Here is a 71,322-nt window from a genome sequence, read left to right as displayed (position 1 = left end):
ACTGGAATCGAGGCCTAGTGGATAAGTTAACATTTTTGTTCCATTTTCTTTTTTTAAACGGGAGAAATTCATAAAAGTATTTAAAAACAGACTTGCTGAAAACACTTCATGGCAACAGAACAAGTCCTGGGATTTTTATTAAAACAGGTTAATCCTCTTAACACACAAGGTGAAATCCTATTTTATTAATGCCACTCTGGTGCCCGTGAAACTCTGGTTTCCTTCCTGTTCATACAATTTGCAGTATCTCTGCAAAGGGGCCCTGATGATGGCACACTGCAGTCTGGAGCTTCAGGGACTCCTGACAAAATAYGCTCCCTGTCACCCATCAGAAAATATTTTGGCCACCCTGCTTGAAATTGGAGGCAAAACCACACCCTTCCCAGCCTACACAGGAGTGCCACAAAGAGAACAAARTCCTGCTTCAGCTCTGATTTGAAGAACTGAGTGAAATTAAGGCTTCCAAGAGTCTTTCTGAAGCGTGCTGGGGTAGCGGGGATGGTAACACAAGGCATTATTCCACTGACAGGACAGTGATACCTGGCAGAAGGTAAACAAGGCATAATGAAAACCAAACTTGCACTGCACACTTTTTGACTAATATGGACCTCAAACTCATCCAGACATTTGGGATTGCCCTTTAAAAGTGAGGAGCAGTACAGGAGCAGCAGCTCCTCCACTGCTCTTCTGCTGTCCTCAACTGGGCAAGGTAGACCTGGGACCTGAGCATTTGCACACAAAAAGGGTTCATTTTATGGCTCATTTTATGCTCTGGCATGTTGCAAAAGCTCGTGATAAAGCTATTTTGGCTTAGCCAGTTCCCATGCAGCAGCTGAGCCCTGTTGTTCACGTACTTTTAACAAACTGGGTTATTTTACACATTACATTTTTTCATTTTACATTTCATTTTACATTTTTTTTGTACCCTTTGTAGGCTTTCTGCTATCCTCATGCTTAAGTGCAGAGGGGTGGTTTTACCCAATGTGATTAATCCTAAAGTCATTTAGTGTTGATTTGCCTTATCACACAGCAGCTCCCTACCTCTAGATCACATTCAAAGCCATGTCAGCCCTGACTGCGGAGCAGGGTTCTGGCAAGTCTGGGCAAAGGACAACCAGAAGTAACTAGGAAAGTGGTATTTCTGCCCATTTTGATTTTCCTTCCTTTTTCTTCCTACACAAAAAAAAGGCAAAAATAAAAAAAAAAACCAAACAAAATAGAAGAAACCCCACTGTTAACATAAATAGATCTTCCGGGTTTTCTTTCTTTCCAGTCCTCCTTCTTCCCCTCCAAATACCCGAGTGAAGCCCCACCTCTTAGGGGATGCCCTGAGTCAGCCTTCCCCAGTTCTCTCCAGGTTCTTGTGCAGGCTTTTGGGTGTTCTGGAAGGCTTGGTAGGTGATGGCTGAAAAATGAGGCAGCTTGTCCATTTCAGTGCTGACCACAAGTAAAGAGCYGATGGAAGTGGACAGGCACCAGCTCATTTTCCATCAGCAGCTCCTGGGGATAAGGAGGGGAAGGAAAAAGACGCATTTCGGTTTGGAAACACACCCGTGTTTCTAATATGAAATCAATTCAGGATTTGTTTCTTGGGATTTTTTTTAATATTTTCTTTCATCTGACTCAGAATAAAACCAAAATGCTCAAATGTCTTGCAAATTGAGAAGTTCTGGGTTTAACCAGTTTTGTTGTCCAAATTTGTGACGGGAGCTGTGTTGTTGCAATTACTTGTTAGCAAAAGAATACATGAAGATGGGTTTCAGCAGTCCCATGTTTCTTACTCAGAGAAGGTTTCTGTGGAGATCACTGGAAACATTGTCTGAGTAGGACCACAGCAATTGTGCTCCAGAGCTAATGGGAGTATTATTTTTCAGTATAAYAGAAAAAAACTAAAATATGAGGGAGGCGTGGGAGGAATATAATAAGGCAACATGGGAACCTAATTTTTTTAAAATCCCCTTATATTAAATGTCCTTGGTGTTTTTTTCATTGGTTACATTAGACAGAAGGTATTTAATCTAACTAAGTGTCTGTGCTTATAGGTACRTGGAATGGAAATACTAAAGTGGCTATCAAGACCCTGAAGCCTGGCACTATGTCTCCAGAATCCTTCTTAGAGGAAGCCCAAATCATGAAGAAGCTAAAACATGACAAATTGGTCCAACTTTATGCTGTGGTGTCTGAAGAGCCCATCTATATTGTCACAGAGTACATGAGTAAAGGTGAAGCCAGAGCTGCCGTGCTTGATAACATTTTTTCTTTATTGGTGCTCCTTGGGGATACAGAGGGAGGTGCAGTAGAGTGCATGCAAGGAAGGAGAGAGGGAACAAGAAACTAGATTCACCTCTGGCTTTAGAAGAATTATGAATTCCTCTATGAATTGCACCCAAAATCTGATGTACAAAGAAAATTTTTGCTAGCTGAGAGAGAGAGAAGTTGGTGCAGCCTAAGTGATTCCAACTGCATCAGCATCTGAACTTACCTGACTGGTGATTTGCATTTTCTAGGTTTGATGGCACTACCTGCTGCTKCCCAAGATCCTGGCTTTTCCTGGCATCAGAGAGTTCTTAAGGCATCTTCCTTCAGTGCTCATTAGTTGRCCTAGGATTTCTGTTTCTTCGTTTAGCAGTCCTGAGTTCTATCACATGCACCTCATTCTCAGATCACAGTTCACTTTCAGTCCACCCCATTTATCATCTTAATACATGATTTACACATATTATTCTTTCCCTCCTCTTTTTCCTTCACTTTCCCCTTCTCCCTTTTCCTTAATCTACGTAGCTCATAGCAATGTAGTAAAATGAGAAAAGGAAAACTTTTTGSTCCATCAGATCTCCAGCAGGGGTGCTGAGAGCAGAGCAAAAAATCTGCTTGTTTTGGAAAAGCAAATGAACCAAATAGGAAACATAAGTTCTCACAGAGAAGTTTCATTGTACATTTGAGGATACAGTCTGAAATTTTAAGTGCATTCTTTCAGTCTATTTGGAGTTGACTTTTATTTTCCTGGCAGGTGCTTGCCCACCTCCCTCCTCAGAGGCATCCAAGCCCTGACTAACTCACACTTTAATCATGTCTCAGTGACAAGCATATGCTTTTTCCCTTTAAAAAGAAAGACTTTTCGAAACCCTTCTGAAGTATGGGGTTTATTTTGGCTTACCTTACTAGTTTGTACTGTAACATTTTACATCTTTGGATCTGAGCTTGAGGCTGACAATTTATCAAGGGAGAAATGCCTAATCATCTTTTTCCCTTATTGTTATACCAATTCGCTGATCTTATTTAAAGGAGACTGTCACACTTCTCTTCGAGTACAAGATCAGAATGGAAWCTGTAACATCCTAGGCTCTTTTTGTAAAGTGACAGGGTACCTTCTTGTTTTCCCTTGTACAGGAAAGCAATGTTCTTATAGCTTTTGCTAAAGTTGCTTTCCTTTCATCTCTTCTTTGTCTTCTCCAGATTTGCACAGTGGTCAACTTAATGGTTCATACTGTATTTAGTTCTGGGTTACTTAGAGAAGGAGCAGTGCTAATTTTTAAGGAAAAATAGCCTTTGTTATGATCCTATCCCACTTGGGCTCGCCAGGCTCCAGGCTGACCTTTCTTTTGGAGCTGGGATCTGACTTGTTCCGTAATTTGTGTGGCTTGGAACTGAGCTGCTTCTTTGCAGCTAGCTGAGGCCTTTAGAGAGCAGCAGGTATGTAGTTTTAAAGAGCACTGGAAAAGTTARGAAAGATCAGCTTTCTCAGTAATGGTCAGGAAAATTTAAAACAATGTTGTTCCTTTTCCCTGCAATTCTCATACTAGCAGCACATTCTTCTGCAAAACAACCTTAAAGAGTGAAGCGAGTATAATAGAATTTGAAGATATGGGGGTTTTGAAACTATCCCTTGAACTTAAAACATTGCTGTCTTTAGTATTGCACATATTGCTGCACCTCCATTCTGATGAGTAGTGTTCCTAACATCTCTCCATTCTGCATTCGCAGGGAGTTTGCTAGATTTCTTAAAGGAYGGAGAAGGAAGAGCTCTGAAGTTACCCAATTTGGTGGACATGGCGGCCCAGGTGTGTCTTCAGAGTGTTGAGCACTGAGATGTACGTGTTTTATGTCCCTTGTGTGTATGAGTTTGTTTTAAATGCACCGTTTGTGTTCCCCGCTGCTCGCAGGTGGCCGCGGGAATGGCGTACATCGAGCGGATGAATTACATACACAGAGACCTGCGCTCTGCAAACATCCTGGTGGGCAACGGCCTAATATGCAAGATTGCYGACTTCGGATTGGCAAGACTGATTGAAGACAATGAATACACAGCCAGACAAGGTAAATGCAGCAGCAGGTGTAGCACTGTCATTCTTGTGACGAGAGTGGAAGATGGTTTTGAAAAGTTGTCTCTCCCGTGCTTCGGGGCTGCTTTCAGTAAATCCTGAATTCGTATTAATTTCTGGTCAGAATTTCACTGCTGAACAYATGTTCTAAAGAGAATGGCTTATTTTGTTGTATTTTCTTTGAAAACTGACCAAAATGAAGCACAGGTGATGAGTGAGAACACAGCTGGAAGTGACAGTAAAGACAAGATCCTCGTGGTGTTGTAACACAGAGGGTATTTTACTTACTGGCTATRAGAGTCTGAATGTGGTAATCCAGAAAAGTATATGTAAGCTATGTTTCTTTTGTACTGTGTCTTCTAGTACTTACTAACCACTATTATCACTGCTGTGCTATTCTTATTTTCTTTATTTCAGACAGGTCAGAGTTGTAGCTATATGCAATGGAGCTGTCTCTCTGAGCACTGTTTTCCTTGGGAACTTAAAAAGTTGTTTTAATAGAAATGCCATTTTCCAGTGCCACATAGGGTGCTGGGCACAGATGACCACTGATACACTATAGAAATGTMTCAAAGAGTTTTGTAGTCTTTCTAAAAAGCGTATGTATTCCGACTGAGCCATGACACTGACTCTTTGTGGTTACTTTTTACAAGTCAGATGTTGGTCCAAGCTGCAGAGCTGCAGTTTTGTTCTCTTTCTGCTGGCAGTACTTTCTGTAGTGCTTGCTCAATATGTGTCGGTAAACACCAGCCCATCCGTATCAGTGCCAAAGCCAAGGAGGGTCCCCTTAAACCCAGTTGTGCATCACCAAAAAGCACAGGCTGGCCAAGTACTTCATAATCTGCATTTACTCCCTCCTCTTGTGAGCTTCTTCTCTGGAGCAAAGTCCTTGTTTCAGYATGGACCCTGCCATTAATTCTTAGGAAAGAGCTAACCCCTTTCTGTAACTTTTTCTCTAAGTGTTGACAGAAGGAGCCAGAGAGTTTCCAGCATGCCTTGCCCTGGCCTGGGAGCAGCAGCAGCTCCCGAGTTGTTCTCACCCCTCTGAGCTGCTGTCAGCAGTACCCAGTCACAGAGACCTGGACCACAGGCTGCATCCACCCTGAGAGGTGCCTGCTGCACATTCAGACAGCAAAGCCTGATTATTTTGGTGGGGTCCTCCTGTGGCAGATACTAATGCAGAGCCTTAACCACTATTGATTTCAGCTTGAGGGTGGGAATTGCTTCTTGCTGAAAAAAAAACAGGCTTGTGTCATTCTCTCCAGAGCAATAAGGGTGTCTGGAGAGGCTCYGGCAGACAGAAAGCTGCCTGCTTGCTGTTCCCCTGTGTAAAACAAGAAGAGTTTTCCCTGCACAAGGCAGGCAGATCCAGTCTGCAAAATGGCTTTGAAACAGTGTCTATATTATCTCCATTTCTGYCTGGTTTGCTGCCATGTCTTTTGTTCGCTTTGGAAACCACCCAATGTAGAGTTTTACATGACTAATTATTTGTTTTCATAAACAAGTATGTGACCTACTTCTGGCCAAATCTCTTCAGGCTCCTGATCCCTAGGAAATCCTATGATGACCTGTTTGCGTCCCAGTTTAAATCTCACAGAATAGTTTTGYTCTCTTCACATGTTAGAAAAAGCTGTAAAAACCTGCCTGAGTGATGATGAGAAGTTAAGGTTTTTAAATAAAAATCACTGGATTTGGGGTGGGGGATCTTTGAAAAAATGTAACACCTGGCCTGGCAGGGAGACGGAGCACAGCCACTTCTGCCCTTGTTTCATGGCAGAAATCACTTGTATTGAGGAAAAAGTGTCTGGGAAGGGAGAATGAGTTTGGCTTTTAAAATGCATTCCCGATGATCTGGAAMTCTGAATCATGTTTGCCTGGCTTCATCTCCTGGTGCAAGTATGGAGACTTTATCCATCTTTCCCATACTTGAGGACAATGGACAATGCTTCCTTCCCCTGACCTCAGAGTGAGGCTGAAGTCTTTCAGAGCTGCAGAATTCCCTAAAAGAGAGACCCAAGGAGCTGTAACTACACACATCTTGTAGAAAGGTTTTCCTACTTTCAGTAATATTTTTGACCCTTTCTTAAGGGGTAGCTTGTTCTAGGGAGGCTTTTTTGACTAGGTAGCACACACTCAATTTACATTTCAGTGCAATTAACCTGGCCTCCAAGCCAGTTGGGCAGCCAGGGTGAACCTAAGATTTATTGAGGGAGAAACATGGTTGCTAATGAACACTGGATTTTATTTTTTTTCAGCTGGAATTCAGTTCTGGTTTGTTTAGCTAGGCTTCAGCTTGAGCATTGCTTGGTGGAGACCACAGTATCAGGAGGAAATKGTTGCCTCTGCTTGTTTCCCATGACCTATTACTTCAGCCTCCGAGGGGATGCATCTGGGGACTGCTCTGTTTATCTAGCTGACTACTGCTTCAGTGGGAATTTTGACACAAGAGAAAAGCTTGGCCAGCAGAGGGGAGGGGAACAGGGAGTGCTCCAGATTGGCAACTCCTGTGGGAGAAAGGAAATGTTTTTCCTTGCAAAATCTGAAGATTAAAGTCTCTGGTCACTCTCTCCTCAGCAGTCTTCCTTCTTTTGGCTTRAATGTGTTAGTACAGAGCTCATTGTTGGCGTGGGGAAGAGGTGGTTTTCTCCAGCTTTGCTTGATCTCCTGCTCCCTTCCCCCACTGTCACTTTTGTCTCTGATTAAATATTTTGAAAGGAAACAGATGGGGATGCTTTGAGCCCCAGCGGGCTAGAGTGCAGGATTCCTGAACCTGTGTGGGTATTACTTAGCCTGGTGGTAATGTTTTACTGACCGGTTTATTTTCTTTTGGGTTTGAACAAAGGAGGCCTGACTGCTCCTGATTTATGAGAGGTAAATAAAAAGCAGTTCGTTGTCTGCAATGTCATTTCTCAGCAATYGTCAGGAAGGAAAGAGATGGTCATGCCACTAATGATTTAAAGTGTGTGACTAGCAGCTATACACTGCCATTAAATAATACAAAAAAAAAATTCTTGGCTTGTAATGAGCATTTGGCTCCTCTTGCTTTAAAGGAAGTGAGTAATCAAAGAGGGAAAACATGCCTTTTTAGCGTGACGCCCATTTCAAAGGCTACACTGGTGGACTGTATTGCAGCCTGCCCCATCGGGGCGTGTTTCTTTGGGTTGTTGTTATTGCAACATCTTCCCCAYACACACAGTGTCAGGCATTGAGCCTTTCTTGCTTCCTTCCATTGGTCATGATGCTTGTGTCAGCCCTGTAAGGCAAGACTTAAAACTCCTGGTATCCTACAGGACAAAGAGATTCTTCCCATCACCTCCAGCACAGTATTTCCAATGCATTTCTGCTACCCTTACACTGATATGGTTCACAGTTATGTGGAGTTTTGGCTAAGCACTTGGCATTTTTGTGGGGAGTGCCAGTGCTCCACAGAGTCGCTGGGTTAGGGTTGTTACTATCCTAAGCAGTGGCAACTGATACAAATTTCAAATTGTCTTAATTAAAAAAAAAAAAAAAAATCATGCAGAGTTATTTTCCAGGCCGTGTTTCTACTACACACACTGGCAGTACTTGCAGTAATGCCGCTCCAAGCACACATGAAACAATAAGGATCTTTCTGATGCCTTCCAGACAAGGCAGAGCTATTTTGGGAGCTCTAGTACGTGTTTGTAAACTCTCCGATCATTTTTTGCCTCCTTAACACTTAGAAATAACTCTTTCCTGCCCTGCTTAAAATCAAGTRATGCTTCTTAGTTTGATTTCCTAGAAATAAGCAGGAATTTCCCTCCCSCCTTCCAGGTTCTCTCCAGTCTCTTTGCAGAGATTTGTTCACGGGCTAATCAGACCTGTTTTGTTTGACTGTACTGCAGCCTGTAGCATCCATGGCTTTGTTCTCGCTCTGTACCTGCGGTTCCCTGCGCCAGCCCAGGAGCGGACAGGAGCAGGAACTCTCGGTTCTCAGCCCCCGGGTCCCGGGGTGGGATCACCGATCCCCTCCCTCAGAGCGGCCATGTGCCCTGGAGAAGGAGCACGGCCGGGTCAAGAGGAAGGCGAGGGGAAGGGGGGTTGCGGAGGGGTGTTGGAGCCGCAGTSCCGCCCCTCGCCCCCCGCTGCCGGGGAGGGGTCCCTCAGCCCAGCCTGCTCCTCATCGCTGCTGTTCGCCAGCCTTGTCGTTTCACGTTCGTTCTCACGGMACCAAAAAATGTAATCGCACAGTCCCTCCCACACGGCGCTCATCACGGCCTGCCGGGGCTGACTCGTTTCCTGTTTCGTGCTTGCTTCAACACTTCGTTTTTACCTTTTGCGGCTTTCCCTTTCCAGCCCCAAAAGCAATTCAATGCCACACTGAATTCCCGGGTTGCTAAGCCAATAGCTCCCCGAGTTTTTGGGTCTTAGATCGTGGGGTCCTGCATTGGGTTTGGTTTTAAGGTACAAGAGGCAGCAGYTTTGCAGCATTTCCAGGAACAGGATCGTTACCAAGCTGGCAGTGGCTCTGGGGCATGAATTGCAGAGGTTTCTGCTTCATCAAGATTTAGATCTGAAAAAAAAACCCAAGCTCTGAGGGATTTTCACTTGCCTCAGAAGAAACCATGCTGAGAGTTGTTTCTCAAGGTCACTCAATCATCCCAGCCCCCTCTGCACCTTCCCATCACATGACCTGCTTAWAGCCAGCAAAGAATTAAAGCAGGGCCAGGGAATGATTTTTCCCAAGGAAATCCTCCTGGGAGATAACCTGTGTGAATGCCTGGGCAGAACCGTGCAGAGGTCCCAAGTACAGGGCTGAGCCTCACAAAAATCCTCCCAGGCTCAGGGCTAGCTGCTCTAGCCATAAATTGTATCAGCAGCTTTGGTTTCATGTGGTTACATGCAGTGCAGAAACCCAAAAAAGGCTTTCCCTGGGCTGAAACGTTTCAAAAAAAAAAAAAAAAAAGGGGACTGAGATAAAAGCTGCAGATTAGTACCTTGTTTGGGGCAAAGACAGGCCATTCTGACCTGATAAATGCAGTGTGCAGTTGGTTTTTATGTGTAGGGTTACTGATGTGCTAGTTTATAATAACACAGGTTCTGGCAAAAAGAAGAGAGAGATCCCTCCYCCACTGATGCAAAATCTACCTTCAAAGTAGGAGATGGGCTGCCTTGTCAGCTGGGGTAATTTGGCTTATCAGATTTATTAACATGCTTGTCAGTAATTCACGTTTTATCTGATGCTGTAATTTGTTTGCAGCACAAAGTCGGTTTGTTTAATAAGCTGCTGAGGCCTGGGCAGAGGAAGGGGGTAGGTTTTTTAATCAGCCTGTTGGGAAGGGAGTAAGCACTGGAACGGTGTGTCCATCAGGAGCCATGCACAGCCTCTGGCCTGTGCGAACACTTGGTGTAGCTGCAGCAAGCAGGAGGCTTTGGGGCAGTGCTCAACACATCTGGAATTTCTGTGCTTTCACAGCAGTGCCCTGTCTTTGTCTCCGGTGCCAGGCATTGAATGAGAGGCAGCAGCTTGGAGGGGGGTCCCTGTTAGACAAGCACACACACCCCATGCACACGGGCTGTGTGGGATCTCCTGGTGCTGTGATAGCACGTGTGTGGTACCTGCAGGTGACCAGCCCCGTGTGTTCTCGCTGGTTTATGATCTCCCTTTGCTGACAGCTCTGCCATACTGGATTGCAGGCTCTCTTGGACCATCTAGTCTCTGGTTTAGGGCCAGAAAACCACAAGGCAGGGCTCTGCTAGTAAGCTCTCTGCCAACCTTTCATTTTTCTCCTCCCCATCTACCACCCCTGTCATCTGTCAGGAAATACAGCACAAACTGCAGAACGTGATTTTTTTATATTAGTTGCTTTAGACAGAGAATCATCCACAGCAGGGGCAACATAGAGAAGTAATGAATAGCTGTCCTGTCACTGGAAAATCCACAGCACAGACCATTTGTCTTTCCAGCACTTCCCATCACACTCCAGTGCAGATTGTACTGCTCTAGCTCTCAGGAAAAGGGATGTCCTGGAATTGATCCCCCTTCTCAGGGATTTACATTGCTTCTCATCATCCTGTGGTTTGACAACATACCACATACTTCTCTCCCACTGCCACACTGCCACACTGCCACACTGGCAGCAGGTCGAGGAAGACAAAAACACCGGGGGAGTTGGCCACAAAAGAGTCTGAAGAGATTTCCTTCCTCCAAAGATGAGTTGTAGGTGGGTGCTATCTTTGGATCAGAGTATGAAGCACAAGGGAATTAGAGCAGATTTGGCTAAGTTTCTCAGAAAAAACACAGCTGATTAAAGAAGAAAAGAAATTGTTGAATAAAATGTGTGTAACACATGAACAAACCCTCCTGCATGGCCATCTCTCACAGCACCRGCCAATGTCCGAGTCTCCAGGCTCCTGGCCAGCCTGGAGCTCTTCCTTTGTTCAGCTGGCACGGGGTGTGTGTACTATCTTGGCTGCACGTAGGAGAGAGCAGAGGGACATCAGCCCTCACCATCAGGGCTGCCTGCACGGGCCCTTCTAAAGCCATGCTCGCAGTCCTAGGGAGCCTGACCACCAGATACACACAGCTTGCAGTTTCCCCAGCCATTGACATGGGCTGCACAGTCCCAGGATCTCCCGACAGCTGGAGCAGCCAGTTGCCAGCCCCACGTGGCTGCTGGTGCTGCTGAAGCAGGGCCAGCTCCAGGACAGAGGCYCAAGTGATGGCAGCTGCTGCTGCTGCAGAGAACTCACACAGCGCAGCCAAGGCGGTTTGTAACAGAAGATGAAGTTCTGCAAATTTTGCGTCTTGTAAACCAGGACTGGTCACACAAAGTGTGAAGAAGATTGAGACCAAAGCCAAGACCAAATTTTAGTTCCTGCCTATGTATGCATCAATGAAAATATGTTAGAGACAGGCACTAAAAAGTGAATAGGCATCCAAAAGTCCTCTGGCACCTCTGCAAACGTAACTAGTGATGTACGACACTTAACTAGACTTAAATTCCTGATTTCAGGCATTAGGGATTTGAAACTTTCTCTTCCATCTTTTTTGTCATTTAGCAGGACCTTTGCAGGTCATTTAGTAGGACTCACTCAAGCAGTTACAATTTTCCCTAGGAAAAAAAAAAGTATTTGTTTCAGAGTACTAGTCTCTCTTAGGATCATTTGCATGTAGAGCACAAAAATCATAGCACATCGAAGCTTTACTTAGTAAGGAGATTAGAATTACCGTGTTTACTTTGGACTCTAAATCATGTCAGATTGGGGTGTATGGCAGAAGGTATGGGACATGGAGCAGTGGCTGTGATGGCAGAGCAGTGCCAGCAGGGAACTCTAAACAATGCTGTAAGTTCACTCCCTGAGAGCAATTTGTCTGTGTTACACTTTCACACTCCTGAAAGCGAAGGGAACTTTTATGAGAGGATGATGTGAAGCCGAAGTCAGTCTGTTTCCAAATTCAAGAGGGTTTGTCACTAGGGATCWGCAACAAGCAGTGCAACTCTTTTGCCTGTATGTTAATACAAGGCACCAGGGAAATGTCTGCAGATTTTTTCGTGCATACTATGAGTTAATTATTACCGCAAGACTTTTCTTTAAAGTCATACTGAAAATATTTTCCCTAAGAAAACAGTAAATGATTGGAAAAGCAAATAAATCAGTGTTTAAAGGCTTGTTATCTTACTATCCTTGCTGCAACTGGCTCCTGCAAGCTCTGATGATGGATGAGCACATTAGAACTGCACGTATTTAAGGCACTACAGGCTTTTCAGTGCCAGGAGCTTAAAGTACACTGTCAGGTTATAAATCACAGGCCAGAGTTGTGCCTTGACATCAAGCACTCCAAGCAACTCAGATGGCAGTATTATTTTAAAATCCTTGCATGTTTCTAATGAAATACTAGACATGCTTTTAATTTATGTTTTCACCATGTTTGTTTGTTTGCATTTTGCTCAGCTTGAGCAGACAAACTGGGAGGTGCATTTCCAGTATATCTCATTTCTGCTTATATCTGCTGTGTTTTAATATTTTAATATTGCAGGGAAATATTAATTTAAAACATTTTGKGAGAAAGAATTTTTATTATACTTGGCTTATTTGTTTTTAAAATGGTTTTGTGCTTTTTTCATTTTATAAAACTTAAAACATGAATTAAAATGTCTKCTCCTTCTTTTGGGATGTGGGGTAAACCCACCGCTTTCCTGCTTCATCTTTTCTGATTCCCTACATGTTCCGCCCGCCTGTCCTCTCTGACTACTCCATGGAGCTGTTGGTTAATACTTGTCTGCAGTTCCTTCCACCTGCACGTGTTGCAGAACACAGCAGTCACATGTGAACTGGTGCTTTGATTYTGCCTATATTCTGGTTAAGACTCGTGTATTCTTTCTTTAGGTGCGAAATTTCCCATTAAATGGACTGCACCAGAAGCGGCCCTGTATGGAAGGTTCACAATAAAGTCCGATGTGTGGTCTTTTGGGATCCTACTGACAGAGCTGGTWACAAAAGGGAGAGTGCCATACCCAGGTAAGAAAAATGTCCTGATTCACCTGGAAAAAAGGAGTGGGAATGGGCCATATATTTAAGCTGCAATGTTTATTTATATTTACTGAGCTCAAAGGAGAATGGCTATAATGCGTAAGTTCTGTGTGYGCTTGAAAACAGTTCTGACTCAAACCTGTTTTGTGATGAGTCTGATAAAAATGACAAGGGGACAATTCAACATACTTATTTCTTATGTTTTAATTGAGCACAATTCAATTAATATAATTTTTATATTTTACACAGCTAATGAAAGCAGTGTAAAATTATTATATTCTGGACCAAATAGCTCTCCATAGTACTGCATTTCAACAGTTAAACTCCCAGAGAGGCCTTATGCTGGTTTATGCTGTCACTCCGGTTCACTGCAAAGTTTGATGACTGTCTGAATGTCTGGTATTAGCAAATCTCTTTTTCATAAACTCTTCAATTTCAATCCTTGCTTTTGAGATGGATGCAAAGGGAWGAAAATTATTCTGTAATGTGCAGACCAGAGCTCATGGCAGGGTCACAGCAGGGCCAGATTCTCTGCATGGGGGAACTGGAGGCCCCATGGCTCTTTGTTGAAACCCTGCCAAGTGTCCAATGGATTAAGATTTGTAGGAAGGGGTGATTGGATCTGCCTATGCAGAAAGAGCTTTTCATTCTGTTGCCCCCCTGAAGATTGTAGGCATTCAGGTGAAGAGGAAAGGGGTGAGGTGAAAGTCATGAATTACGTGGAAAAGAATTTAATCCCTTCTTTTTCTCATCAGCACAGCTATTAACAACAGGGCGTGCCCTGCATTTAAAGATGCATCTAGCTGCATTTTAATTCTTTTTATTAAAAAAAAATCTCTAAATAATCAACAGTCTGGCTGTGTGCACTGCAGCTGATTTAATGGAAAGTGCCCTACAGCAGTTTCAATTTTCCAATCTGTGCTGTGATCAAGCAGTCAGATCCCTATATCAAATTGAGCAGGAGAAGCATCAAAGTGGAGTTCAGTTTACCCTGTGGTGTCTCACACCACTTCAGAAGCCTGAACTCAACAAAACTAATCTTCCAGGACTTTTACCAGGAATTTAAGTCTGCTAGCACCTAGCAGCCGGTAGCTGATATTTGAGAAGAGAATATGGGGAYTGGAAGGCATCTCATGATCAGCAGTGAACTTTGGCACGATTAAYAGGGAGCAGCTTAGCAAAGCTGTGGCTGTGACAACAGAATGAGGTAGCAGAAAATATGATGGCATGTTTCTGTGGGATGGATCAGTCCCTCTGCCCAGCACTTCTTGTAGGATGTTGCCTCCAGTCAGAGCAGYTGTGTCACCAGTCAGCCCAAAAGTCTTCCTGTGATGAGGATTCTTGGTAGTGGTGTGGGAAAGCCATGATTTGTGCAGTTTTATTGAGGATTAAATGCAGACATGGCATGGTGTGCAAAGGTTGAAGATTTAAAAAAAAAAAAAGTATAGGATTTAGTTGATGCGATGGTGCTCTCAGAGGGTGGGCAATGTTTCTGACTGGGCTGCAGGAATTCCCCAGTCACTGCCAGGAGAGTGGGTGYACAGGGGCTGTCACTAGCCAGGGCAGAGTTAGGGTGAAAATAACATTCCATGCAAAGACAACCAGCTAAGGCCAATGTTTACTCACCTGTGACTGAACACAGTGTTGGCCATGGCTGCAGAGGATGTCTGCACTTCATAAATGTTCATTTTTCTCCCCAAAGGAGAAAGAGTCCACAGGATGTGCATTTCAGTGCTTGCAATATATAACTTCTTGTAGGAGCCATGACAKTAATCTCAGGCATGGGCTGTGTCCTGAAATTCTGGACAGTTTTATTACCTGGCAGCTCGAGCACATCAAAGACAACCAGCGGCATCCCTCCTCCTTCAGCACCATCCCACCCCTTCATCCCTCACTGCATAAAGCCCTCACATGTCAAAAATCCTTCTGGCTCACTCTCCCCCACCTGCATTAGGAAGACACCAAGTAGCTGGAAGCAATCTTTGTGTGTTGCTGAACATGAAATCAGTGATTTTCTAGACAGTCATGTRCTGCCTTGGTTACACCCTGCCCACCCTCTATGCCAGGGTCATTCCTCCCCAGCGGGACTCTCACACTGCTCACCCAGGAGGCCTTAACCATTCTCATGGCCACCATCACTCCCCTCTGTCAGTTTTACCTAAGGGCAGCCTCGATCCAAAGTCTTTGCAAATTTCAGTCCAGTCTTATTCTCCAGACCCTAAATGGGAAAGCTTTTATAGGCTGAGGCAACAGTGGAGGGGAACTGGGACCKTCTCAGAAGAATCTGTCTTGGCAAGTGGATCAAAAAGAAAGTTTGGACTTCCCAAGAGGTCAAAGGCCTCTTGAGCTCCTTAGAACAGACTCYCTTTTCCCCTGACATTGAAAGGACCATCTATCCCCCGCTTCATGCTGGGAAAAGGAAGGACTTTGTGAAGGTTGAAATTTCATTAATACATATCCCTGTCTGAGATAGGGAGTAGGGATCAGATGCACCCACAGACCTCTTTCTGCCGTGGTAGCATGGCTTGCACGAGGAGGAAAAATGGGATTTCAATCACCCTGAGAGGCAAGACTCAGCCCTCTTCACTCAAATATACAACCCATAGGTGAGAGAATGCAGTCTGTTGGAACTGCCAGCCACTTTGGCACCCAAGATGTGACACTGAAAAGTGTCAGCCTTGAAACAAAGAGTGTCATGGAGCTGYCTGCTGTAATACCCAGTTTCTGAAATAGTTGTGGGCATGTTGTCCTGATGGCCTGTTGTACTTATGGCCTGTAGCAGGCTGGGGGAAGTGAAGAGATGCCCTCAGACAAAGGGATTGCTCTCTTGCTTGACAAGCTGTTAGTGCCTGGAGAGATTATTTACAGTCCACATCCCAATCCTCCAATGCCTGCAGGACACCATACCTCGTGCCTTCCAATGTCTGGAACCAGGCATTGTTTTAAGCTTGTGAAGAAAAAGGGAGAAATACAATAAGTAGGACAGAGGGGGAAGGCAGTCAGTTTATAGGAGGSAAACAGACTGGGTGGAACAGAACTTGGCATTCTTTGTCCTACAGATTTCAACCAGTTCTGTCCTGATGCCCCATTGTGAAAGAGAGGCTGGTGCAATGGTGAGATACATGAGCAGGAAATATTTTCTGGTGGAGAGGAAGATCAGGCTAGAGTTCATAATCAAGCTTTGCCCCAGACCCTATAACCCCACAAGCAAGATGAACTTTCTGATAGGCATCCTCAGGCTCATATTTCAACCAAATGTTTCACTGACAGTGATTAGCATGGGCCACTATGATAACTAATTTAGGCACTTTTTTAATGCTTTCTTATTCTTTTCACAAAGCAGCAGATTGAAACAAGCAACTTTCACAGTCTTTCTGGACATTGAGGCTCTGTTTCCACAGTTATAGTGGGGAAATAAAAAATAGCTAGGGCCAGAGGAGGAGCCAAGCTTAAGAAATGGTCTGCTTAGTGGACMTTTTTCAGTCAGTTTCTTTCCTCTTTGACAACTGCCCTTCCCTAGCAGTAGTCAGAGAATTTGTGTGTTTTGCCCATGCTGCCTTTTGGATGGGCAGAAATCTCAGCCCCACTGAACAAGSATCTCTGACCTTGCCCGTTCTGCTTTCTGCTGCGCTTGCCACATTAAGAGCATTTTCATTTTAAGTCTAGTGTGACAGCCACCATGATGCTATCCACGTTGCTGCCTCTGGCCAGGCAGATCTTTGAGTCTGGGCTCCAAGCAGCCCTGCAGCCTTTGGAGAGCTGTGTTCAGCCTCCTCATCCCTGGGGAAAGCTGGGCCACAAGTGTCAGAGAGCGTGTGATACCCAAGCCTGGGGCCGAGTACCTATCAGTGAGCCAGCACAGGTGGGTGTGGCATCATGGATGGTAAAATAAGAGGTTGGGAAAGGTGTGTACTCAGCACCTAAAATAAATTAGATGGGTTTATCTGTAAGCAGGAAAGCTCCACTCACAAATGCTTTAGCTCAAAGTTGCATCGTCTATGCTAAAAAACAAATAATAACTCATTTTTAAAAACAAAATCAAAGCAAAAAACCAGATACTGATAATCTAGCTTTGTGTGTGCTTTGAGGATGAGGACATGTTGGGAGTTTTCAGGACTTAATTTGTAAGTGRAGTGGCATTGACTTCCAGATTTTTAAAACTTGTTACTACTTTTCCACAGAAATAACCAGGTTTGCATTGCAGTCAGTAAGAACAGCATTCAAAGGCTGTCTTCCCTTAGGAGCAGCTTTGCTGTTCCCTTCCATGCCCTGAATTAGTTTGGTTTGGTTGAAAGCATGCAGTGGGTCTGGAAGGAGCATTGTTTTCCATGTGTGTGTTGGGTTTGCATGGCCAAGCTTTCATAGTGGGAGRGCTGCCCAAGAGGAGGCTGTGAGAGGCCCATGGAGAGAGGAGCCCCTGCTGGAGCAGCCTGTCCTTGAAGGACTGCCCCCCGTGGAAGAGACACCCACACAGCAGCAGTCTGGGGAGGGTGCTGCCCCATGGGTTGGACTCACACTGGAGATGTTCATGGAGAAGTTCACGGAGAGCTATCTCCCATGGCATGGATCCCATGTGGGACAGGGGAAGGACTCCTCTCCCTGAGCAGCAGGAGAAATAACATRGGATGAACTGACCATAATCCCCATTCCCTGTTCCCCTGCACCACTAGGAGAGGAGCTAGAGTAAGGAGGGAGGGAGGGGTGTAGATAAGGTGTTTTTAAGGTCTTATTTTACTTCTCATTATCCTGCTCTGGTTTTGTTAGCTATAAATTCAATTGATATCTCTAATTCTAGCCTGTTTTGCCTGTGACACTGTTTGGCAAGTGATCTATCCCAGTCCTTATCTCAGCTCATGAACCCTTTATTATATTTTCTCTTTCCTGTCCAGCTGTGGAGTAGAGTGASAGAGAGGCKTTGGTGGGTGCTTGGCATCCAGCCAGGGTGGACCCACTAGTCTGAGAGAAGAAAGCAAGAATAAAGTAGCCTAAAGCAATCACTGTCCTCACTGGATTTCACATGTCCCAAAGTAATCTGTGTAGCTCATTAGTTTGGATGCAGGGACGCTCCCTAGTTACAGTTTCCTATCTTCTGGAAGAGCAGCATTGCCCAGATCCGTGCTGTTTGCACATCTGCTGTGCACCATCTAATCAAGTTCTTAAGAGCACACCAAAGTACTTTCCAGTGTTTTCTTTAGCCACAAATGGAAACTCTACGTCCTCTTTTGTGTCACAGTAACAAAGTAACTCTTAAAATCACTGYAACTTAAAAGTTCCTGCAACTTTTCTGGGAAAAGCCAAGCAGTATTGTGTTTCAGTCCCCAGTCTATGTGGGCAGTAGATTTTTATTGTAGTGAGCAGAGTGGCCATATCCTGTGGCATCCTGAGATTATTGAAGGTTTCACTAATAAAGCTGGATGGTGGGAGGTTAYTTGAGTTTTTGTCTTCTCAGGGAATAAAAGGATAACAGAAAAGCCATCTTTTGGAAATTGGATGTTTTCTTCTTGGCCCAAATCGTMATTCTAGAAACATCATGAGCACAAGCTGATTTTTCATAGAATTCTAGAATGATAGAGTAGTCTGGGTTGGAAGGGACCTCTTGAAGGTCATCTGGTCCAATCCACCTGCAATAAGCAGGGACATTTTCAACTGTATGAGGTTACTCAGAGCCCTGTCCAATCTGGACCTGAGTGTTCCCAGGGATGGRGCATCCATGACCACTTTGGGCAACCTGCTCCAGTAATTCACCACCCTCAATGTAAAAAAACCTCCTTTTCTTACATCTAATCTAAATTGAGTCTCCTTCAGTTTGAAACCATTATCCTTCGTCCTAGCACAACAGCCCTGCTAAAAATGTGTCCCCATTGTTCTTACACGCCCCCTTAAAGTACCGAAAGGCCACAGTAATGTTTCCCTAGAGCCTTCTCTTCTCCAGGCTGAGCAATCCAAATTTTCTCAGCATTTCTCATTTCATGGCCTTTGTCKGGASTCGCTCCAACAGGTYGATGTTTTTCCTGTGCTGGGGATCCCAGAGYTGATGCAGCACTGCAGGTGGGGTCTCAGGAGAGCAGAGCAGAAGGGCAGAATCACCTCCCACTCCCTGCTGGCCACACTGCTTTGGGTGAGCCCAGGACATGTTTGGATTCCTGGGCTGCAAGTGCACATTGCTGGGTCATGTCCAGCCTCTCATCCCCAAGTCCTTCTCCACAGGGCTGCTCTCAGTCTGTTCATCCCCAAGCCTGTATTGATACCAGGGTTTGCCCCAACCCAGGTGAAATAGCTGTACCCAATGAAAGAATATTGCTGAGTGTTTTATTTCACAGATTTAAGGATTTTAGGATAAACTTTTAAGGGGTCTGGAAGCGTTCTGCAAGCAGAATGTCATTTATTATTTACTAAGAGTTGAAACTCTTGGGTATTCATTAGGAGAGTGGAGTTGTACAGACTGCTCAGATATTCTCTCTGTGGTGTTAGAAGTCCAGATATGACAGACTCCTGTTATCAAAAGAGAAAAACTAAAACTTGCAGGATAAGATAGGTAAATCTATAGAATAGCTTTGTAAACATAAATAGGCCTTTTAAGAGCTAAAATGTATACCTGAAGCACTGCTACCATTCTGAGTCTGGCTAATAATCTAACTGATTTAGAAGTAAAAGTCTTTGAAACTCTGTTTTTAAGTTAGCAATACATACCAAAACCAACAGAATGTCTGTGGCAAATCCTAGGTGCTTCAGCCCTTGCTAGTGTATGAATTCCAGTGAGGAACATAAGGATTACTTGGTTTAGTTTCATAGCTAGGTTTTACTGCGAGGGAAGGAAAAGGAGAAAGAAGAAATGAAAAGAAGGGCATTTTCCTGGATAAAACTATAATGAGAAAACCTGGCTTGACTCACTTTCCAGGGACAAAAAAATGACTGTGATTTCAGACAGCAATGTCTCTTTCATGTTCTTTTCTCTACCCTTTTGTTAAACAAAGGAAAGTGAAGAGCTGTTTATGTTTTTCYTCCCCCTTCTGTCTCCTCAGGGTTTTTCTTCCAGCATACAGTTCGTTATCAGGTTTCAGAGTGTGCTTTGCAGCACTGAGTAAAGCACAGGATAAAAATATCAAACATTTGATATCTAAGAACAACAAATCAGYTGGGAAGGAGCTTTTCTGCTGCTGTTGATTCCATCCATGTTGTACTTAAGGATGTACTGCCAAAATGAAAGCAAAGAATGCAGTTTGTTAGTGGCTTAGGTGTATACAACAGATGAGTTACTGGTAACAGCTATTTTCATAGCCTTTAATGTGTAAGGGAAGCAAAGCATAGCAGAAGTTCTTACCACAAAGCACAAGATAATTCAGCTGATTCAAAGACAACAATATGAAAAAATGTGCAGATTTTTGTTCAAAACACAAATTTATAAAACTGATATTGAGCACACAATGTGAACAAAACGCGCTCTTTTTTGTTTTGGGGGTTTTTTTTGTATCTTGAAAACAGCAAGGCCAGAAGGTTTGGGTTGATATTACCTTGGGTTTCTGATGACTAACAGACTACTAGTCTGGTTTTGTAATCTAATGAAAAAGTAAAATATCTTTGGAAATGTTCTTGCTGGATAGTGAGGAACACCCAAATGTTTGTTCAGTGTGTTCTGATTTCTTGTGAGCCTCTGTGATGTAACAACATCAGTTTGGAGTCAATAACACAGAAGAACCTTAACTCTAYGCAGAATCTGATGTCTGCAGAGGATTGCTAATAGTCTGTTTTCATAATTTTGAATTCCTAACCACAGTCCACTTCAGGGGCCACACAAAGTGTTTGCTCCTAGTTATGAACAGATAACACCAAAATTATGGTGGGTGGGTGCAGTTGATAAATGAAGCACAAGAAACCAGTGCTGAGATGCTCATCTGTAGATTAGAGAACACTGTAAATCAGTCATCTAAAYTTTCTTTTTTGCACTTGTCCCTGCTAAAGAGAAGGCTAAGGAGAGGCCTGTAGGAATATGGGATCATTTTCTGGAGAGGTTCCTCCATGTGCAACAGGCAGCAAAAGGAACAGTGCCCTGCTTTTCCTTTCTCCTTTCCCTTCCCTTGTAGTAAAACCCATATATGAAACTAAACCAGGTACTCYTCATGTTTGAAAATGGGAGGTGCTGCAGAAGGTAAGCAGAACCATGTTGTGATCAGAACATGGATAATTGAGAGCCTAAATATAAATACAAGGAGTAAGTGGGGAGGCCATGCCGGGGTGGTTACAGTGACAGGCTGGGAATATGATCCTTGCCCAGACACTGCAAATGGATATCAGGAGAAGGAGATTACCCTGACAAGATAAGAGGAAAATGGATTTTGTAATCCTAACATGAGATGAGAATCTAGATGTGGATGGTCAGGAAAGGCTGTATTTGCAGATGTTTCTTTTAAAGCATCTTTAATAATTAAACATAGCCAGGGATGAGGATGCAGAGTAAAGACCAAATCCAAGATACAGCCAAGTTACCAGCCTAAATGCTATGTAGTGTAAGGATTATTCCTTGTCCTGGTTTAACCCCAGCCAGTAACTTAAATACCTCATAGACACTTGCCCACTCCCATTGCCCACCCACCCCTGCAAAGGTGGGATGGAGAGGAGAATCAGAAAAAAAGGTAAAACCTTTTCCTCTTATCTTGACAGGCTAATATCCTCCTGCTGATATCCAAGAGGTTGAGATAATAACAGTTTTATAGCCAAAATAAAGTAAAACATAATAATAATTTTAATGGAAATGAAAAAGAGAGGCATAAGYCTAGAAAAACAAATGATGCACAATACAGTTTCTCCCAGCTTCTTGTGCACCTCCTCGCTGGCAGAGTATGAGAAACTGAAGTCCTTGACTTAGGATGAACTCTACTTATCAACAACTAAAACATCAGTGTGTTATCAACATTATTCTCATACTCAATCCAAAACACAGCACTGGACCAGCTACTAGGAAAAGTGTTAACTCAASGGGTTACACCGAAAAGAAAAATAACAAAGGGCGTGGCCTGACTCTCAGAGTCAAACAAGATGAATCTTTAAATACCTCATCACTCCTGGAGGTATTTAAAAGACTGTAAATGTGGTACTTAAGGATGTTGTTTAGCAGTGGACTTGGCAGTGTTAGGTTAAGAATTGGACTCAGTGATCTTAAGGATCTTTTCCAGACTAAATGTTTCTATGATTCTGTGAAGGTAACAACTTTTTATCTATTTTTGGAGAGAGAGTAAGAGAGAGGGCTATGGTTCTTTAGTGGAGCTGTTTTGCTTGGCATTTGACTTGTCCTGTGAAGCATTTTGTTCTGTTTTGGTTTGGGTTGGACAGTTGTATATGATAGAAACTATACTACCCAGCACATATGGAAGGAGTGCAGGTCAGCAGCAACAAGCTTCTGGGCTGAAGGCAATGCTGCTGGACAATTCTGGTAGCCCAGAGTAGCAGAGTTTGTCTTGAAGTCCCTGTAGCATGACCTCACAAAATACGCCCAGAAAGGCCCACGCACGCTCAGTGTGAGAGTTTCAGTAATTTGTCTTAATTTCTAGTATTTTGGATTTTGCTTTTTTTTGCAATGCATTTGTTTTTCTTAAGCACCAAATCCTATTTATTGTGAGTAAGCTAAGAGGGTAACTATGGGAGCAGTGTTCTGCCTATCACTGGATCCTAGAACCTTCTACTGAAAAAGAAAATAATCTGGGTTGCCTTCTAATAAATGAGGAGCTGAAACAGCACATCAGTGTRATTTTGTTCCACTTGTCTTAACCAAAAGAAATTAGTATGATTGAGYAAACCACATGTATTGTAGATACAGTTATATTTGGTTAATTTTCCTGTGATTTACTGTGGATTTGTATGCCCTTTACAGGCATGAATAACCGGGAAGTCTTGGAGCAAGTAGAACGAGGTTATCGGATGCCATGTCCTCAGGACTGTCCCATCTCCTTGCATGAGCTTATGATTCACTGCTGGAAAAAAGACCCAGAGGAGCGTCCAACTTTTGAATATTTACAGGGTTTTCTTGAAGACTACTTCACTGCAACAGAACCCCAGTACCAGCCCGGGGACAACCTGTAAATCCCTGGTTTCCAGACACTGTCATGAATTACCAGGTGTTTCTCAGCCCTGTCCCACCTGCTCTCCACCTTCCAACTCTGTGATCAGCTTCTCCAGAGTGCAACATCTTCCAGCACTGCAGTGCACAGGAGGGGCTGAAGCTGGGAACTTCCACAGCCCTTGCCTATGACCACTTGTCCTAATAATCTGAATGTCCTGGATGAAAAGGAGAAAAACACTTGTTTTTTCTTAATCAAAGACTCCAAAACTGCATTGTATTGATGTTATGTAAACTGCAAAACCTCTGTTCATTGTAAATAGTAACTCAGTGCCAATAACTGATCCTAGTGCTTTCCTTTTTTTAAAATGCAAAACCTATGTGATTTTAACTAGTCTTCTCCTGATTCAACTAAAAGTATTATTTTCCAGAAGTGGCCTCTTTGTCTAAAACTTTTTTTTTTCATGTTTTAACAAATAAAAAAAATCAGGACAGGTGTTTGGGTTTTTGCTTTTTTATATATAAAATATATATAATATATATACATACCTGTACATACAGTATATGGGTGCTATTGCAGAGGAGGCTCATTTGGAATTGAATGAATCCTGCTGCAGCTGTACCCAGAAAGCGATAATTTTACTGCAGACATGAAAACACTGGTGGGATTCTAAAAGCCAGTGATCTAATTTTTGGCTTTTGCCAAGCATGATTTTTTTAAATTGGATTGCACTTTTTTGTTTATGATTATGTACCTGTAGATGGTTGTAACTTTGCTCTTTCAGGAATCACGTGCTGTATTTACAGTAATGTTTCCAATGTTTGACAAGTGTGTGATGATTTGTTCTTGAAATTAAAACGAACATATTTAAAGCAAGAAAACTACACCATCACTGTTTGAACTGGAAAATTGAAACTGCAAGGACTTCTTGTATCAAAACATGTATACTGAAATGTTTCAAAAAATTATTAAGCAGTATAACCACATTCAGATGGTCTTAAAATCATAGCATTTTAGCCATGTCCCCCTGCTAAACTGTTGGTCATGCAACTAGGATTTTTCTGTTTTATGTGTAACATTTTTCCATTGTAAAATAAGTGTGTTAAATGTCCTGTACTGCTAATGAAATTACTTTCTCTGTGTCTGCAAGTTCTCCAGTGGAATTACTATGCACTTCTTTACATTTCATGGGGGATGCACAGAACAAAGTATTATCTTTTCAGTTGTCTGTACCAGCCTTGAATTACTTACGTTTAACCAAAAAACACAAAAAAAATTCCTTTCTATTTCTATTGAGTTTTTAATACTGAGTTGCAAATTTTAAAGTCTTAATTACATTTTGTTATGGTTTATTTGCAAGTTTACATTTTAAAACTGTTTAACTTTCTTAATTTAGTAATTAAAAAAAAGAGCATTTTACATTTGGATAGTTGTTTTTTTGTTTAAACTGTGGAGCTAATGGTGGACATGAGATTAAAARCTTTCAAGAAGGGGTGTCATGCCATTTGGGGCATCATATTTCATAGGAGTATGCAGACCAGTTATCTATGGGACATCATTTTCCAAATTATGRCATCAACATGTTTTTAAACAGCTGGAGTTCAACTGTAAGGAAGATGGCTGAATGCATAGCTGGTCTCTCATTTCTCTGTTCTACAGCAGTTTGTTCTCTATTAGTTCTGTTGCATTTAACATGAATACTTCTACATTTACAAGTGTTGCAGGAAAAGCTTTTCTCTGTCTTGTATTGCTGTTACTGCTTTAAAAGATTGCGGCCACCTAAGACTTCCTGACAGCTGAAACTTTTTTTTCTTCAATTATTTAGTACTTAGATTGTGAATTCATATTCTGAAGATTCACACATTTTCTAAAAAGAACCTTTCTTCATTCGTGGAAACTAACCCAATAATGAATTGAGATTCAGAGAACAAATTGTCATCATTGTTTTAATCTTTTCTATAAAAAACTTTGACTGAAAATCCTCTTGCAAAGGAGGCTTCCACACTTAGCCTTTCTCAAAGTGTGAATTTATATGGCAATGTTGCTTGTTACCAGATTTCCATGATAAATTGGTTAACGTTTTACATGTAGAGTCTATAAGTAATGTTATGTACATTATATATTCAATGTTGCTGTACCTGTAGCTGTGGAGTACTGAAGAGGCCATGATCCTTGTTGGACTTCTAGCTTCCTCTTAGTACACAAAGCAAGTCGTGGCCCTCTTTTTTTTCCCACAGCTACCCCCCTGCCTTAAAATATCATCCATGGAACTGAGGACTCCATAGTAACTCAGCAGGCTGGCGAAGCCAAAATGTCACCTCCTCAGCCCAGAGCGCGGTGGCGAAGCGTGGCCATTCTGCCAAGTTCCTTAGCAGCCTTTGCTGGGCCACAAACTTAAGTGCAGTTTCCATCTGTAATGCGGGACGAGCGTAAAACGTTAGTTTGCCTATGTTTCTCGTTGGAAGTAAGACTCAGATGGGGCGTTGTTGGGGTTTTATGGCCTTTATTTCTGATTCTTGGGTTTGCTGTTTCTTGTATTGCATTCGGTCTCTGAGTACCATGTTGGTCTCTGCCGGATCTCTGCCTGCAGCTGGCTTGTGTGCAGACTGGTGCCACTGTTGAGTGGCAAATCCAGACCATTTCTCATCGGTAGCTCTTCTGCTTCTTTTTCTTAATGTTGGGAGTTTTGTTGTTTGGGTTTTTTAATCTCTCAAATAAAAACATTAGCAAAAAATTTAAACAAGGTTGTTAGCATTTTTGCTATAAATTAATAAAAGCCTTTTCTTAAGCACTGTGTATACACCACAAATAGCTGTATGGTGACTGTAAAAGTAGAGTTTATGAGATTAGGAATCTTCTGTTCCCTCCAGTCATTTTTAATGTAAGGCTAAATAAAGTCCATCTTGATAAAAACAATTAGCCAAATGCTCCCCCCACCWGCCCACCTGCCTCCCAACTGATCCCCAGTGTCGTGGCTGAGTTCCAGAAGAGGTCCTTTAGAAGATGTGCCAGCAGCTGAAAGGACTCCATGGGGTGACGCAGGCATCTCTAGGTCAAGTTTAATCCAAGACCAATTCCAAAAAAATCAGGTGGAAATGGGGCACTGCCGTGAAAGGGATGGTTCATACAATTATTACATTTCTGTGAGAAGGCAATTATGTGAGACTTGGTGGTCTTTGAAAAAAGACAAAAGTTTGTCAAAGGCACTAACATGATATTCTTTGGCTTTTGTGAACAGTGCTCGACTTAGTTCTGTGTGATGGTCTGGTTTTGATTTAATTGCCACTGTAGAAAAACRAAGTAAATAGAAGACAGAAAAGTGATTAACTGCTAAAATTACAAGAATAATCACAAATGGAATATCTGTCTCCAGTATGAGTGTTTCCCCTGAAGCCTCTAGACTGGAAAGGACTACCTGCAGCATAAGAAGGCAGATTGCTAAATGTACTTGACCTTGCCACATAACTTCAAGGTGAGTGGAAAGTTGATCAAATTTATTTTAACATGCACCATCATTTTCTCAAGGGCTGCAATAAAAAATGCAGCACACTAATGAATGCTACCATATTGTACCCAAGGGGTTTAAGGGCCTCGCATGAGGCTGAGCCCAAGCATGCAAGAGCTATTAGGAGATATACAGTAGCTCCTCTTCTAAAGTGTAGACAATATTCATTCATCAAAGAAGCCTTTTCCTGTCTAATGGGAAATTACCACCAGCAGTGCAGACAAAAGGATATTTATTTTCTCCAGTCGTGTCAGTTTGAGGGTCTGTCTGTCTTTCAAGAATAATTGAAGTCTGTTTGTAGCTCAGAAATCTCATTGTGTTCTGCAGTCTTGGAAAGCAGTGATTATAATTTCCTGTGACTCATCCACAGAGATATTTTATCACTGGGGGGACTCCTGTCAACTGAAGCAGCATTCCCTGCCATCTTAACTGAAGAAAGGGGCACTTCAGTTTCAGACTTTCCTCCACCGATTAAACCAGAACCCGTGTCCCTCCAGGAGAAAAGGAAAAGAGGCCCCTTGCAGGGATTGCCACTTGAGTAGGGTGCTAGTGTCTCCCTCTCAGTGCTTCTAAATTTCTCAGGAGAATTTCTGACAGCCAAAACCAGGTTGCTGGGTTCATTTTGATGTAAGAGAGGAAATGCTGGCTTCTCTTAAGTCTGTGAGATGTTTTCTGTTGACTTTTAATACAGAGCATGTTCTTATGTGTGTGTGTGTATACATTTAGCTGTAGCTCAAAAGGAAATCCACGCATAAAAACATTTACACAAACATCARTCCATCTCCTTGTATTCCTCCCTTCTAGCTGAATGCTCAATAAAAATGTAAAACTGGGACATGAGWAGATTAGAGGACAAAATGTTGTTCACAACAAAAGAGCTGCTCTTTTTTCTTCTTTTGTTTCCTTTTTTTTTTTTTCCTTCTGGTTCCAACTACGCGATCAGTTACAATCCCTCTTCCCAGACCAGGAGAGGTGGTAGCAGCAAGCACTGCTGCTGCAGCCCAGAGATGCTGTGAGTCTCTGGCTACTGCAAAGAGCAACCTGCAGCTGATTTCTAAGTCAGGGARAGAAAACATTTCTCCCGAGGGCATGGCTGCAGCTTGGAGCCTGCAGCAGGAGTATGCAGGAGTGCTGAGAGAACTGCCCTCCCAGGAAAAACAGGTCATTAGCCGGTAAGCACTGCTTCATGTCGTGGAGAGGCAGAGCCAAAGGYTGCAGCACCAGCTGTGTTTGCAGAGCCAGCTGTGCTCACAGCACCTGTGCTTCCTTGTGCCCAGGGATCTGGGTGATGAGATTAGAGCAGGCTGAGGAGCGTGAACTGYGGTTTCTGCTCCCAAATGTAAACATCTTCTCTGTTACAGCATAGAGGAAAATAATGCATGTTCAAGATGGGGAAAAAAMCCCACAGGATTGGTGTGGCCTGTGACTGCAGGGCAAGTGTTGGTTCTGCCTGACCAAGCCAGATGGAAGTTGGATTGTTTGGCTCATTGTTGGGAATAACTCGGCATTAAGCTCTGTGAATAGCTAAAAGGGCAAAGAGCAAAGAAATGAGATTATCCTCCTTCCTCTACAGCCAGGCTAGAGCTTGCCAAGGGCTCTGGTTTGCTTTTTTGTGCATCAGCATTTGTTGCTGAGCTCCTGCACTCAGAGCCTTGTCAAGTTTTCTCAGCTACTTATCGTCACAGCTTCACACAAAATTCCTGAGCCCTGTAATGGATGGATCCTAATATGGAAAAGAAAAAAGAATGCAGGGATGCTTTCTTCCTGTTGAGCTCAGCCTCATGMCAGAGGCTTGTCCATAAGCCCTGGCATCCCCTGTGCTTTATTCACTGCTGYAGTTCAGGCTCTGGATTGCCTCCCAACCCACAGGCTGCTAGATTTCCCCAGCTAAAAGATGCTGCTCATATAGGAAGGGTCCCTGGTGTTTGTGGTGGTCCCAGCACACCCCTCCTGGCACCACACAGAGCCAGGGCTATCTCTTATCCTGGGACAGACACCAGGAGAGAGTGACAATGCAGAAGGAGCCTGTGGCTTCCCTGGAGGGCCCTTGGACACCCAGAGCTGCCATGCTCCATGGGTCTTGGGGTGACTTGGCTGGGGCTGTGTTGGTACATCCCATAGTCCCAGTGACAATGGAGAAGTAGATGCTAATTCCTGTCTTCCTAAAAAAGCAAAGAGACACATGGGGAACAGCTTTGTATATTAAAGAGAGAGGACTAGGTACGTTTAATAACACGAGAGCTCAAGTGTTCCCTCAAATTCCCATGCCTCCCAAAAGCAGTGCAGCCGCCAGCTGAGCTTTGTCTGTGACCTCATATACATCCAGTGTATAAAACACATACCACATATTGAACATTTGCATATGTTACATGTCTTTTGTTCCACTTGGGTGGCCTGTTCGTCCCCTCCCCCCCACCTCTTGCCCCGTTATTCACCCACACAGCTCCCCTCAYGTTATTCCGGACGTGTCATTTCTGAAGAACTACACATCCTGGTCCTGCCGAGAATGGGGGCTCTGTTAATTGTCAAATGTTGAGAGGGTAATGATCAATGGGTGACTAATTGGAAGCAAGAGGGAATAAAATAGRTATTACTTAGCTTCTGCTCTTAATTAAGAGGATGCATAATGCTGTGAGGAAAATCTTAACAAAAGGCAGGAGGGGGTTTTGTCATTATGCAGGGTTTAATTAGAAGCATTGCACAAGCTGACATCCAGGTACTGTTTTCTTTCCTTTCAGGTGTCTCTCCAGGGTGTGACTGAAAAATGCCAAAGCAAGAGCCTTAAAATAAAATAAGGGGAAAATATTTTTGCAGACATGTGCCTAGCAATGCAAACAGCAAGAAATGGAAGAAAGCCCCCATTTTCCTCACAGTGCAAAAGCAGCAAGGGTCAAGCCAAATGCAGAGAACCGGAATGAGACCATCATGTGCGTTATGCTGAGGCAGAGGGGGTTAAAGGCTCACTGCAATGTCTGCAGGTTAATTCACAGCACCAATGTAAAAGAGGAGCAACATGACAGCACTTTATTTAAACAGTTAATCATCTGGAAGCAAAAACATTCATGATTTATTTCTCTGAATATGGAGATACGGTAGGAAATATGAGAAGAGGCACTCAATACCAACACTTTCTTCCTAATGAAAAAAGAAATATTACAACTCCTGCAAGATTAGGAACCATTAAAAAAAAAAAAAAAAGTCCGTGTTACTTGCCTTGCCAGTGAAAACCACCCTGCACTTGAATCTGTACCTTCTATGACAAGCCCAATATGACTCATCACGTTCTGCTTGTAAATAACATACAGATGAGATACTAGCTTTAGAGAGTTCAGAGTTTGATCTGGCTTTCAGTGAAGTCAGTAGGAAGACTTCAAAAATCAAAAGAGGCCTTCAGAAAGCAATTAGGATGGCTTCAGTTTTGTGGATGAGGGAGGRTTTTGAAATAAACTTGGATATCTGTTGTCCAAGTTTCCTAATCCAAAAATGAGTTAAACTGACAGCAGTTTCTACAGCTTTGTGGGAGGGTACTTAGGTTTGGGCTGGACCTTTGAAACCCACTCAGCAGATAGTGCTGTTAACAGAGTCAGCAGAGTGTGRCTTTCAAGCTATTTTTCCTCTCTTTGTCAGGCTGTTAATAAAGTGCATAAAGCTCAAGTGAGAGGAAACTGCTCCAAATATCTGCTGTTTTCTGGAGCTTGKCAAGTTAAAGAGGGGACAGAGACTGGTTCTTTGGCTGCAGCTGTAGACGCCATTAGGTCTCTACATTTCTGAACCTGGAAGTGCTCACACAAGGGACAGATCTCACAGCCAGAACCTTCCTCCCCTGGCCAGCTGGCAGCTGCCTACAGGGGTGGCAGGTGGACATTGCTGTTTGCTGGATGTTATACACCAGCATCCAAGGTTTAACCAGTGGAGAACAGAAGACTGTCCATGAGGGAGGCCATCCACTGCACGAAGGGAGAAGCTTGATGGCTCCATAGCAGAGCCTTTTACAAAGAAACCCCACAAATGTGGCACTGATGCAACGTTCCCRTGGGATGCTCTGCCTGCCGAGTCCCGATGCTGCCTGCATTCCCTGAGGAACTGGTCAACACACAGCAAACACTACATACATCCTTCACACAAGCCCCAGGAATCCCAGAGCAATTCTCCCTTCCTGTTCCCATTCTGCCTAAAATCACCAAGGTCCTGATTTTGGCTCCTGTGTGACAGTGGGCCCCTCACTGCCCTCTCCCACTGTGGCACACAGGTGGCAGTGGAGCCATTGCTGCTCCTGAGCTGAAAGCCAGTGGGAAGACTGGCAGGAAAGGCAGCCACCCAAGCTCAGTGTGGTGCAACTCGGGACTCAGGCAGTGCTGCTGAAAATGCCAGCTGTCAGGGTGTACATGGTGCAAAGCAGCTGTGCAGCACTTGAGGCCAAGCCAGACGGATTAAACCCTCAGCTGACTCAAACAACTGTGGCTGTAATGCAGCCACTCCAGCCACAAGCATCCAGTGCCCATCACATCTGGGTCTGGCTGGGACCAGCAGGGACTGCCTGGGAAGTCTGACAGCAGTCAAGGACAACTTTGGGATGCTCCAAAAGGGAGACCTGGTGTCCTGCTGGCCTGTGCCTTGGCATGGGAGGAAGGAAGGGGGGAAGGAGGGGATCTGGATGGCCAGTCACAGGGCCAGGCTGAGGTGGGATTTCTCAAGGAGGAAGGTAAGCATAGACTGCAGGGCATCACCACACTGCCACTAATAGACTCATATTTTGTGCTTGGTTAGGGGCACATGCTGCTCCCAGGTGCTTGAGTTTTCCCCCAAAAAATGTGGGCAGTCATTCCCTGATGAGACAAAATAAATGCTTGGGTCACCATGTCACCTGTGGACCATGAAGAGGCCCTAGCAGAGTGGTGGGTGCCCAGGGAGAGCCCTTCCCGGGGAAAGGAATGCCGGGCAAGTGACTCCTTCCTCTTCCCCCAGTGGCACAGGAAAGGCACAGGAAGAGCAGCAGTGGCACTGCCAGAGTGAGGAGCTTGGGGATGTCCCCTTAGATGTCCCTCAGATGCGCAGGCACACCTGCCAGGCGTTGAGGCTGCGTGTGGTGGCCGCCTATGGTCACCTGGAGGATGAGGAGCGGTGCCCAGGCTGCAGCTAAGTGAACCTCCTTCCAGGGTTAGTTAAGCTAAGAAAATGAGGCTGGAGGTCRGGAAGAGCTTCTTGGCAGGGAATGCGCTGAGTGGGGGGTCAGGACGAAGGTGTGGGCTGTGCAGCGGGCACTCCAGGGAATTCTGTGGCCGGGCCTGGCACTGCGCCCGTGAAGGAGCCGACATGGCGTTCCTGGGGAGCTCACCGGCTCTCAGRAGCTGTGAGAATACTCAACTTTCAGCCCGTAGGAAAAGCCAATTTCTGCTCCTTCGCGGTGTACAAACCTGGAAGTGTCTACAAGTCTAACCTAAAAGAAACGACCAGATGAGAAATCCTCTTTTTTTTTTGTTCTTTATATAGTTCTTACACGCATCATGTGACTGTCTACAGTAGTCTGAATCACAGCTGATTTAACATTTGGCATTGACAGTAAGCGACCGAGGGCTGAAGGCACACCGTGTAGGAATCACACCGGGGTTCCCCGGAGCTGATTATCGGCGGCGCTCAGGCAGGGGCAGCCCGGCTTCCCACGGGAGAGGGAGCGGGCGGCATTTCCAGGGAGCCGTGCRCTTCCAAGTGTCACTCCCCCGCAGAGGCGCTCCGGCCGCGCCGTGCCGTGCATGCCTCTCGCACTTCCTGCTGCAGAGCCAGTTCTGCCGCTTACCTGGGAGAGGCAGGGAGGCTGTCGTAAAAGGAGGGAAAAAAACCGCCCGGCCGGCTGAGGAAGGAGCCCGGGCGCGGCGGGGAGCGCAGGAGGCGCGCAGCCCTCTCGCCTTCCTTCCTCGGGCCGCCCAGCGCGAACCTCCCTCGCCCGCAAGGTAAGAAGTGTCCCAGGTGCCGCCTCTCCCGGCCCCTGTTTGCCCTCGGCTGCCGACCCACGCCTGCCTCTCGCCGGAGCTTCTTCCCCCCTCAAGTTGCTGCCTCGCTCGCTTTCTCCCCCCGTGTCGTGTCACGAGAGCCCGGCTTGCACAGATGGTTGCAACATGTTTCAGCCATTTCGCCGCAGTTTGTTTTGTTTGTTGGGTTTAGTTCTTTTTGTTCTTTTTTTTTTTTTTTTTTTTTTAAATCGGGAGGGGTTTGGGGTAAACACTGGGAGCGGACACGCCTGGTGTCGAAATGTTGTGCTGCCTATTTACGTAGTTGCCTGGCAATCCCTGTCGGCCAGGCCTGATCCCGCTCCCGCCCTGCGTGGYTCTGCAGGTTCAAGGTGGTTTGTTCTTCGGTGGCCCTTCCCTTCCCTTCCCTTCCCTTCCCTTCCCTTCCCTTCCCTTCCCTTCCCTTCCCTTCCCTTCCCTTCCCTTCCCTTCCCGGGGCTGCACAGGACAGGTCCACGGACCTGGTGAGGGACAGGTGGCTGCAAGGCGTGAAGAAAACAGGATCATAGACACTTTCTGTGCCGTCCTCTATATTTCGATTAGGATAAACTCAGCCATATAAAACCCACTGTCATTTCACCCAGTAACTGACTGTTTCAAGATACAGGTTTTGTCCGGTTAGCATTGGCTGGGCAGTGAGATTGGCACATTTGGGCTTACTGGTCCTTGACCACCACCACCAGCCCCGAGGCCAGAAATTCCCATTTCCTGCAAGCCGTGGGTGGGTTCACAGCCTGAACTGGCCACGCCAGTGCACCACCGTGACCAGATGTTGCTGTGACACCCACGGCAGGTGTTGCCAGAGACAGGGATGTGGGAGGCTCAGGCGGGCAGGTGGCTGCTGATGGCCATGCTGCCTGCAATGCCATCATCCTTGGAACCCAGGCTTGCCCTTGCAGAGGGCTGGCTGGAAGCATGCTGGTTTTTTTTAATTTTTTTTTTTTTCCTGTGGAGTTGGGTTTTCTTTCTGTTTTCCTAAGGCAGGAAACAAGGCATGTGCAATTATGGTGTTCGTGTCTGTCAGTGCCCCCCACCCCCAGCAGTGGCTTTTGAAGCTTAGCAGAGGGTACATGTCTGAAAGACACATTTCTGCACGTTTCAGAACTGCAAGTGAGCGAGGCTGTTCTCACACCAGCTGAGGGAGACACATCACGTCCCCCAGGCTTCCCCCACAGCTTCCCACCGCCCACGCACCCCGCAGCCCTTGCACTGCAGAATAGGGACGGGAGAGACATCAACCCTATGAAATACCAGGGATTCTTCCTTATTAGGAACCAGAGTTTTCAATGTAAGGCATGAAGCTATAGGAGAGCAGGCTGAGGAAATCTGTGCCTCTCAGGGTGATCCCCTCCTCTCACCCCACTGAGCTAGCCCCAATTTTGTGACAGGAGTTTTAGATATCCCAGACTAGGGTGGAGTCTATGGGAGTTTTAGCAGCACCAGAAATGTGTGGGAGGTGGCTTCTGGAAAACAATCACATTTTTAAGGATACCTAAGATAATTGTAGACTTTCACAGTTCACAAAGTTTAGAAAACTGGCAGGGAATGCTGCCTAYAGCTGAGATGCCTGTTTGGATTGTGCTTGAGGGTGTGGCCCTTCTAGTTTCTTACTGCTTATTGCTCAGCATTCCTTTAACATGTATAGCGATGTCTCACTAAAGAGGCGAAAAAATATCAGATCTGTTCTAGCCTTTGCACCTTTGATTGTCCAGCATTATGAAGCAGCATTAGTGCTGCCMAAGAGAAAGTGATGTTTGCCATGCAGGGAGGATTTGAAGTATGGTTCTGGCACACGTAGACTTTTATGCCACGGCTTCAGAAAATATGTGAGAGCAACCATATAAACAGAGGAATATTGTTTTCATATTCTTTTTCTAATTTTTCCAGAAATCATAAGAATAAATATTATCTGCCCTAAAGGGATAAAAGCCTGGGCTAGGAGTGTGACACGTTGCATCAGTCTTCGCTGTGGTGGGTACCCAAGGGAGGGGTCAGCGTCCGTGATGACAGMAGCCAAAATTTTTCATGGTGAAGTGTGAAACTCTGGAGCTTGGATTTCCTTGGCAGTGCTTATTTAGGTTATAGACCCAAACCAGTTCCCACATTTGCACTTACTCCTGCTGTAAGAATTTCTCTCTGGCTTTTTTGAGGAAAGTTGTATCTAGTGCTTCTGTAGAGAAAGTTGCATTTAGAGAAAGTGCTCTTACACACATGTGCTCATCTCACCCCATGGCAACAGCATTCCTTGGGATATCAGTGTGTGCATCCCCACATCCTTACACATTCTGCAGCAGCTTATCCCCATCCTGCAGATGGATATCAGCAGCACCAGGGAGCTTAAGGGATTCAGCCGAAGTAYGCAGGAATTATTTGGAAATCAAGAAATTCCTGTCTCTCCCCACCCTTGTGATCTCAACTTTGCCTTAATCTCTACCCATGCCATTTCAGAAATGCTCTGACTAGTGAATAGAAAACCCTGTCCTTGTGTGTTGTGCACCAAGGAGGGTGAGGTTTCTTTCTCATCCTAATGTTTTCTGTTTTAACAAKGTAGACAAATAAAACTTTGATCAAAAGAGCAAAGATATTTTCTCCCTTTCCAGAAGCAGCAGAGAGCACAACCATGCTGGTGTTGTAGTCTCTCTCTCCTGTKYTGCTTCGTGACAGAAAGCTTCTAAYCAAAAGCAGATAGATGGTTAGTGTGTGTTTTGGGACAGCACATCCTGACAMGTCTTCGTGCTGGAAAACAGATGAAATAAATACCTGATGGATTTTGCAATCAGCTGCAAGAAAACAGCACAGATGAGCCGAGCCAACACCCTTCCCCTTGTCCCCTTCCCTCCATGGGTGGGTTTTTAGGGAACTTTGGCAATTGCTTCAAACTTAGATGCTCAGGCCCATCTCTACTGACCTGCAGAAGAATTTGCTCCCCTTTGCTTATATTCTCCCTGCAGGTTTCCAGGAGTGGCCTGGCTAGCAGCAGCTGGCTGTGAGCAGGAGGTCTGGGTGGCCTCCCCTGTCTCCCTGACAGAAACAGAGGAAGAACCTCTCTAGGTGTGGGAAGTCTCACARAGGAGCTGGGATGTGGCTCTTCTCAGGAGCTTGAATCACTGAGCACCCACCCATAAAGGTTATTTGCTGAATTAATACACATTGCAGAACTGGGTGTATAAGCAGAGGAAGGAAAAGAAGGAAAAAGAGTAGTTTGAGGAGTTCCTTGACATTTTTGGGTGCAGTCCAGGCGTGGATACTCTGTCCCTCTAGGAAGGGCCTCTTTACTTTATTACAAGCAGAAATACATGCAACAGCTCCAGCTGGTTATCACTAATCTCYTGAATAGTCAGAGGTGCAGGGGGGATATTAAATTCTTGACGTTTTCTGGCAATATCGTGATCTGACTTGAAGTTGCAGTGTCTTTCCGAATGAGGTTGGGCACGATCTCTGCTCTCCAGCAGGGTCTGTGCCARAGAAGGGATCAGGCTACAGGTTTCYGAGGGTRTTTCAGTATGCTGAGGCATTCCTCCACCCTAATTCTTTAACACGGGAGACCAAGCGAGTCATTTTTCTGCCCTATGCATAACTGTACTTGCAGAACAAGCTGACTAGAAAAGTCAAAGGAAACAAAATTAAACTCAGCAGCACAAGGCAACATAAAACACAGGGATAATGGGCTCAGTGTTGGGTCTTTTTCTGAAAGCCAAGAATCTTTGGCTGAGCAGAAACAACACCCTGAAGTACTGCTGTTGGAGGAGGATGKTTTTGAATCATCTGTTTTCAGTGTGGGGATTTCTCTTGGGAATTCCCATCCACATGCCATTGCTAGCATTGCTCAAAAAGTGTTCAGCCTGTCCTGGGGTTAATTTATCCCGGGGGCCATCTTTACAGACAGAGCTTTGCTGTTGTAGCAGCTTCTCCCTCCAGCCAGAGCTACTGAGGGAGGAGGAGGATGAAGTCACATTTCCTACTTTTCTAATGAAAAAGCCCTCATCYCCTTGGTGCCTCCTACCTTGACCCTGTGGAATCAAGGACTGTGTGCAAGGTCTAAGCAAAAACCTTTTTAAAGAAATAGATTTTTTTGCAGGTAAAAACATAAGTGATGGAATCAGTTGTCTCTTCTGTCTGACCAAATTATTTCTCTCAGATATTTGGAGTAATTTTTAAGCTTATGTTACACAGGAAGGAAATCAGGCTGTCATTTAAACATTAAGTTGATTTGGGAGATAAAGGGGCGTCTTATCTGTTCAGAGGTTAAGCTAATAGGAAAGACATTTTTAAAATATTCTGAAGTGAGATGTGAAGAATTTGGTAGCTGATCATTTGCAATACAGTTTAATAAAGTTTTAATATCCCTTCTCCAAAAGGCAGACTGAATACACTAAATAACAAACTTCATGAAAGCAGACCTGATTCTTGCCCATGTTGTCCCTTTCATTAGATTGCTGCATCTCATTTCATAGCCAGATGTTAGCAATGGAACTAAAAAAAAGGACCAAAAACTTTGGAGATGGTAGCRTCCAAAGGAATTTAATAACTTTGAAATCCCATCTGACACCCAATCCAAAACCTACGGAAGTGAATAGAGAGATTTCCATTTCTTCACTGATCTCTGGCTTGAGATCTTGGTTTCTCCACAGAAATCTGTTCTTGTCACAACGCTAAACTAAAGGCTATTGAATATAGAAGATCTGAATTCAAAGTGTTTTCTAACGTTTTCACTCAGCTACTCCAGAGACCATCAAAGCAGCATCTTAGTGTATGAGTATCACAAACTTGTTTTTGAAAAGCCTTGTTTGAATGTTTGCTAAGGATTATATTGAATGGGATGGATTATACATGTGGCTAGAGAGGTGGAACTGTACCCCAGTCCACAGCTGAGTTGTGCTTTGTGAACACCAGGGTGAATTTTGCACAAGGAATCAGTTTACTGGAGATGCTCAGAAGGGAAATTAGAGTTAGCAATCATTCACTTCACAATCAAATGTACAGAGATATCCACAAGTTGAAGCATGTCTGAGCAGGCACTTCAAGGCCAGATGATCCAAGGGTCAAGTTTATGAAGCTGTTGAGACAAGCAGAAGACAGATGCTTTGCAGGGCATTTGACAACTCTCCTTCACAGGCACTTCTGTGTCAGGGGACCACTCAGCAGCTTTACAGCCTGCTTCATGTATATCTGTGCCCTACTGCCCTGGTGAGTCACCATCCCAGGGCACTCATCATTYAAACTGACATCTGACCAAAGGTCCCAGGCAAAGGACACTTTGCTTCCTCCAYGCAGCACAGCACCAAGTCTCTGTCACGGTCCTGTGCTGGTTCTGAGAGCTCCAGGTTTTCTCTTTCCCATCATGTCAGTTATACCTGTCGGAGAACCAGGACTCAGCGTGCTTGGCCGATGTTTGTGACATGACATAGTAGAAGAGGGTGCAAAGCTCAGGGAGAGACATGATGGTGGTGATCTGACCATCAGGCTTTCCAGCCTGGGAGCTGGAATGGGAGGGAGCTGATTTGGCACCAGACCCTGCAGCTCTCGTGCAGGGGCTGCAGCTGTTGGAGCTGTGCACTGTGCTGGTGCAGCTAATAGCTGCTCTGAGGACTTGCCTACATGGGAAAATTTACCAGCGTAATTATCCCACTGTAATTATCCCAGGATAACTCTCCCTGTGGATATGCTTAATATAACATAGGGTATGCGTGAATATATGGCAAATCTTCTGCACAGATGGGGCTTAAGTTACATAGAGGAGGAATGTTTACATTGCAGCCCAGCAGCAAAGCACGGTTTATATCCTACTTCCCAGCAAATGTTACATCCAGAATTTTCTGTTCTAGAGGTACTTTCAGGGGGAAGTACATGTTATTTKTTCTGATCAGCAAGAATGTAAAGCCTCAGCCTTGCCCTATAACATGGGGCACAACATTTGCTTGTACAGAATCACTGTGGGAGCCAGGGTAAAGGCTGGGACACTGCTTTGTACCTCTCTGTGATCCTGTTCAACCCTTTTTTATACTGTGGTCATTTAAGTTTCCTCTTAATTTGACTTTTTTGATCAAGATACTCTGACTGAAGTTGGTAGAAACCCTTGGATTKCTAAAAGCTCTTCAAACATGTTGTGATTTTGGCTTTCTTTACCAGCCCTTCAGATCACATTCTTTTGCCAAATGTTGTCATTCCCATTGCTTGAGTACTTAATCCACTCTCCTCTGATAATATTTCTACTTGTGATTTTAGCTTCATCAATGTGATAGAAGGTAAATGGTTGGGGAAATGATGAGCACCCAGCCCACTTTTCTATAATCCATGGGAAGAGATAGAATTTGCTGGGGGGAAGATGGTCTGCACCCTGTAAGAGGATGAAGATGGCTGCACTCTCTGAAGCCTGCTCAGCATTCACTCATCACTGCTGCTGTCACCCTGGGTGAGGGTGAAGCAGAGGCATCTATCTTCAGGAGTCATTTGGACTGACCAAATTTACTGATAGCACTTCCAAAAGGAAGTGATAATTTTTATTTGTGCCCAAGTCAGTTCTGAAGGAAAGAGGGAAAAAATCCAACCAATAACTAATCTCTCTAAACTGTATTTTAATTTTCTATGCTTTAAAATAACAAGAGTGAGTGATAATAGCCTGGAAGAAGTGGTATGATAAAATAAGCAGTAGTTGGAAACAAGATTTGAATTGAAATTACTCAGGTGTGTGGTAAAGATTAGATCTGATACATCAGCTGTTATTAGAAGGTCAGGAGTAAAATAATTGCARGTGGTTGTATTCCCTGGATTATGCCTAAACCAAACCTCCAGACGTAAGCAGTCTGATCTATTGTCAGGTGCCAAAATTACCTCTGAGAGGCAGTTCATTTGCTTTTGCCCCCTCCAGTTTCAGCAGGAACAGTAAGTTTCAGAAATCCCATAAAAAACATTTGATTTGCGCAACACAGTTTCCAAAACTTTCACTGCTATTTCTTTTCCAGCATCCAAGATAGAGTTATTTTAGGAATATTGCCCATGTGAAACTGTACCGTGTTCACAAGATTTCTTTTTCTTGTTTTCCAGCTTGCTGAAAAAATCCTGATCTTGCAGCAAGGCAGCTAACTCACTTCCAGTTCAACTAAAAWTTTTGGAAATGGCCTCTGTGTCAGGTTAGTCGAAATTATAACTCTCTACTAGCTTCACTCCAGCTAACCCTCTACTTTCTTGTTTTGCCAAAAGTCAGTCGGACCTTTCTTGCTGTTTTCTGCCATCTTTTTAAAAAGCATTAAAGTATAAAGAATATAAAGATTACGTATTTCTCTTCAGTGTTCCAGCTCACGGTCACTGAATGACGACAGATTAAAGGCATTTGACTTTGTGGCTGTCCATCTGCAATCTTTCTTCTCTTAACTTTTCAGGCACTTTTGTGGGTCGAAGCATACCAGTCGAAGTGGATGAATCTATGCCGTGGTCCCAGGTACCTGAACATGTCTTGGAAAAGGCTTTGCAGTCTTCTGGAGAGGATATGGAGGATGAGGTGGCCCAGAGCCCATGTGTTGCTCGAATACCTCAGACCAATCCATCTTGCCTTTGCAGAGCACCAGCACATCATCATTCAGTACTGTCCACGGAGCCAGACAGCAGCTTGTGGTCAAAATATACTGATYCTGATGGAAATGGACGCTTCTGTTCCCCTGGTGAATCAATAGCAGGAGTATTTCCCTCCAAGACACATCCTATAGCTATGGACAAACCAGGCATGCAGCCAAGATCACAGCTTTCAGCTGACACCAGGCACAGCTCCAGTAAATCAGAGCAGATCTTGTCTGATGTTYCTGAGGACTCACTGGAAGAGAACAGCCAAGGGAGTTCACAGTCACTGCAGCCCTCAGGAAGCAGGCTCCTGGCAGAGCTGGGGACTGTAGATACAGGGTACAACTCCCAGTCACAAGAYGTCATGGGCCTCAGGCATCTGGAGCCCCCCTTACCACTGATGTCTGTGCTGARCCCCCAGGACCTCCCAGGACCACTGATCTCCAGAGAATTTTCGGGACCTGAGCACCAGCAGTGCCCTATATGCCAGCACTTGCCCCATCCCAACAGCCCCCCRCAAGCCCACGGCTGCTTCCAGCACCGCTGCCCAGCAGAGCAGCACCCCCAAGGCCCATGTGAGTAGCACCTCTCGCCCCATGGGAGGTTCTCTGGGTGTACCTCAGCCATCGTTGACCCAGGTGGTGTTTCCAGCACAGCTTGCAATTGTTAACCTCTTTAAAAATCCATTTGCAGTCCATTGTACAGTTTCAGATTTTTGGGTTATGTGGTTGGACTCTCTACTGCAAAACCTCTGAACCTCTAAGTTAAAGAGGTCGCGGTTACTCAWCGAATGCAGGCGAATGATTTTGCCTAGAAACCAGGCTTTGTTGATCACGCTGAGCATGCATAGCCTCTCCCTGCTGTTATTTCATATTCTAGTCATTTCCTTCCTCCTTGCATCAGTCATTCAGCAGCCTCCTATACCGACTCAATTCCTGTTGTTTTCATATATTTTCTTGCTCCCCCTTGGATCCCCAAAGTTGAGAATTTCCTGCCAGGATCAGGATGGGAGGTTACCCTTGATCTCTGTAAATAGTGTGTCCCAACACTATGACCAGACTCACCCATGTGTTTTATTTCWATGTGAAAAGAGCATGACATCCATCATCCTCATTTTTTTCCTGTTGTCAGCTGAAATGAAAGCTCATTACTTAAAATGGAGCCCTCTCAGCTGCTGGTGATTGTGTCGCTGAGCGCTGATGTGACTCCCTCAATATGGGCGTTCTGGCTCTGGGAGACTACGGCGGCGCAGTTTACAGCCTGCTATTAATTAGTATTCCTTTTCAGTCTCTGAGATTTTTATCTGTTATGAAGTGAGCTTTGAACATTCAACAGCAATATCATTGTTTTAATATAATTTATATTACATGAGGCTCATGAGACCCTGACCTGTTTKGGGCTGGCTTTGTAATAAAAAGCTGTAGGCCTGTTCTGATAACCATTTATTATTTTTTTTAACCTTTTTTGACTCCACAGCATTTATATTGCATCTGCTTAAGGAGTTTTGCCATTCCAGCAATGTGTTATAATAAGGTATATGAAAGAGGAGGGTTTCAGAAATTCAGTTTCCAGCCCTGATTTTGGAACTTTGTAAAGGGGAAGGGGYTACAGATGGACTTTCAACAACACCTAGAGTTTAACATTTGGAAAATGTCCTCTGGTTTTCTTTTTGTACCTTCTCCTTTCAGTTCAGCTCTAAGCAGACAAAGAGCTGGTTGCACAACACCCCTCACTATTTACCTCCACTTACCTCCTCTGCAAGTGGGCATCGTGAAAAGTAGGGCATTTACGGAATGAGGACATTCTGTTTGAAAGCAGGAACTCTGAAAGGCTTTCTTTAGAAAAATCACTACCATTCCAGCCATATCCAGAGGGCAAAAAGAGTAAAATAAACTCAGATGGCAGGAGCAGATTTGGTCAGGACCAAGAAGCTGGCAACTGTACTCCTGTTTCTCACATCCTTGGTGAAGTGTAAATCACCTCCTGACAGCTCCTTGCATTTCAGATAATTGTTGGGCATTGGCAACCCACAACAAAGCTCTGCAGTTTGTGTGTTGCAACAWGCCTCCCCTGGGGAATAGCAACTGTGCCCGGAGGCTCTTAGGCTGGCTCCGGGCACCTGCTATTAGAGATACAACAGCAACATTGCTTCTGAAGTCAAAAGAAATGCTCACAACAATGCTGTGTGCCCGGGGACCATGATTTCAGATATTTGTGTTTGAGAGATGTGGGGGTGTATGGGCACACACGCCTGGCCACGCTGTGCTTTGAATAGCAGTGCTYGCATCCATTAATACTCTGTAGCCTCAGACAGATGCAAAGGAAGCTGGTGAAACACTGGCCTTAAAACCTCCAAACCAAACTGAGTGTCCCCGATCCTTGTCACCTTCCCTAGAGCTGTTCATGAGGAATCCATGAGGAAACCGTATTGMCTTGGAATATTGTTCTCCCAGATCCTTTCATCCTGTCCTGTCACAAATAGTTAAGAGGGGCAGTGGAAAAATCTCCTAAAACAATCTAAAAAAATACAATATTGCTGACTCAAAATTTCATCAGGAATTGGTGTAATTATGGTGTTGGTTGGAGGTTTGTTGGGGTTGTTTTCTTTTAAGTGTTGGCTTCTGGAATTGGAGTCATCAAAGCTTTGTTTTCTTTCTTTTTCCTCCCCTTAAAAAAAAAATCCACATGGCTGCTAGGGAAAGGAAAGCATAACCCAAAAATAGCCTAAAAGGATTTTAAAAAATAGTTTTGGGGAAGAAGAACATTTGAGTACTGCAGCTTTTAGAGACAGCTCATAACACCATAATCATGCAGTGCTAATAAGCCCTGCCAGGCTGGACTTTGATCTGCACACAGCAGCTTGGAAGTGCGCAGAGCTGCTGCCTAATGAAAACTGCAAGAAAGACTGAGGGAAAAAAAATTCTTTTTCCCCATTTGGGAAACAAACAGCTTACATTGCTTTCTCTTTCAGTTTATGCCAACAGTTCCATTGTATGATAGCTATTAATCACTATTACGTGTGGCCGGCAACAGTAAAGGTTTTCAGAAATACTTGAGCAAAATTATCTCTTTGGGCTTCYCCTGCAGTCTCTTGGATGGCAATGGGAGCAGCAGCAAGGCCTTAAAAGGTCACTTTGGCAGAAAATTCACACAGGGTGAAGTAACAAACTAAGCGATTATTTTTCCTCTTTTCATTTACAAKAATCACAGTCTGTTTAGCCTTAGTGTTGCAAACTGATTTGTTCCAGGATTTTGCATCTGCTTTCATGACAACTTTGGGATGATTCATTTTCACAAGTCATTGCCAAATAGAAATTTACAAAGAAACCCTACCAAAAAACGCCAAGGCACAGTTAGTGTAGGGACAAGACAGCCCTGAATGTTTAACTGTCAGCTGTCCCAACAGCCCAACCCTGAGCAGGGATCTGAACCGTGCCATATGTGAATGGGAAACAGGAAACTTTAAGACATTCCTTCATCTGGCTTCTTTCAGAGCAAGATACCTGCAAATGCCTCCAAACTGCTCAGTTTCCTGAGACATGAAGGAGGACATGCCTGRAAAGGAATAAACACAAACTGAGGCAAAAATGTGTTGGCTGAAATGATAGTTGCTGCCTTTATTTTCTCACCCTCCCAGATGGCAGAGCTCCTTACMAACATTTTGCAGAGCCGTCGCAACCACTTCCTCCTGTTCCCGGACCTTGCATGAGAGTTATCCGCCCAGCCCAGCAAGTCATCCCAAATTACTCAAACCTTCGTGCTCCCAAGGGCACTGGAGATCGACCACCCCAGAGGACATGCTCCTCCCCTGGTCCTCCTCGATTCCTGTAAGTGTGCCTGGGGGGTGGGTGTTGTGGGAAGTGGAAATTGCTCTGATCTGATTTTGTGGTTTTTCAACCAGTAATTCTGATTCCTTGTCCTGTGAGCATGCCCAGGCTGCAGGGGTACGTGTGAGATGCTGGGTTGTTTTCTTTATTTGCTGTTTTACACCCAGTGGGGGCCTGACCCTTTCCCGAAGAGCTTCAAAGCCAGATACCTGATATGTTGTTAGAGTGCACCCTGAAATGCACGCATCAAGGAAGATAAATGCTTGAAGGTTAAAAGGATGAGGGGTTGGAAAGTAACTCAGTTGAAACCTTAGAGCTCCCTAGCTCATGGGCAAAGGTCAATTTGGTGGCTTGCCAGGGTCTTCAGCTTTCTGCTGTACCAGCCTGGGACAACTCAATCACTTGCTTCCAGTAATTTCCTTCTTACCTCTTCACTGGTGCAGAAAAAAAGGGACAAAACCCAATCAGTTGCTGATATATCTCTACACTGCAGTTTGTAGCCTCTTCTGTGATTTTTCATAGCAAAATGTCTGGCACATTKCATCCAGGGTTTTTTGACTGGTTTTCAAATGTTAATTTACCAGGCCWTATATCCTTATGTCATTAGCAGATGGGAAATCCTATCCATGCAGGGGTTTCTCCAGACTCAGCTACCTAAAAACAAATTGAAGCTTCAAGTATTGAGGGTATCTGAAATCGGACCATTTTTATTCAAGTGCCACAATACATTTAGAGGTGTTAAACTTYCAGGTATCTGTGCTTGAAAATGTCCACTTACATGACATGGTCTTGGCAGGAAACTGAGAATGGGCAGGACAAAGGAGGGCAGACAACTGAAATATTGTTCTGCTCTGGCTTGTGAAAAGTTACAGGCTGTAACRGAAAAGTGACAGCAAGATAAGGCAGTATCTGCATCAGAGAGAATTGCACTGAGGTGTTTGTATGAAAATGTAAAAACGTTGAGGAGTAGTGGATATCCTTTGCAGTAGCAAAATTTAAAACCAGACTCCTGATTTTTGGTACAATTTGGCACTCCACCATAAGGTGGAGTTTCAGGAAAATCTGTAAATTAGCCACTGGGTAGTTTCTTGTGGCCATTGATGAGGCATTTGTTGCTTTTATCGGTGCTTTCTTCTGCTAAAAGAGATGCAGAATATTCAGGGTCTGTCCTGCAGCTACATGACTCTGCTTGCAGGCTGACTCCAGGAACAGCAGTAATATGTTGGTAATATTTGCCTATAGAGTATTTTGTAACAGAAAACATCTGCACCAAAAWGAATAAACCAAATCTTAATGTGACAACAGAAAACATGCTGCGACCAGCCTGTCATCATTCATTTAAGGAAGGCTAAGGAAAAAAAAAATAGAGTGGTCTTGATTGACTAAACATCACGGCTCTTTGTGGAAAAGTTCTCAGGGAAGCCTAATGCTCATCCACCAGATTCAACCCAGCAGACTGCAAGCACACCTCACGTAAAAATCTCTGTAGATTCACCTTCCCATTGACTTAAAATGGAAACTAAAGTGTAGTAGTACAAGAACTGGTAATCTTCCTTAAAATCATCTCTTGTCTGTTTACTACAATGGAGAAGGTGTAAGGCAAGGCTGTTGCAGGTCTGGAATGCCAATCCCTGACATGAGAAACCCTCATTTGAGTCTGCCATTGCTGTTCAAGAAATTAACTTTTGTTCCCTTTGGCAAAACTTTGGGTTTGTCCAAAACTTGTGGCCCACCCAAGCTGGAGCTGGAGGGCCCTTGTAGACCTGTTTTTCCTAATTCCCACATTTCTCTAAGCCTCTYGTGCTGCACAAGACATCATGAGAGCATCTGAGGTGCCATGAAGCAATCTTTACCTTTAGATAATGGGGGAGAGGTTACCCAAAGGCCACCCTGTTCCCGGTGTGTTCATAACAATATCCACAACAGGGCATTAGTTCTCACTCAAACAGCCTTTGCTTCTGCTAATTGCAAGCTGAACAGCTTTCAGCTATGATGTGACTAACTTCCTGTGATTAATGTTGTTTCTCCAATAAACGGCTTCTTGTGGTAGCCTGTCACTATRGTATCAGTTCCAAAGACATGTAATAACTAGGCAGATGTGCTGAGCCAAGCATTTCTGCAAGAACTTTTCACAGCTAATACGTAGATAAAGTTCTTAGTGTGTTATTAAAAGAAAAAAAAAAGTCTGAACTTTTCTTGAAAATAAGTATTTTCTAAATCCTCRCTTGCTTTTATTTGTAGAAACCAGCTATACAACCAGCTACCTAATGGTCAGCTGCCCCCCAAGGCATGTGGCCCGGATGAAGCATGCGGYTGTCCTTCTGACAATTTTCCATCTCCAGCTGCTGTCCCGAGGCCTCTCAGTAACCCTGCAGCCAGGGGAACTCTGAGAACCAGCAATCTGCCGGAGGAGTTGCGTAAGTGGTTAGCAAATTTGTTCTGTGCAACATTTTACAGCCGGGCCTCACAGCTTTAGGTGGGAAAGCTCCAGAGGTGTGAAGGGGGAGGAGAAGGCAGGAGGAAATGACATTAAGACACAAAGCCAATAAGAAAAGAAAATACAGAGTGTCACCACATCTGTTGGGTGTGGGTGGCTGTGTTCAGGGGGACAGTACTATCCCCTTGAATCCTGAAAACATAATTGCCATTAATTGCTTGTTGTTTTGTTTACAAAAAGTAAATACTGTTTAGATTGTTTTCATGACTCCTTGCTAAACAGGATGTCCCTTTGAGGCAGGAGGGGCTGGAGCTTACAGTAAAAGACTAATAACAAACAAAGCCCTAGGGATAAAGTGTTTCTGCCTGTCCCAAACCAGACAAATATGTTGAGCCTTGACCTCAGTTTCTCCCTGAACTGTGAGTGGAGAGAACTCTAGGACATGCTGAGGGCAGCACAGGCTCTGCCTGATGTGCTTCCACTGCCACCAGTCCTCAAATGCATTCACCCTCCAACTCTTACAGCAAAGTCACRTTTCAGAAAAATGACTTCTTTCTGAATGTCAAGCTGACTAGTACATGAGATGKGCCATTGCTAAGAACTCTCCACAGCTCTCCTGAGGTTTTGATTTTTCCTTTTTTCGTCATTCTGCACACCACCTTCAAATCCAGATAGTTACATCTCTCTGGCCTGTAGGAGTGAGTTAYGATACCGGATGCCACTCTTGGATAGGCCCTACTTTATCAGTTAGTGTGTCCTAGATGGAGGAATTACTGGATAAAACAGGGTCATCTGTGGTACATGCACAGCTGGATTAGATCAGACAGCTGGTTTGCCCTGATGCAAATCCATGAAAACCCCTCCCACAAGGGCAAGGGCATCGCTGTCACCAGCCATGCATCCTGCCTGCACAMGGGGTTAATGCTGCTCAATTTGAGSTAGTATCACATGCATAAGGGCCCCTCCAGCTCTGTGTCAGATCAGTGGGTCTGGGGAAAGCTGTGCTGGCTGCAGCCAGTGCAGGGAACACAAGCTCTGGGTGTGAGCCCAGGCTAAGGTATAGCCAGAGGGCTGGGAAAAAGCAGCTCTGGCCACAGGGCAGGGGGAGTAGCAGAGGGATGTTACCCTCTGCAGCTTGCCAATAAGGCAGGAGGAGCTGAAATCTAGAGCAAGGTTCTGTACAGGGGCTTGGTTTCAATACTGAGCCACTGCACTATTCTGCATCCATTTCATAACCAATCCAAAGAGACTTAAGTGGGCAGAACCTGCAGTGTGGTRGAAAAGAAGGCCTGTGACAGTCTCACCCCCTGAATGATGTGTTTAAGTGTGTTATGTATTCATACAGACTCTCTCTCCCAGGCAAGGTCTTTATAACCTACTCAGTRGATACGGCAGTGGAGGTTATGAAATTTGTGAACTTCCTGTCTGTAAATGGATTTCAAACTGCTGTAAGTATTCCTTCCGGAGAAAATGACTTTCAGTCATGGAAGAGACTTTTATTTTTAAAAAGCAGAGGCAATACACTGTCCATTTAAATGTTTTTCTGCTTATCATCACATTGTATAGGCTAAGGAAGATACGAATAGAATGAACTAGCCTTGGTTTTGCAAGTTGTAACTTAAATGATCTGCATTTTGTTTATTCTGCTTTTAACTGAATTTTGTGCTTTGAAATATGCTTTAATAATGACCCTGGAAAATTTCATTTAGTGACTCCAGATGGGCAGTAGTATGAGGTGCTGTGAGCCACTCCATTAATRTTTTCTCATATTTGATCTGTAATATCAGTATTTTTAAAAGTTAATTTTCATGTTCATGCCATCTTACCTTTTTTTTTTCTGCGATGCTGTTGCATCATTGATTCTTCAGATGTGAGTAACATTCTGCTGAAAAAAGTTCTAAAAGTAGACTCTAAAATTCACGCAGCTTAATGAAACAGCCCATCTCATGGTTTCATTTGCTTTGTTATCCCTTTTAAAGCGATTTTCCTTTGTTATAGTTTTAAAAGCGAGTCTAAAAATCATTGGACTGAAAAGGTCTGTGTCATACTGTCTAATCCCATAAGCCATTCAGATTTTTGCTGAACTTCTCATGARTTTGCTTCATTTTAGAGGCCCACAGAGGCTCTAGTGTTCATCAAAATCTTGATTCATATTTTCTTATTTCAAGAGCATATGCTATCTGACCCCTGAACCTTCACTCTTTGGCTCCAATTCAGGAAAGCATTTAAGCAAGTGGCTATCATTAAACTGAATGAGACTTGGTGGGGGGCTTTGCACACGCTTATTTATTTCCGTGAATCAAAGATTTTTTTACAGAGACTGCAACTATACTTTTCTCCAGCAGTTCTGTACTATGACCAATTCATAAGAAAGCTTTTGGGCACCATAGATTTAAGGAGTAGAAGGCTGATTAATAGCACCTTTGCTGGACAGGCAACTCTTGGAGCCTGCTGCAGAATAATAATGCAGCAGAATGGCCCCAAAGCAAAGGAATRAATGTGCTCTCTGCATTCAGAAGGGGAAAAAGAAAGACTGGAGAGCAGATCATGATTCTTCTCTCAAAGACTAGGAGAAGTTAATACTCCCTTGGTCACAGTCACTGACTGCTGGTTTCTGGTTTTACTGGATGTGCAGAAAAGCGAGCCATGTTGGTCATATTCAGTGCTGTAAAGTCTTCCACTGCTCTGTTGTCACCGAAGTCTGMGTGGCTGCACCCAGTATCAGTGACCTGGCTGACTTCCCACCACACCCTGAATATTTAGCTCATTATGAATCTAAAGCTTCACACTCAGTATACCCTTGCAGCCAGAAAACAGAGGGCATGTGCAGCTATACAGATGGAGAAGGTGGGCAGCACCTTCTGCTGTTGCGTAAAAAAATTTCTGGGAGTTGGGGGCTGGTGGGACAGTCAGTCAAAGGGCCAGCTGAGTGGGAGCCCAACAGTGTGCYTGCAGCAGCCCCCCTCTGCCTGCCTGGTGCCCATCCAACTCAACTCCARACTGCTTGAAAGGGGAGAAGTGCATGTACACGTTTCTTTCCCAAGGGAATTGGGCATGCTTGTCATAAACAAGGACAGGAGTAGATGCTTTATCAGTGCCATAAAATGGGGAGGAAAGGTGAAGGGATGCTCACCATGGACTTCCATTCTCTTGCAGATTGATATCTTTGAGGACACGGTACGAGGTATTGACATCATTAAGTGGATGGAGCGCTACCTAGGTGATGTATGTAAGGGCAATTTAACCTTGTTCATAGCAGAGGTGATCTGAGGAAAATGGTTGAATTATTCTAATAGCAACAGGGACAGAATCAAAATTCAAGACCCTAATATTGTCTTCCCTGCCCCTGCAGAAATGGCAGAGGCCTTGCAGAGRGAGTATAGGCAAATCTCACTCACTTCTGTATCTGATGATCCCARAGCTCTTTCTTTAAGAAATTAAATATTAATCCTGGCATTTTTGCCAAATCCTAATGCTGGCCGTTACATCCAGCCTCAAACTGCTGTTGGAAAAGTTGTCCCTCCATCTCCTTTTTAARTAGTGGGATTTAGCTATGCTTGGTTACAATGATGTCTATATATTTCATCCCTATAGCTGTAGGTAACATTCATCTTTCTAACCTGTGCTTTTACACTGATATYTGAAATATTAAAGTGTTCTTCTGGATAAACCATCCTATATTTAAACTGAAAATTGGTATTCTGTTGGTTGATAGACAGATTTGCTCTCACCATTTGTATCTAAGTAGTAAAACARAGTTATCTTGCTGCCAGTGCAGTCCAGTGCAGCAACAACTTCCTCCTGAGCAGTGAGTGCACATCTCCTTTAGGATCAAGCCAAGTGGTTGGACTGTACCAGCCCAGCTGGGTGCAAACTGGCAATTCTGTTGCTGGACAGGCACCATCATGGGCTGGCTTCCTTGGATTCTCTCCTTGCTGAGTAGCCACCAGGTCCTTGACTCACTCTGGGCACATCTCCATGGTTCAGGAACAGGATGACAAAAGTKGTGGGCTCCCCCGACCTGAGCAAGGAAGCTCAACCATCTGAGCCAGCCCTGCAAAGGTTTCCTGGAAGTGTCCATGCAAGCATGATACAACTGCAGGCAGAGCCAGCGTGGGGCCTCTGCCACGGAAACGCAGTCACGCCTCTTGGGGCTTGCATCAGGACAAATTGGGCTGGGGCTCACTGASTGTAATGGAGGCACTGAAAATAGAAGACAGGATGACTTTGCTTTTGCCAAAAACATCATTATCACTTAAAATACAAGCTGGCAGAWCTCCTCTGGGACTTGTGCACAGTCAGTAGGAGAAATCAGTACATTCAGAGGACAATCTCCTGCCTCCACCTGAGGATCTGTCTCTGACTACCCAGCCCAGAAATGTTTGCTTTCTCTCACTGATTCTCAAGGCAGTTTCTAACTTCAAAACCTTTACATATGTGTGGAGGAAGGACCTGCTTGGACACAAGCAGGGGAAAGTGTGTAACTGGGCATGTCTCTTGCAAACCCTCAACATCTGTAAATGCTTACACGCATGTCAAGCACAAGCAAAAGTCACTCTGGAGTATGTTAAGTCAGTGTAAGGGRTAATGGCTCCTTACCGTATTTGACCCTGTGGTGGGGCAGATTCTCTTGATGTAGCACAGAAGGAAGAAGTTAATTATGTGCCAGGCTGACTGTGAGCCAGGGACTTGGAAGCCTTACAGAGCCTGATGTGGCAGGGATGAAAGACAGGCCCCAGGTAAACACAAGTAGGAAGCTTTCATCTGCTTTGTTTCAACTGGSCTGCCATTAAGGAGGAGAGATGTTTCCCAGATAGGAAGGATGGCCCCTCTGTGGAAACCTGAGCTCAGTGCAGAGCTGGGATTAAACAGGTCATAGTCAGGATCTGGGCTGTCCTAGCAAGGTGGAGGATTGCCTTCAGCCCATCGTGACAGAGCTGCCAGGTAYCCCTAAACCTGCTCAGGACATCCACAACAGCCCCTCTCTCTGCACAGCCACCGCTCTGCACACTTTGTCACTAAGCTGAGTAAGAAAAGGTATCATTTCTGCTGCTGAGAGCCCTAGAGGCAGCTTTCATAGACCACTGTCTTTAGTAGCTTTCTGTGCAAAAAAACGATAGATGACTAAATAGATGCACTTCTACATAAACTGTTGGAAAACATGTGGGTCTGAATTTGAAGATAAAAGTTTTCTGTGTATGCACATAGACASTACACTGATAAAAAGTAGCTTTTTATGACAGGGATTCCAAGTGTCAACTGGTAGCTGCTAATACATCTCTTGACATTTAGATTTTCTATATTATGAGATGTCAAGAAATAATGAGGAGAACGAGTGTATGAGTTCTGCATTTCCTGCCAGCATGAATGAGATCCTCTYGTGTTTGCCAGGAACACAAAGATCACTTAAAACACAAACTGGCAGATTTCCGATCTGCCTCTACCAAACACGCTGCGTTTCTCTATTTCATAGAAGTGCTTTTCTCCCTAACAGAAGACGGTGATGATAATCATAGCAATCAGTCCAAAATACAAACAGGATGTGGAAGGGGCTGAATCCCAGCTGGACAGGGATGAACACGGCTTACATACTAAATACATCCACAGGATGGTAAGCAAGGACATGCATTTGCTGTTTTACAAAGACTGTCTCTTCTTCTCAAAAGACAAATCTGTCTCCAAATGGCAGGTTCYTTGCTTTGTTTTCCCTAATCCCCATAGTTAAACACCCCTCTTTGGAATTCATTAATCCTTCCTCTCATCAGTTCCGTATGCTCATTAACATCTGCTAAGAAGTTCAAGGAAGAAAAATCCTATTAAACGTGCTCATCTTATTTCTTTATATTCTTTATTGTTCAGTGTTTTCCCACTCCTTCACCTTCTTGAGCCCTTGTATAGCCCTGTGCACAATCTTATCTAACAGTGCCTGATCTTTCCCCCTCTGAACCAGCCCCTGTTTCTTCAGCCATCGTGGAACCACRGGCTTTTTTTTTAGGCAGCAGTAAAGCTGACTGAAGGATGGAGTGCAAAGCAAAGGCCAGAAATGCAATGTGGGGCTCCTGGGGTGTGCACAGTGCCAGAGGACCAAGCATCCATCTCCACAGACATCCATCTCCAACACAGCCTGTCACAGGATGGACATGTAACCCAGAAAAGCCCATAGAGCCATGAAGCTGATTCTTTCTCCCTCTGTTTGCAGTTTGCTGCCTTTCTCACTCTGTAACCCATCTGATCCCCTAGTTTGAACCTGCAGTCAAGTTTCTCAGAAGCTGTCACCARATGTTGAGCTCTCAGCAGTACTTTGCTGTCCTTACCACCCCTGGGATGCCAGTGTCCAGGGCCATGGGGAGCAGGCTGGGTCCTAGCTYGGACACAAACCTGGACTCTGAAATCTTTCACCCCTTTGTAGGCCAAACAGAGRTGTTAGTCAAGTCAACCTTCTTCAGTTCGAGACAGATTTTGTGGGATTGTACCTGCAGCTAAATCCACAATTATTTCATGCCATGGAACTAAAKGTTCAGGAAATATTTACAGATCTTTCTGTAATAATGAAGACTTAGATTAAGAGACCAAACCAGACCGCACCGAGTCCACCAGCAATAGATCAAATCATTTAACAGAAGAGCAGTTTAAGTAAGCAAGGAATGTTTTTATATATAGGGTTCAGATAYATGCAAAGAAAAATTACCATGTCATCACAATAAAAGTGGGATTTTGTTCTATCCTAGATGCAGATCGAGTTTATACAACAAGGAAGTATGAACTTCAGATTCATCCCCGTGCTTTTTCCAAATGCCAAAAAGGTAACGCACATCCCTGCTTATATACTTGCTGCATGATTAAGTACATATTATTTTGATCACAGTGCACCAGATGGAATCTTAAAACCCAAATACTCAATTTCTTGGTTCTTAATAGCCCACTAGTAATATTCCAAAGCTCCATTTTACATTAAAAGTTTATAGGTTTATGTACATACAAATAGRAAACATTACATCCACAATAAAAATCAGCATATAAATGTATTTCTGATGATGAATGTACAACTAAAACTCAAATTGCCTTGAGCTCTGAAAGAATTTAAATGGAGAGAAACAATCTATCCAGGAWGCATGCTTTTTATATTAACCCTTTTATAATTTTGCCCAAATGCAATGCCGATGAGTGAGATGGCAAGATTTATGAGTGATGTGAAGTGAGGATCTGGAAGAGGGTGYGTTGAGAATATAAAAATAAGGAGTATAATAAATATTAAAGTACTAGGCTGTGGCTTGAACTTCGACAGGCCCATCAAAAACCTAAGATTTTTCAGGACTTGCAGTTTCATCTGCCCTCCTTACTTGTTTGAAGATTAATTTGAAAATAAGAAATAAGTAATGCAACAGATTCCCAGTCTAAGAGAATCTATCTYTTCTATGTCAGTCTAAGAGAATCTCTTGGATTTTTACAAAGCAAAAAATCTGAAAAGGCTTCATTTGTAGCTGAGAAATAGTATTCTTCCTCAATCTCCTGCATTGTATTCATGTTCACTTTGCATGACTAAATGCTTTGTGCACTGCTGGGTAGCTATCATGTTGCCCCTARGCACAGTTGCATTTTAGAAAAGTATGGAAAAATTCTTTCTATTTCTTTGAGTGCCCAAATTTTGGAACATGAATCAAAATTTAAAGAATGTTATCAATAGGGCTGTGCAGTCCCACTGCACTTGTGGATTTCAGTGTAATGAAGTTCTTTATTTAAGCACCGTTTTAAGATCAGAAATGTGCAAATATGTCCCTGGGTTTGTAAAATAATGTGAGGTCCTGTGGAATGAATGGTACCTCTRGTATTTCACATCATTCAGATCCCTTCCTGAATAATCTCAGTCTGGTACTTACCTTAAGTTTGAAAAGCTGGGACACAGCACTGGTGGGAATTGGGCAGGCCAAAGGCAGGGARCAAGTCAGCATTCTCTGTCAGTCTTTGATAGCGGGGGAAGGGCCACTGAAACTGGGGCTATTTGAGTSCCCACCACTTGAATGGACCCCACAGTCTGGAGCCACTTGGCACCTTAAGGGTTGCAGRGGGAAGTGTCCCAGGAGGCACTATGGCTGCCTTGGGGCTCTGAGACAGAACAATAAGTTACGTTAATTTGGGCTSAACTTTCTTTATCATAAGACTATTTGGCATATAACAGTGATTCTCTCAGACAGTGGTCTCTGAGGAATTTCCAGGACTGGTTTATCCAGCTGCCTCTATCAAAGCATCAGGCTCCAGGCATCCTTCCTGCCCATCTTCTGTAGCCCATGTAACCCTTCAGTTTTTCGAGAGGTGTCGTTCTCATTAAATTATGCAGATCAGCATTTTCTACTGCCATTAAGCTTTAGTCTTTTTCTCCATGTAATTCTTTGATACATCACCTGCCTTCATCTAGCTACTTATTGATAATGTGACTGAGGACATCACGGGTAGAAGGAGAGCAMCAGAGCCTGAACAAGTTGCAGTAATGAAGTCTGTAGGCAGGCAGAGGAAGTGAGATACCTGAAAAACTGCCAAGTATATGTACAATTGGATGATGTTGGCGGGCAAATTACTTCAATTTTGTCTTTTTTATACTGTCCTTTATATGTTCAAGTATTAGCATAGCTGGCAGTGGAAAAGAGCAGGAAATGAAGGTTTGGACGTTTCATATGGGGATGTGGCTATTAGATGAGTTAATCTCATACAAAGCACATCATAAAGCACTGCTGGTATGTGAAAATGAGTCGACCTCCAACAGGAAGAGATCTATGTGATCCAAGGAGCAGTTCATTAGGAAACTGAATAATGAGATGACAAATGCACAACACACAGTTAAGGTGGAACTGGCATTTGCAGCTTCCCATTGCACATTTCTGAAGGAAACATGGGTCTTGCTGGTTCAGGGTTTGCATTGTAACAATCCACAGAAATGTTTCCTCATCTGGCCACCTGATGACCAAAGCATTATGCCAAGATTGCCCCATGCTGGAGGCTCTGTCCAGAAGTAGTCCAGGGGTGAGATGAATGGGGTTGGTGCCAGGGAAGCCAGGAGATCTCAAACTGTGCTGTGCTGTCACAGGCCTGAACAGTCCTGCCCTCTGCACTAATGCACTCTGCCCTTTTCCTACCAGTTTGATCCACAGAGTTACCAAATACTCTCCCTATGGCATGGAGAGAATCTCCTCTCAGCTCACAGATACACAGCCAGATTTTAAAAATGTAAAGTAACCATTTTCTCATTACTCCYACCTGCAGTGGCAGACGCTGTCGCATGGCAAGGAAAAGCCCCTTTCTCACTCTGGATAAAAATTGCAGCTATAGTTATCCTTTGCCCCTCCATGCCTCCCTCAAATGAAAACTATTGCCAGAGCTGATTCATGTGCAGGTGCTTTTTGTACTGACTTCATTATGGAGGGTATTAAATGAAACTGCACCAGCAGTTTTGGAAGCAAGGCACAGAGCTTGTCTCTGGACACGTGGTGCCTCTCTCATTATATCCCCACTTGCTGATTTCTTACCTATTACACATTTCTCACACTAATTTCCATCTTAACTAATGATYTATCCATGTCGACCTGTATCAAATGCTTTTCTGAAGTCCAGACCAATTGTATCTACTCTATTTCCTTCATTCAAAAAATACAGTTTCTTATCAAAGACAGAGAGATGGCTCATTTGGTAAAGCCCTGCTGTATTTAATTGCATTTTTTTCTATAGCTCTTAACAAGGTTTAGTAAAGAAACAAGTTTCATGTAACAATGGTATGCATGTGCATGCAAACATAGTCATCGTTCTTTTTCCCAGTAACATTTGAMTCTCTTGGCCAATTCACAAATCTTTGTCAAAGGAGTAAAGTTACAAAACTTTAAAACCTATTCCTATGCCACAAAAAAAGACTAGCAGGTGGAGGCAAGAAATCTTATTTGTGCTCCTACCAAAGAGAATGCTGTGGGATCTTACCCTTGTTGGGCAATGAGGTGTCCATCTGGAAGAACATTATTTTAAACCCTCCACTTTAGGGAGACCACTGAGAAAAGCCTATACTTTCTCAGCTACTGGAGAAAGAGGAAGGTCAGACTTGATAGATACCTCTGCCACTCACAAAGCTGCTTGTTCAGAAGCCCAGGTGACTTCATACTAATGGGTCTGTAGGTGCCTGTGTGACTTATCTCCTTCTTCCTGTACGTAAATCCTGTAGCTSTCATAAAGTGGTTGCATCAATTAATACAAACGGCTCCCTGAGCAGGGAAAGCGATGCAACCTCATTCCTACAGCTGTACACGCCAAGGAAAAGACAGCCAATTTGAGAAGCATGATGCCTGGGAATGAAAGGTTTGGACTGCAGCTAGGCTGTTTGCTGGCAGCAGGACATGTGCAGCCCATGCCAGGGCATCCCCTGGCGAAGCACCAGAGATGTGGTGCACGCCAGCAGCTTTTTGCTCTGTCCTCTTGGAGCCAGCTCCACKAGCTTGACAGGAACTGTGCTACTCCTAACATGGGCTCCCTTGGGAAAACTCTTGCTAAATAAGAAGCCCAGGGACCAAGTGCGGCATGTCCTGGCTTCCTCATGTTGCTTACCTCCTGTCTCACTTTGGCTGGGTTCTGGTGCCTCCAGTTCCAAAACAATTCTCTATCTTATTGTGACTATGAACTGGTTTTGGTCAAGGATCAGTCCCTTTGTTAGTTTGTGGTGTTATAATAGCCCTTCACCCCTACACATCCAGTCTACTCCAACAATGTGGAAAACATAGGAATATGAGATCTGAGCAGGCTGCTCTCCACCAGCTGGCTGTTACTCTCCAGTGCCATGGTGGTTGCAGCTTCACTGTGTTAATRGGCATTAGCCAACCCCTATGAAGGACTGTACCTTTTCCAGGATGCTGGGATTAGTGGAGGTTTGACCGTGCTAATCTGGAGATGCATTAGTCTCTCCTCAAACTTGCACTGGCCTTAGCCTTCTGCTCAGGATGTAGTCAAGACACYATGTTTGGCAAAGAAAGGGGRWGGGGGAGGGGGAKGGGGAGAYRGCTACYGGGATGTGAAATGTWCCTGTGGGGTCCCAGTCTTTCCATACTGATTCTCCTCCCAATGTTAAACATGCTCTGTGGATCCTTTAGCAGCTACTAAGGTAGCAGCCTTTCCCTGCTAGGGGCACTGCAATGTCTCTTCTCTACTCAATGTTTATTTTCACAAGCCTTTCGATGCCTGTCATTGAGATCAGACTTCCTTTGAAACRTGGTGAAATTAGCCAATGTGATGGCAGAAGAGAAAGGGAGACAGGCAAGCTGTGAGATCACACAAAGTTCATTTATTTAGGAACCCAAATACAATTCTGAAGCCAAATCAACATTTCTTGTTGTTACAGGAAGTGCTTAGAACAGACAAAATGAAATCTTTCTTGGCAGCATCTGACAGAATCTGAAAGGTTCTGGTAGAGATTCAGGAGGATTTAGCTTTTCTTTTTCTTGTTTTTTTCAGGAACACGTGCCTACCTGGCTGCAGAACACTCACATTTAYAACTGGCCAAAGAATAAGAAGAACATCCTTTTGCGGTTGCTGAGGGAGGAGGAATACGTTGCTCCTCCGATAGGACCTTTACCAACACTCCAGGTTGTGCCGCTATGAACATTGTAACTTAAAGSACATGATGAGTGGTTGTTAAAGGGGGCTGTTCCTGGCAGGGAGCCAGCRCTCTTCCAGATGGCTCTTTTTGATGACAGAAGACATTCTTTCTACTAAAGGAATTGGTTGTCTTGGGTTACTCAGGCTCAGCTTGTTCTCTACCATGTTAAACATCTATTTCCAAAGCTGATGGGGCAGAACTCTCTTCTCTAGATTTTTAAATAAGCTGCAAATGGAAAGAATGCCCACTTTTATTTTAACATCTGGTTTTAACGTATTCCTTTATTAGTCATTATAGCAAACAAATACCAGAAATAATGTTGCAATAAGTGTAAAATAAAAATTACATCCCCTTTTTTGCTCAGGGTTTCTTTAAAGATATTCTTTCCTTGTATAGCATTATCAAATCATTAATTTGTATATACACTATTAAATATATTTGCCTTTTGTAAGGCAACTTTGGGTAGTGTGTCTGCTTTTATTGTTGCTGGGAACAACAGAGAAACGGGTTGGGTAAAGCAAGTTTTCCTTAGCCTGTCTTGTATAAAAATACTTCAATTAGAGGAATTGAAGATCTGGAAATTCAGATTTTTAGATCTGAAATCTCTGGAGTTCCCTTTCCTTACACCTTGGTCCCTGATACCTCCAGTGTGTTGCAGCAATAGTCCCCAAAAGGAGAGCTAAATGCATGACTACGTGTGTGCTGTCAATGCTATGGAACACTGCAATATTTTTTATGGCAGCCCTTTAGCTTCATTACTGCTCTTCAGCCCTTATTTAAAACAGAGCATGTCAAAGGACAATTGGCATTTGGAAAGCCAGCGATTGTTAAGRGAAAGAACATTGACTCCTACAACTTGCAGTATGCAGTATGGAACAATAAAATAATCAAAGATGGAGAGCCACAGAGTGCTGGCAACCAGGATGGCTCAACAACATCACGTCTGCTAACATTTGAACATTTTCTAACAAAGCACATAAGTACGACTTTGGGGCGGGTTTTTTGGTTTCTAAACTGCCTTAACCTTACTGAGGTAACAGTGGACCCTGTTAGCTTAAAATTCTGCAACCCACCCTTATTCTTTAACACAAGATTCTCCTCAGCTTTAATATTTGTCATAGAATGACCCAAACACAGCTTTATAAAAATGTACATGTGTTTGGTAGCCTGAGAAGCAAATTAGCCCAGAAGCTGATACTCCTCTTACAGTATCCAAATTATTTAATTTGGCTTCCATGGAGTGGGTGCCAGCATGGTGTGTTGATGCAGRACATGCTTTGTGGTGCTCATGAAGAAAAAATTGAAACTCAGATTTTCCTCTAGCAGGCTTTTGCAAAAATAATTGCAGCCATTTAAGAGAGGGGTGTATTCAGTGTTGTCAGCTCCTATGATTTTGATTGTGGTATTTGCTGCGCTTCTTGCAACTCCAATTTCAAAATGGAATCTCAGCAACTGAAATAGGATAATACCTGACATGCTGGCAGCTTCCTGACAAGGCACAATAAAAATGTGTTAGGACGTGGTACTTCTTGGCACCTACAGGCATGTGGAAGAGGGGAGTCCTGTTTTTCGTGTGATAAATTGAAAAACTAAGCTTTCAATTAAGAAAATAATTTTCTAGTATGTGATGAGAAGCCTAAAATCATGACAGAAATCCATCTTAAATGGTCAACAAACTGAGGACAAAAGGAGTGGATGTGGATCAACATTTGGGGTCACCTGAAGTACCCTACAGCCAGGTTAAGCAAGTCTCCTGAAATGCTGTGGCATTATCTGCCAACAATAGAGGCAGTATGGCTGCCTCTCTTATTCTCAGGTATCGGAAGTGTTTTAACACTGAAATAGTCTGTCTCAAATGGCTTCTGAGCCAATTTCTGCCACAGTTGATAGGGAGAGCTCAAAGATACAAAGTGCCTGCGAGTTTCATGGAGAGAATTACCCGAGCAAAGATTACCCCAAGCCCACATGCTGAGGAGGGAGAGGCAGCAGAATTTCCAGATTCATTCCAGAGGTGGACAGCTGGCTACCCTGGCCCTGGTCAGGGGTACACAGCCTGGGCAAGTCTGGAGGAGAGAAACGTGTAGGGAATGAGGCTGTGCCAGTTCTGCTGCTTGCAAAGCAGTGTATTAAGGAGCGCAGTTAAGCATTCAAAATGATTAGTGAGGCTGGGTAGTAAATTCCTTTCATCATTTTGGCTGTCATCCGAAAATATGTGCTCTAGATTACCACAGATTTGCTTGGTTTGGGCCAGGGAATTTCATTAAGTAACTCCTGCATCATGTGATACACAAGGTTGCATTAAATGGTCCGATGATTATTTCTATTCTTCTGTTTCAGCAATCCTTTTCTGCAAAACAATGCTACCAGAGTGAGGAAGGAAAACTAAGCTTTGCTGTTTAGGAAGTACAAAGAGCTCAATATATTTAACTGGGGGGTGGGGCTTTTTTTTTTTCTTTTTTTAAATCGAATAACAATTCCCAGGATTCATTGATCTTTACATTAGTTAGAGCATCCTACAAGGACAGAAACCATGATGGGGATAGTGTGAGTAATGAGCTAGCAGCCTAGTGAATCATTTCCCCTAAAGCTTTGTATTTGTGAAGAGACAGATGGTGGGAGCTGTGAAGAGGGAGAAGGGGGAGAAAAGACGGGTTTTGCAAACAGCAGAAGTACAGAGGACASTGAGAGAGGAAAAAAGAAATAATCAGCAGGTAAGGGAGAAAAAAGGCTGAGAATACACCAGCTGTTTCAAAACTAATGCATTAATGTTAAAATGGATTAGGGTTTAGGGAAAATACAGAAAGGAAATTGCAGAAAACAAGAGCTTTGTGGCTGAGAGGGGTAAAATTTACCAAGAGCAGTCCTAAATATGTATTTGTAGATGAACTCTTGAGCCAGTTATTAACTTTATGTGCAAATAATGGAGAAGTAGCTGGAAGTATACAAGACTCCATCCTGCAGGCTGGCAGTGCTGCTGCCCAGCTGGAGCTGCCAAGCTGCAGGTACCCACAGAGGCAAAAGGCATTGCTTGGATGGCGACAGCACCAGGGCTTTCCTCTCACAGCACCTGTACGTTTGCAAGGGGTGAGTGGGAGRGGAAATCCATTGTCCCTAACGTGGAAAATAAGCAAAGCAAGAGAGTTACATAAAACTGGGATGAGTACAGCATTAAGAGAGAGAGAGATGGTTTAGAGACCGCCTGCATTGCAGGCTTGCCAAGACTCAAAATGACATTAATGCGTGTGAAGATTTTTACATGCAAGTCACCTTTGTGACAAAAATAGGGTTGCAAAATTTTATTCCACAGTTAGTTAGATCGGCCTCCCCAGAGAGGGGTGTGGAGGGTGATTCTAGTACAAAGTTAATTTAATAAAGCCTTGTACACAAGACCAGAAATGCTGTCCTAAGAACTCATTTTTCTCCTGGTAGGATTTTAACTGCTATCATTTGATGCCATTTAAGAAAATAAAGCAGCAGACTTCCCTACAGCCCCTCTGGGACGACCAGCAAGGCAGACAGTGAAGCTGGCTCATTACAGCAGCTCCTCCAAAGGGTGCCTTGCTGAGAGCCTTTCCCTCATCTCCAGCCACTGACCAGGCTGTGGGTACCAGAGACTTGGGCATCTTACTAACAGCATCAGCCTGGGCAGCAAACTTGGGCAGAGTGGTCAGGAAGCTTCTTATCCCAATGAGATAAGAAAAGGAGCAATTCCCACCACTAGGATGCTCCTGGGTTGTCAGATTGGAGGTACTGGAAAAGCTGAGAGAGACACCTGGTCTTGAAAGGGAAGGGGATGTGGGAGGGGAGAAYTGGGAGCTCTGTGGCCTTGCAGTGCAAAAGGTGTGCTGTGGTAATGGAGTAAAACACGTCCCAGAGAGTTCCCTCACCCTCAACACACAGAACAGGTACACGTTATCTTCCAAAGCAAACATGGCTCTTGTTACACTTTAGCTTTAATTTAACAGGTTCCTCCATGCCCACACCTGTAGCAGTCTGCTATAGTTTAACCCATGTTTGGGAAAGAGATCCTGCCTGGAAGGTCACGGCTTTCATTGGCCTCCTCCTCCACCACCCTTTATCATGGTGTTGCTGCAGAGAAGCACTGCCAGAGCACCCAGTCTGCAGGACTGATGGGCTGGAACTGCTCCTTCTCCCCAGAACCAACATGGGTCTTCTGAAGTTCCAGGCTGTCACGCAGCACACTGGCATCATTACAAATCTCCAGAGTGTCAGTTCTCCTTCAGCTGTGCCAATAGATGCTCACACAGTCCTCTCAGCCAGTACGAACCACACTGGCATATGAACATCTCCCCAAAGCCACTTGCAAAACCTCTGAGACATGAGGCCTTCAGACACCTCTCCCATCCTGCCTATTGCAATCTGCGCAGGAAGAAAAATGTCCATATTTGTGCGGCATTTGTATTACAAGTTACTGCTCAGAGTAAGAGGTGTTCTCTGRGCTGTGGAAGAAGGACATCTGAGCAAGCAGAGGTTCCATTGCCATGGCAGATAGGTGCTGGATGCTGCCCACACAGGCAAAGCCAAACCAGATCCTGAGATGCCAGACCACAGAAAAAGGCAGCAGAGTAGCAGCCCGTCCAATCCACCTCCAAATTAAGCCAAGAATAAGATGGAATTGCTTAGCCCACTCCAGCCTTCATCGGCTCAGAGCCCAGCCTCAGCCTGATGACAGAACAGTGCACAGACCACCAGCTGTGTGTCCCTGTCTGTGGCCAAGATCCCTTGTAAACAAACAAAAAGCCATCTAAAGCTACGTTTCCCAGCCTGACCAGGTCTGCCAGCTAGGCTGCATTTCAAGGGCTTGCTGATGTAGATGGGACCAAACAAACAGAAACACACATACACGACCCCATCGTGGCTCTGAGCACTGCATGCCACTGCACAGATCCATGCAAACTGGAAGAAATGTCACCAAAAGCAAAGGCAGGGTTTTATAAACCTTTGTTCTTCATTGAAAGGTATCAGGGACTTCTCCRGTTTCCAGAGGGTGAGGGGCAAGAGCCTGCTTGCCCACCTAACCTTCAGGTCAGGGAGTTTCACAGCAACCTCTGCAGACACCGAGTCCATGGGGCTAATGGACAGAGCCAGGGRATCTCAGGAGGAACATGCATGAATCCAGTGGATGTAAATCCCTGCAGGATTTGCTGTTGTGGAAGGGAGATGTGCCAAGAAGTAGGAAACTCCCCAGGACCCGCTTTGACGGCTGGGCAGATGAAGCCCTCTCTGGCTCATAACACTCTTCTAAGAATGGGGAAATGCACACTGTTGGAAAGCTCCAGAGAGCCTCAAAAGCATGAGTTTCCTGGCGCTGCAGAAGAAGGGACTGTAATGGCAGACACTGGACAAAAAAAAAAAAAAAAAAAAAAAAAAAAAAAAAAAAAAAAAAAAAAAAAAAAAAAAAAACAACAACCCAAACTATTAAAATAGTTAATAGCTAAAACTGATTTTTAAAAAATCACAACCAGCACCACCTGCAGTGGGCTTATTCTGGCTGAATTTCATTCTTTGGATTTCCCACTTCTTTTCTAAAGAAATATATCCTGGAAATACTATCTTGGAGGCTTTCTTCAAAGATACCTTCCTTTACWTGTGCTGACAGTTCTTACAGTGTGTCTGTTCTGTTTTTCATCAGCTAGGCCCAGTGAARGTCTGGTAAATGTGATGCTTTGTGACTGCCACGTTCAGCACTGCAATGCTCTCATGTACCAACCTCAGGATTTCCAGCAAGCAGCAGGTGCTGCAATCCACTGCTAAAACCCTGCAGTTTTCAAAGGGAGAAATTCAGTGAGAAACACTTCTAAACAGATAACACTACTGGGGATTGAGGTGAACAGCCCAGAAACAGCGAGTGCATTAAAGAATCTTTCATCCCTAGGCTGGGAGAGACAGTTGAGCCCAGCCTGGCACTGACCGAGTCCAGTGCAGTCAGTGTCTGGTAGCATCAGCTCTCAGTGGGTGTTGTGTGAGTCTCACACATGTGAAAATGCACACAGCCAGATGCACCCGCCACAGTCTTCCTCAGAGAACTTCCTTCCAAACAGACAGAACATAGACACTGAAATCCAGCCTCAGCTCTGATTACAGGCAGTAGTGGCTCCCAAATACCAAACCAACAGCATACAGCAGACAACTGACCATTTYTCTTTACAGCAGACTAAAAATATTCCTACCAGCAATAGTTCCAGATGCTCCATACTGGCTTTCCCCATATTCAGGGCAGCGAATCATTTGGAAAACAAGTTTCATTCTTCACTTATTACTGCACTACTGCAGACAGCAGAAAGTTACCCACTCACTCTACTCCAGCCTCCTTAGCAAAGAAGCTGAGACAATAGCAAAGTGGCCCTTTAGGTAAGGTTGTTGAAGACTTCCTGATTAAAGAACTATGAACATACAAATAATACGGATTTTTATGGGTCCATTCTCCTCACTGCCTTACAAGAAACATTTTCTTTCCCTGAAGCACCAGCTGTGTAGAAGCTGAAACAGCAGAAAGCCAGCAGTAAGACTGTCCCAAAAGAGAGATGAAGGGGAGCTCTTTAAATAGGCACAATAGCAACTGAGAAGACAGAGTACAATAAAGAAGTGAGAAAGAGGAAGGGAACTGCACTGTCATAAAATTGAATGCAGTAGCAGAACTAATCAGCTAGGATAGATTCATCTCTTTTGGTTTCTCTCTGGCTTTGGTGGGTTTTTTTATGGTGGTTTTTTTTTGTTGTTTTTTTGGTTTTTTTTTTTTTTTTAAGAGGTGAAGTAACTCAGCATTTACTATTTTTAAAAAGAAAAGGAAAAAAAAAGAGAAAACCAGTATTTTCCTCCACGCTTTTGTGTCCCATTTTAACTTGCTAATTGGAAACCAACCAACTAAAGCAGCACAGTCCCTCCTGAGGACACAGCCATACTGATGACARTTTGATATATTAGTATATCAGCAGTCAAGAGATAGACAGCTGCATCAGGACAAGACAGACAGGTACACAGTTCATGGAACACATAAGGAATGAAAACTGCACATCTCAGACCCTCACACTGATTGATGTAGTCAAGACTCCTTGCTCACTCCAGGCTGGAGTTAATTATTCCCATCAGTAATTAACAGGTTGAATTTTAAAGCTCTGGGCTCGATGGACTTCAGCATTGGAGAGACAGGTTTCACCATTCCCTCAAAACAGTGCCCAGACTACGGTGTGAATTTTGTGACTTGCTTTACTGGAGACATGCTAGAAAAAAAGCATCATTCCCATCAAACCAGGTTGTGATTTTTCTGTTGCCCATATTTCTCAGTTGTGCACTCCTCAATGGTTTTGACATCTTACAGAGTAGCTTATCTCGACCTGCCCAAGGTTCCTGGCCCCAACAGCAGTTTCTTTCAGTACAAAAAAAATTTAATCCAGACACCCACATCAGGCTCAGCCTGTGAATCCCTACTCCAAATCTTGAACACTCCAAATCTTGAACACTCCAAATCTTGGTGTGACCCTGTACTGCCTTCACGTAACGTGAAATAAGAGGTGGGAGGTAAAATAAGAGGTGTAGTTGAGCAGTGCTATCAGTTGAGCAGTATGGAGACAGGCTGGTGCTTGGGAAAATTATCCAGGGATTTCTATATTAAGGATGGTCTAAGCCTACATCTGTGGTGTTACCCAAACTGGTCTTTTGCTGATAGCAAGAAGACAAGCCTTTATGAGACACTGTCTGTGAAACAGCATTGGTGAGAAAATCCAGTGAGTGCCAGAAAATCTGGTGTCACACTGCTTGTGGCAGATCTCAGTAAAATCAATGCCTTCAAAGAGGCAGTGGAGTCCTTGACTCACCTGCTCCCTACAACCAGAGCATTTCTTAGGTACATCACAGGGAAATTAATTTATCCTACCAGACGTATGGTGTACAAGCACAGGTTGCAAATGGCGAGTCTGCAAACGTTGAGCTTATCAGACAAGTCTCAGTGTCTYGAACCCTTAGTGTACAGGGGGATTTTGCAGGTTTTTCAGGCATTTCACATCAGCTCAGCTATCAGCTCTATCATGCCGTAGATKTGCTATCATCCAGCTAAAAGCATGCTCTCAGCCCCAATTTCTCTTTTCTCTTGCACTCTTCCATTAAAAAAMCTCTAATCAAAAGAAGCATTTTTCATAATTTTTCATGTGTTGCCTGCATTTTACAACATTAGAAGCAGCTATGTAGATATAGCTGCCTTGTGCCTAATGCCAAATACCAGAAGGCTGTTCTTATGAAGAGCTTACAGTGACTCTATCTGGGATTTGAGTGGCTAACTAAAATCCTTTGCAAATTATCTGTCACTTCTTTGTAAGCCCTGCTTCCTTTCTTTACGTCTGAATTCRGACTGGGGATAATGAACTTCCTGTATCATAGACTGGGATACAAGGAAACTCATTGTGCRCTCACCAAGGAAGAGTGTATCAGTAAGTAGCTTATAAGGCAGCTCTGAAGGGTCTTGTTAGAATGACTTATTCTCCGAGTTTCAGTGGTTTGATTAAGTGGATCATGTGATAAACACTTATAATGAACTTCTTCAGATGCTGCCAGGGAAAACCCAGCAGATGAAATGCTGAATCCCATAGCATTGCTCTCTGCATAACAAACTGATTACAAAGATGGAAATATCATGCAATTCACTGGCTTCTTCTGCCACTCAGGACAGCATTTTGCTACTCAGTCCAGTTCAAACTAGTGCAATTTTTCTCCTAGAACTCACCAGGCAGATTACAGCTAAATATAACTACTTGCAAGCAAGCCTAGTCATGCTTCTGAAYGATTTCTTTCATATTAAAGAAAAAAAAAATAAAACAAACAAACATGGCAATGGTCAGAACTAGGTGATCTTTAAGGTTCCATCCAACCCCAACCATTCTATGATTCTATATAAAAGAAAAAAAACCCAAACAATTAGGCAAAAACTAAACATGAACTCACAAGTAACATATGCTAATTTGGTTTATTTAAAAACAGCAGACCATGGTTGAGAGCATCCCTTGCAGTTTTGGCCAGGCCAATCAATATCTGTAGCACCAATGAACCAGGGTAATGCATTGGCATCGACTCTGCTCTCTCCTCACCCCCTGTGTGCAGCTTGTTGTTTGTCCTCAGCAGCACAGCCTCTCTACTCTCCCACRTTGTCTCTGCCCAATAAGCTACAGTACCTCTGCAAAAGGCATTCTGGCTCTGGCATGAAGCACAGGATGTATGCACTTGTTCTTGTCCTGTTAGCCAGCACAAATTACAGCCCTGCTTCTTCAAGGCCAGTGCTTTATCCCTGACTCAGGTGTCAGCTGCAGCCATGTGATGGATGGAGTGGCTTTAAGAAAATTTTCTTCAGGTCCTGTGACTGAGATGAAGGAAAGACCCCAATAGCCTGTTCCCCTTGAAGAGTAATACCCATGGCCTCCTGCTACCATGGATAAATGCTGCCAGGACGTGCCCACTGGTCTCATCCAATACCTGATTTAAATATTTTTCAGAGCTATGCTACAMAGAAAGGGATTTGGGAGCTCTGCTGGCACTCTGGGCATAGTAATGGTGTCATGGAGCATGAGGAGAGATAGACARTTGCTGGACTCTCAGGTCAGCAAGTCAGGTAATTGGTATCACTTGGGACCCTTAATTCAGCAAAAGGTTAGTGAGGCCATCCCCTTCCTTTAAGCTACTTATTGACTGGTTTTCCCTCAGTCCAGATCCCAGACTTTAGAGAGCAGTAGCTGAGATGGCAGAAGCTGCAAAGCCAGCCCACAGTAATGCCTGTCCTCAGGCTACCTTGCTCCATATCATTCCACTGAGTAATCAGCTCTTTAGGGTCACTGGGTGAATCGCCTTAAAGGGAATTGCTTTGTGAGTTCAGGTGTCCGTAGAAAGAAGAGGATAAAGGGCAGTAGGTAAATGGCAGATCACCTCAGCAGCTCTGTCYTGCATGTCACCAGTAGGTCTGATAGCTGCCAATGACAGAGTGGAACCAAACTGGCAATGCTAATTCATCCATCACACTCACAGCCCTTGCATTTCCCGCATGCCCAGCACAAGGCAAGAGTGTCCAGCCTGGCACAGAAGAAGTTGCGCACAATCCCCTATGCACCATCGCTAGAAAGCCAGCTCTGGCACAGCACTTGGGAGAATGATCTTGGTTATGGCTGGCATTGACCTGTGCTCCTCACTCCGTCTGCTTCCCATGCCCAGGAGCAGTGCYACATCCCCTGTCCCCAGTGCCACTGAGCAGCCCRTTCAACCTCCCTGACTAGCAGCTACCAAACCCTCAGACAGGCACAGATGTGCAGACAGCTTTGCAAGCTGATCCCATGCTTGCAGTTTGCACCAACAGACAAGCCTAGGAGCATCCTTAAGTACAATACCAACATGTTAACATGCTACATGAGCTGACAGCCTCATCACACCTGGGGCAGCTGTTAYGAAGGGACTGAGGGAGGAAACGTTTGCCAGGTGAAGAACACAGGCAGGAATATCAAACACACTTGTCAGATGAATTACAGCATTGGCGGGGGGAAGATGCCTYGCTCCTCGGCTTGACCATCAGAATGCTTATCCATCAGTTCTATTTTGAGGAACGGTCCAGCAATTATGGCATCTCACAGATGTCCTAGAGGATGATAAAAACTGTATTTTTTTTTCAAGCAGCCAACCTGTAAACATGTTTACAGTTACAGGTTTAAAAGCAATTTAAAATTTACATCAAACTCTGTATGTCAGCTTTCCTATGTACTCTTACTAGCCAGGAAGTTTCCCCAGGTCATGCTATTATTCAATTAATGGGATTGCARGCTGTAATTGAAGGGATAATACACCTCTCAGATTTCATCAGTTGTGATGGCATGTGAGAAAGAGGGTCTTATCTTGATTTATTTTATAGCCAAAGGGAATTCATGTATCTAAACAGGAAGAAAAGTATCTTCATGATCTTTTAAAGTATCTTTAAAACATGGCTCTATGCAAYCAGTAAGAATCAATAACAATATAACAATACTGCCATTAGACTCGGTCATCAGAGAACAATGGAATTTTAAATCTGTAAACCAAGCAAAAATTTGCACATTTACTTGTTTCTACTAGATAAAGGAGCCTTCCTCCTACATGACAAAACAAGTAAAGGTGTTTGTGCTTTAAACCATGGATGCAAACTTATCCGCCATCTAGTCTGAAATTGTGAATCAATTTGGAGTACCATTCAGCAGCTGCTTTTTTCACTGGTCTCACCTAATACTTGTATGTATTAAATACTGTCCACAGATTTCCTGTGTAGGCCTGTCCTCARAGACTGAAAATCTGGTGTACACAACTCATAAATAAAGCTAGTGAGACATGAGCAAGAAAAAGCATAGCATACTTCTGGGAATCACTCCAGGAAAATAAATATGCAAGATGGCACATCACCCTACACAAAGCTGGCAAAGGTAAAATAACATTTGGGTTCRATCATTATGGAAAAGAAAATACACTGTACACACTGATCTTCCACTGAGACAAAAGGGCAAAGGTAAGATTGGAGTTTGACTCACAAGAAAACAAACCTGCTGGCAAGAGTTGTGACTTATTTAACTAAATTGGGGGAATCAAGTCTGAATCTGATCCCTGGCTTTCAGAAGGCCCATGAATTCTCTAGGAATGACCACAACCATTACTTCCTTTCTCCGTGGTTCATAACTCTTCTTATGGAATTTGCTTGCTTTTAAATTCTAGGTATACTTTTGCYTCAACAGTTACAACACATGACTTTATTCAGCAGTGTTAAAAATGGTAAAGAACAAAAGAAGAACCAATGTCCTGCTTTCCTATAATGGGTTTGGATGAACACGCCCTCCTGTTTCCATCAGTGCTTCACTCTTTTTTTTTTCCTTGAGCAGGATATTACATTTAYTGGCACTGACTCTTTCCTCAGAGTTTATTATTTTGCTCCCTTTCTGCTCTTCTCTCATTTCCAGTATTTTCTACTTTTTTAATGTTTTTGTCTAGTCTCTTGAATCCTTGTTTTCCTATCAGGCTTTGCACTGTATAATCCCCAGGTTAGTTCACTGTTGTTATTTATGAGATATTGAAAAATTTAAGCCACTGTATATAACGTATGACAACAACCGGATTGCACAGAAATACTCATTATTTAAGAGATGAATTGGCAGAAGACACATCCTGCAACTATGCAGATTGCAGACAGMTGTCTACCTGTGTTTTGCTTGGCTGTGATTTGGAAATGTACAGAATTCTTCGAGAGCAAATGTGATGTGCTCGTGACAATTTTTGTTTCATTGTCAATTGGTCCATATTTTTGCTTTTCGGGATTAGGGCTTACCCTTCTTATAACTGTTTGCCTGGTGATGTTTGCTGGCAATTTTGCTTGTGTTCTTAAATATTATACGTGACACTAGAAGTGCACACACACTGGGCAGATAAAGATTTAAAACAAGCTATATTCCATTAATAAATTTCAAATTTTGGAATTAAAGGAAGATATCTTAAAAGTAGTAACACACACTATTTCAAATATTTTTCTGTTGCTTTGTGTGTGCATTTTAAAATTCCTTTATCCTTTGTGTGACTGAACATGCTTATGCTATCTGGTATTGCTACTTTCATTGCACAAAGAACCTGTGGGAAAGCTTTTCATTCCCCTGATTGAATGATTGATAAGATATAGCACTAGGAGTTCGTGAGAGAAATATATGCATATCTGCTGGAGTTGCATGTTTGTTTATAGGACTGCAAGGGCTGACATAACTGATATGGCACATGTAAGCCTTGAGGCACCTCAAGATTTTAATTTGGACAATAAGACACTCAGTGTGCCTTTGTRTGTGAGAATTCCAGGTGTGCAGGAATACAACAAAAAGAATGGGGGCTGTGTGGGATACATGCACATGTAGCACTCATCATTACTGATGGGTAACTCATTCTCTGTTTCCCTCCTAGCAGTTATTCGCATGCAGCATATCTGTATTTTCACCGCAGTGTACTCAATAACAATCATTATTCCTTCCCTGGCAGACTCAGCTTCTTGAGAGGTTGCAGCAGKAGCAACACTTTATGTTGCAACCCATCAAGAGGTGTTAATATATGTAACATCTGTTGAATTGGGAAGACAGAGCTTCAGGATGATGCTCTGTAGATGTCTAAGATAAATAATTTTCTTGCTGAAATTGTCAGCACAGATGCTGCTCTGACAGAGGATGATCTAACGCTTTACCTGGAATTGCTACAGCAATGTTAAAACAGACGTGCAGTCTGCAATATAACGAGGTAGGAAAAGTCAAGTGAATATCTTAAAATACTTCACTTTTTGTAGTTAACAGGGCACTTGTTACATCCTAAGTGTAAAGAGATGACTGATTCCAATAATGTGGTTTGACAGAAGAATACAGAAAGATGAATTCTCTAGTTCAGGTGGAGCTCTGTAACCACCATTGACAAAAATTGGAAGATTCCACGAAGTGCTCTGCATCCATTTCAAGGAGAGGGATCAGCT

The 71,322-nt window shown here is 43.9% G+C and overlaps 2 protein-coding genes across 8 annotated transcripts in view; both read left to right on the top strand.

Annotated features, from left to right (window-relative positions):
* FYN (FYN proto-oncogene, Src family tyrosine kinase) overlaps positions 1 to 25,658 on the top strand; it is a 136,308-nt gene extending 110,650 nt beyond the window's left edge. For all 5 annotated transcript variants that reach the window (XM_057390195.1, XM_057390198.1, XM_057390194.1 and 2 more), the window contains 5 exons: positions 2,043 to 2,222; positions 3,985 to 4,061; positions 4,164 to 4,317; positions 12,675 to 12,806; positions 22,684 to 25,658. In XM_057390195.1, the coding sequence (XP_057246178.1) occupies positions 2,043 to 2,222; positions 3,985 to 4,061; positions 4,164 to 4,317; positions 12,675 to 12,806; positions 22,684 to 22,892 (752 nt within the window). In that variant the 3' untranslated portion in view covers positions 22,893 to 25,658. The remainder of the gene's footprint in view (positions 1 to 2,042; positions 2,223 to 3,984; positions 4,062 to 4,163; positions 4,318 to 12,674; positions 12,807 to 22,683) is intronic.
* Positions 25,659 to 39,427: 13,769 nt separating this feature from the next.
* On the top strand, positions 39,428 to 58,266 carry TRAF3IP2 (TRAF3 interacting protein 2). Of its 3 annotated transcripts, XM_057390191.1 has the most exons (9): positions 39,428 to 39,510; positions 39,760 to 40,509; positions 43,572 to 43,761; positions 46,003 to 46,178; positions 47,558 to 47,646; positions 49,355 to 49,423; positions 51,693 to 51,809; positions 52,927 to 53,001; positions 57,677 to 58,265. In XM_057390191.1, exons 1-9 carry the CDS (start codon positions 39,495 to 39,497, stop codon positions 57,821 to 57,823), a joined length of 1,629 nt encoding a protein of 542 aa, XP_057246174.1. In that variant the 5' UTR covers positions 39,428 to 39,494; the 3' UTR covers positions 57,824 to 58,265. The 3 variants fall into 3 exon arrangements, with proteins under 3 accessions (XP_057246174.1, XP_057246175.1, XP_057246176.1); XM_057390192.1 differs by lacking the exons at positions 52,927 to 53,001; positions 57,677 to 58,265 and having other exon boundaries at positions 49,355 to 49,418; XM_057390193.1 differs by lacking the exons at positions 39,428 to 39,510; positions 39,760 to 40,509; positions 43,572 to 43,761; positions 46,003 to 46,178; positions 47,558 to 47,646 and having other exon boundaries at positions 49,355 to 49,418; positions 57,677 to 58,266.
* Positions 58,267 to 71,322: the final 13,056 nt, after the last annotated feature.

This window comes from Malurus melanocephalus, unplaced genomic scaffold, assembly GCF_030028575.1.
Source record: "Malurus melanocephalus ecotype Western Australia unplaced genomic scaffold, MMel_1.1 scaffold_23, whole genome shotgun sequence".
Taxonomy (NCBI): domain Eukaryota; kingdom Metazoa; phylum Chordata; class Aves; order Passeriformes; family Maluridae; genus Malurus; species Malurus melanocephalus.
Note: the sequence above shows the minus strand (reverse complement) of the source record. Positions and strands in the feature narration are given on the sequence as shown.